This window comes from Phoenix dactylifera, chromosome 16 (genome assembly GCF_051530095.1).
Source record: "Phoenix dactylifera cultivar Ajwa chromosome 16, Ajwa_hap1_PhDact_Kaust_v1.1, whole genome shotgun sequence".
Taxonomy (NCBI): Eukaryota; Viridiplantae; Streptophyta; class Magnoliopsida; order Arecales; family Arecaceae; genus Phoenix; species Phoenix dactylifera.
Genome location: NC_143205.1, coordinates 10605305 through 10669749, shown reverse-complemented (window position 1 = coordinate 10669749; position 64445 = coordinate 10605305). Strand labels below are relative to the sequence as shown.

At 43.4% G+C, this 64445-nt stretch overlaps 3 protein-coding genes across 3 annotated transcripts; 1 reads left to right on the top strand and 2 right to left on the bottom strand.

Annotated features, from left to right (window-relative positions):
* Positions 1 to 3701: 3701 nt before the first annotated feature.
* On the top strand, positions 3702 to 18967 carry LOC103715067 (plant UBX domain-containing protein 8-like). Its single transcript, XM_008802576.5, has 11 exons — positions 3702 to 3964; positions 6966 to 7027; positions 7167 to 7734; positions 7807 to 7890; positions 7982 to 8100; positions 10375 to 10627; positions 10740 to 10952; positions 11151 to 11315; positions 14209 to 14352; positions 14461 to 14517; positions 18512 to 18967. The coding sequence occupies exons 1-11, from the start codon at positions 3881 to 3883 to the stop codon at positions 18617 to 18619; spliced, it is 1857 nt and encodes a 618-aa protein (XP_008800798.2). The 5' UTR covers positions 3702 to 3880; the 3' UTR covers positions 18620 to 18967.
* Positions 18968 to 27120: 8153 nt separating this feature from the next.
* On the bottom strand, positions 27121 to 31201 carry LOC103715077 (putative methyltransferase PMT15). The gene is made up of 6 exons (XM_026807678.4): positions 30432 to 31201; positions 28605 to 28815; positions 28202 to 28499; positions 27729 to 28121; positions 27571 to 27648; positions 27121 to 27499 (listed from the first exon to the last, which is right to left on the bottom strand). The coding sequence occupies exons 2-6, from the start codon at positions 28768 to 28770 to the stop codon at positions 27295 to 27297; spliced, it is 1140 nt and encodes a 379-aa protein (XP_026663479.4). The 5' UTR covers positions 28771 to 28815; positions 30432 to 31201; the 3' UTR covers positions 27121 to 27294.
* A 6282-nt stretch (positions 31202 to 37483) lies between these two features.
* On the bottom strand, positions 37484 to 40608 carry LOC103715078 (GRAS family transcription factor). Its single transcript, XM_008802592.5, has one exon. The coding sequence runs from the start codon at positions 39775 to 39777 to the stop codon at positions 37828 to 37830; it is 1950 nt and encodes a 649-aa protein (XP_008800814.2). The 5' UTR covers positions 39778 to 40608; the 3' UTR covers positions 37484 to 37827.
* Between the last annotated feature and the right edge of the window lie 23837 nt (positions 40609 to 64445).

Below are 64445 nucleotides of genomic sequence, written 5' to 3'. Positions count from 1 at the left end.
CTCACTAGCACCAAGTTGTGATATGCTGCAGTTTCTTGATAGATAAAAAAAAAAAAAAAATATCGCTGATAAGTTACACACACACTCATTTCTCTGTTGTGTTATCCATCATGCATCATTCATCATTTCTCCGTAGTTTATCAACCAGGTAGAAAAGGAAAAAAAAACACATAGAAGTCGAAGGAGAAGCATGTTCAAGATTTTTCATTTATGCATGGTAGATTACCTTATACATTTCTTTTTTTCTGAAGGTGTATCAGGTTGGTTCCCACACCTAAAAAAATTTATGAATTTCAAATAATTAATTGTTACTATGTGATAGGAAAAGGATCGATAATGAAGATATATTATTCATCAGTAGAAAATATTTTTTACAGACATTTCATCTCGAAAAAGTTCAGTACGAATGCATTTTTTCAGGGGTTGAAAGAATAAATTCTTCCAAAGCTCGAGAGGAAGAGGATCTTGCATCGAAACTTTATATGGATTAACCAATTACAATTCACCTTCCTAGAAGATTTTTATCCCCTTGAACTTAACTGCATCAGCATTAAAGTTTTGCAAACCAAATGTAATCTGAAAAATATAAGTGGCATTGGTACACCTATTAATTATTGAGCCACTTTGCCAAAAAAACATGAAATTCGCAAGATCGGTTCTATCCTCAATAGTTTCATTAAGTTTGTACCTTTGAAAAGGTTAACAAAAAATATGTTTTAATATCGAGCTTTAAATTTTTTTTTGCATTTAAGAATAATAATAATAAAGCAAGAACAAAATAATTTTGCCATGGTATGAGAGGTCGATCATTTTTATCACACTAATTATACCAAAAACTATCTACATAAATATTTACAGTAGCTCTACAATTATAGCATGCTTTACACCACCAAACCTAAGAGGAGCCGATTGTCTTTAAAACAACTTTGCATATAAATTTCACCCCCTAAATAAAGTAAAATATTATTTTCACCATCATTGTATCAAAACATAATAGCCAGGTGATACCTAAAAATTAATTTTCCACATCAACTTATGGCCATTATTTCTTAGCTTTATATTTTCAGCATATGCAGTACACTTTTTTTCCTTCATATCATACATAAAATTTGTTTAGATCCAATTCCAATAAATATTTTATTATTTTTCTCTTAGTCACCATTTCTTACTGCAGTTCAAGAGACACTTGTGCTTCATGTGTCATGTATATAATCGGAGCAAATTGGTGTTTCGAGTCTATACATCTATACATCGATACATGCACATATTTAAGCAATAATTTATAAGTTTGATATGTGTTCAATAGAATAGTTAAAAGTACTATATGGCAACCTGTTTTGATACTCGGTAATTTTCTTGAACTATAAATTTATATAATATTTTGATGTGGAGGAGGTGGATGGATAGATTTTTTCTGGAAAAAAAAAACAAAGAAAATTTTATTGTTAAGAGTTAAAAAATTTAGCATAAGATTTTTCTTTCCTCCATTTGCACCCCCAAGCGGCTCCCACATGTGATAGGGATGTGTCTCGTCTGTCTTGATTCGAGACTTGAGAGGGTAGAGAAACAAAAAAAAAAAAAAATAGTCCACACTGTTCCACATGCCCTACTTTTGCTATCATCCATCTAGAATTGTATTTTTCTATAGTCCACCTGTGTCCTTCTGTTCCTTATTTTTTTCTCTCCTCTTTATGACCCCTTCTTCGATGCTATGCGAGAAGCAGAAGGCCGCTACCTCTGGCAACAACCCTCACGCATATACAAAACCAAAAGGCGGAAAAGGAAAAATACAAAAAAAGAAAAGAAAAGAAAAGCCAATACCTAACTTGAGGGAGGGGGTGCAGTAGAGTTCAAGCCCGAGGTAAATATATAGCCCAAAAAGCTGCTCTATATGGCATGTTTCCGCACACAACAATTGTGCTGAAGCAATGAGAGGATGACTTACATCCATTCTCTATAGAGAAGAGTTTTTGACTTTTCCCTTACTTGAACATAGTAATTGAATGAAAAGGAAGAGTAGGGACCTACAAAGCAAGCTCTGACCCTCCATCCTTTTCACCGATGATGAACTGCCATGTGTCCCATAAATGATACATCCTATCAATTAAAAAATATAGAAAGAGAAAGGAGATGGAGGCATGCTTTCGCCATCTCCTCCTACATGCCTACTGCTAATTTAGGTGCTACGCATCCGATGCCATGATTTTCTATATATATACATATTTTACTTCGGTCAATCCTTCGATATCCTCTCAAGCTTGATCGAATAGTTGCTGGAAGAAGCTCTCATAGAAGGAGAAAGACAACCATGCACCTAACTCCTTGCACACTTGGGTATGCATCAGACGCTAGCTTTATTTTTATTTTTTTCTCCTACCTGCAAGTCATGATAAATCTTCTCTCACCTGAATATAAAAGCTGAACGGAAAGGAGTAGAGGTCTACAGAATATTAGTATGTTCTATCAATACAAATGTACGAAAGGAGATGGATACCCGTCTCCCCTTATATGCGTTCCTACCGATCTTTGCTTTTGTAGCTGACCTGTGGAGGTTCTCGCAGGGTCGATTGGATGGTGGTATCCGTGAGCTCGAACGAATGTCAATTGAAGTAGCCATGCCCATGCAGTAAAAAAATAATGCGGATATGTGTTGCATGGAGAATGCCTCTAGATTGCCCTTTAATATACTTTATATATTTTCTAGATCAATGAAACCTGTTTTCAAAATATCCTCCTTTCTAGACCAGCCATATTTCTTACACACTAATCTCTAAATGTACTCGTGCTAACATTCTAAAGTCCCCATCAATCATTGGAATGATGAAGAGGAGGAAACATATAAGAGGGGACTTCCATAATAACATTAGTGGGATTTTTTTGTTCGTTGGGAAAATATAAAAATGTGCTTGTAGTGCTCCCATATTTGCAAAATATTTGCTTATTAAACAAGATTCGATGCATTCCTTGAACCATTTTTATACGGACAACTGTGATCTTAGGAAGCAGAAATGATTTGTTGGATCTTTGGCAGCAAAAAGAAGAATCACTGGATCCGTTGTTTCTTGCTATCACCTCAACACTTGCGCAACTGCTTGCTTCTATCCTTCTATTTGCGATGTGCTCCACCCAGCCCACCAAACACAATTGATCCATAGTACAAGATATAACCAATTTAACACCAAGAAACTATATCAAACTAATCGAATGGTTCTGGTAGATGGACGCCACCAGCTACGCCAAAAATCCTATTCCCCTAAAGTATTGATAGGCTCAAATGAAGTACCAACCATGCTCTATGCCTATATGAGTGGATCACTTTGCAGCAAATATCCAACCATGTTGTAGCAAGTATAGATGGGCAAGGTTTGGTATGTCTCGATACCATGGCATTGTAGACATATGTGGAAGTTGAGAAAAAAAATATAGTAAAAAAATATATATTTTAAATTATAATTAGAGTTTTCAAAAAAATAAAAAATAGTATTTTTATAGGAATAAAATTCTCATCTTTTATGCATAAATAAATATTTCGTACAATTTTTTTTTAAAAATAGATACCTAATTAAATATAAACTACTCTAAAGTATGCCCTTTTTTTTTGATCAACTAAATATATTTATTTTTTTTTTCAGACATTGTATGTTTAGGAATCCATCTTCTAAAAAATAATATTTGAGGAAATCTTTTCCGAACGAGCCCTTAAGTCCTATAAAAATCTTATCCCACCGCTTTTCTGCTACTAACCTAAAATAGGACCAAAGGATTTACTTCTTCTCCACTCTCTATTCTCCGTTTGCTCTCTCTCGCTCTGTCGCTTTCTATTAGAATTGAGGGTGAGAGAAACCCTAGGTGGAGGAGGATTCGTGGTTGAATTCAGGGAATGGCGAGGCCGCCGCAGGACGCAATCGAGACCTTCATGAGCATCACCGGCGCCTCTGAGGCGGTGGCGCTGCAGAAGCTCGAGGTGAGCTCTCTCTCTCTGATTTCTCCGATCGCCACCCTCCTCTCTGTTTCTTTCTCTCTTCCAATCTAGGTTTTGGGTTTGATGCATGGGTAGCTGGGAATTATGGGTTAGGGTTTCTGTTTGGTATTACTGATGGTGATTTGAAGTCGTGACGTTGGATCGGGTTTACTTTGTGGTTCTTGATCTTTGGGATGATTTTGTTTTCTTGGATTTGATGGCGTGGTTGTAGTACGATTGGACTGGTGGGTTTGGTTTTTAAATTGGTATTATGTACCAAAGTGACTTGGAATCTAATTGTATGTTCTAGTATTACTGAAATGTGATATCATTTTTGAGTAAATAAATGATAATGGATTCTTGATTGTTTCTTGGTGCAAGATGGAATTGTGGCAGCGAAACAAAATTTGATGGGTAAAGTAGTTTGTGACTGAAATATGATATCGTTCTTGCATATATAAATGCTAATCCTGAACATTTCTAAAAGAATTCAGTTGCCCATTAATTTTATGGCAATGTATGTTTTCGAGCTATAGATATCTTTGAGGGAGATAGATGATGCTAAATATAAAATCTGGATATCTCTGAGGTATATTATAGTCAATTTTTTGAGACATGTGTCATGCGTTATATGCGTGAGGTTATATGCAACTTAGGTTAAGAATAGTGGCATTGTGGTAGCAAAATCAAGTATATTAATATTTTATATTTTGTTTTATCAAGTATGGCAAGTTTGAACTTTGAAGAGAATTCTCTTGGGCTTGATTGTAGAAGATATATTCTCTTTTCCTCCTCGTGGTACAAATAGATTTTATTTTTCTTTTGTAAAAGTGAATTTCTATATTCTAAGAGAAGGTGTATGTGTAATTGAATCCTCATGCTGGCTTTTTATGTGTGTGTCTATATGCACATGTGTGTGCATACATGCCATTCAAAACCTACACTGGCTTTATGTGCACGTGCAAGTGTGTGTCTATTCCAACAGTTTTGATATGCCATGGGCAAAAAAGAACGAACAGACACTAGGTTTAAATTCCAAGTTCCAAACACCTTATCTTTCATATAACTAGATCAAGATATTTTTGTCTTTTATAAGCACTCACAATGTTTTGACAGCTTTCAAGTATCAGGAGTTATGAGGGGTCACAGGAAATGCTTATGGTATTTTAAATGAAATCTATATAACACTAACAAAGAAAGATAAAAAAATAGATATTGTGATGGATATGTTTCGACCAAGGAAGAAATAATGGATATGATTGCCTTAATTTTGGCTGAAATAAGTAAAAGTAACTCTCTATCTGTCAGGGAAATCTCTGTGTCATTTTTTGTCTGATATATTTTGAGTGAGTACAAAAAAAGAAGCATATTGTTTTGTTATGTTGTATGTCATTTTTCTTAATTGTTTAAAGCTAAACCTTCTTGTAGATTCTATATTATCGCACAGGCTATTTTGTAGTTTCCTGAAAAATTTAAGAACTTTTGCATCAACAGGAAAGTCTAAAGAGAACAATTGAGGAACTTACATGTTGAAAGCTCTCACCATAGATGTACTATGTCAATAATCAATTCCTTGAGTGGTTGTCATTTGGGTGGAAAGAAAATGGGAGTTAAGAAGTGTAGGAAAATGCTGCCTGGGAGACATGCTTATTTTGCTGGTTTCTAAGCCATAGGCATAGAGAGGTATTTCAAGAGAAAACTGCCAACATATGGATGATGGGGGGCCTGCTCAAATTATTTGACTGGGATTTTCTATCTTTTATTTTTAAGAAAATGTCTCCTGAAGTAGATATATGCATTTGTGCATGTCCATCATTGTAAAATTGATCTCAAAGGTTATGTGGAGATATGATATTTGAAAAATGGTTTAGCTGAGGTCGAAGTGGTAGAAAATAGAATTCATTGTGAGTGGCGTGTTTTAACATGTAAGGATGGTGCTTTGGAAGCAAGCTTATGGTAATTAATTAGTTTTCCATAAGAGTGAGGTAGTCAGTTTGTTAGATGGTTTAAATTACCTGGAATACAAAATAATTATTATAGATTTCCTCTACTGAGGATACTATATGTTTGTGCATGTGTGTAAATGTGTTTGTATGTATGCTAGATTCTCAGTTATTAGATAAAGAAAATACTTATCTTGATAAAGAGGGACTCACAACCAATTGATCTAATGGGAGTCTTATTGGTGAAAGTGCAAACTGAAGGAATGTGAGGAGAAGCTGAAAGATTCTTGAGATGTTGATATTCTAGGTCAAAACTTGACTGCTATCTTCCATATACATACATAGGAACCTATATATACCAGGCCTTTAGTTATTAGAAAGAAACTTTGGCTTGATAATGAGGCACTATAACCTTTGATTTGATGGAAGTCCTCTTGGTGACAATGCAAGCTTTGCTTATTTAAGGTAGATTCAACTTTTTATGGACCATTCTTATGATCTTTTTATATATTTGTATGTTGCCCTCCCAAAAGATTGCAAGTACGAAGCAATTCGTTCATTGATTTCTCATCATGTTCTTTTTGGTGGAGAGGAATGTGGAGATGAAAACTATTTGTAAGTGGAGGGAAGGTCAGCAGAGGGTGTGCCATACTTAAGAGATTAATCAAATGTTTATCAATGACGGTTAAGGTGTGATTACATTATATCGTCGTTAAGGTATGGAATGTAAGCCAATTTCACATTATATCGTGGTTAAGGTATGAAATGTAAAGCCAATTTCACCTTTGGCTTTCTTGCTTACTTTTACAAAGTTTTGTTGATTTATGTGAAACGAATTTGAGATTTCATGGAAGAAATAATAGATGCTTGTGCCATACAATCCCTTTATTTTTTTGATTGCACCAAGTATCCCATCCACATGACTGTTGGCCCCTGTGTTTATTTATGGTGTTAGATATTGTTTTATAATTTATGTTATTTAGATGAAGCTATAAGTTGCATTTCAGTGAAATTCTGTGCTTATTCTCTTACCTTATTCTTTTCATGTGAATGGCACTCAGGAACATGGTGGGGACCTGAATGAAGCTGTGAATGCACATTTCAATGAAGGAGTTAGGATAAAGTAAGTCTTTGAAGTGCATCATTTGGTTTTTGTTAAGAAATTGAACCTTTTTGTTCTTTGAAATGCTTCAGGTATTTACTATTTTCATCATCAATTCTAGTAAATAGTTAATTAAATATCTGGTTGTTTGAATGTCCAGCACACAACAAGCACCCATTCCAGCCCCCCGCGATGATTTTATGCACATGGATGATCCACTTGATGATGAAGCCCTAAGACCTACTCTTCCACAGCTTTCTCCAAATTTGAACCCATTTTCGCTCCTTGATTCAACTTTTGGTCGAAATTTTTTTGATGATGGACGAGCTACCGGTATTCCGAGCATTGCCCCACGAGTTTCACATCCAAGGGAGGTGAGGGAGATACCTATTGAAGTTAAGGATGGGAATACGCAACCTGGTTCTTCTGGTCTAGGGCCTACCATGGAGGATGTTACTGGAAACATACCTACACATGATCTGGAGGTTCATGGGACTGTCATTATTGATGATGATGATGAAGATGAGGACCTTCCAACTGCTCCTGCCGATCATAATAACACTTCTATTGGTGGTCCTCTCGGAAGGCATCACAACCCAAGTGGTTCTCCATTGGTTGATGTGACTGACTATAACAATGACATCGAAGAGGAAATGCTACAAGCTGCAATTGAAGCTTCCAAACGAGAAGTTGAGGGGCGCCCTAGTCAGGAGTTTGATGTTCCTAATGTAGGTCTTTTGTCTTATACCTTTCCGTTCATTTTCTTGCCATTTGTCCGGACCTAATCGTTTTTCATGCAGGACTCGAATGGTCCCAAGCTTGATCAGAAGTCCCCTGCATTGGAGGATGCTGAGCTTGCACGTGCAGTCTCACTGTCCTTAAAGGTTACTGTCAGATATTATTCTTTTCTGTTGCAGGCTTGCTATTTTTTTTTCTTTTTTTCAGCTGGTCCTATTCTGATTTCCCATATTACAGACTGCAGAGCAAGAAAGAGCATTTCAGGGGCAGGGGGTGCATACTGGAGAGAATCAGTTTTCTAATTCAGCTGTCATGGAAGTGGATGATGTGGACAGAGTTACTGCAGCAGAAGGAAGGTGGATATTTTCTTATTCTTTTTATTGCAGTACTGAAGAAGAAAATCATTATTTTAAGCTAGAAATCTTCATGTGCACCTTTCCTTCCTGTTTGATAGTCCAAAACTTCTACTACTGGATGACTATGGCAACTTTGTTTCACTGTTGATGATTTCTGGCCACCATCAGCACCTAGCTTTGGCTTGTGTGATTCTGAGCACCTAGATAATTAGTGATTGCATGTTACATGTAGGATAAGTCGTCATTTTACTAAATATCACTCATGAATTTCTGTCCATTCAGAGCTTTACAGTCGGTTTTGTGGTTTTGCATATTCACATTTAAAAGTGATGTTTTGGTTTTGACAGGCTCATATGGACTCATGATTTAATTTCTCTTCTGTGGGCTGTCTACAGGATGGCAATACTGTTTAGCATCATATGCCTAGTTTCGACATGATTTGGACCATTATTTAATATGCTGACCTATTGATTGATATGATATCCTGTTGAATCTTTTAGATCTGAGGGAGATATCTATTTCTCTACACAGTTATTTTGAATTTGCTTAGTAGTGTCACATGCACTTGTTTTTGAACCTTTGCCATTTACTTGACTTAGCCAATCTCTCGTATTAATTTCAGAAGCATGGGAATGCTACTATGCATGGCCGTAAAAATATATCATGCTATAGGAACAGTTCCATAAATTTTAATTCAATTATGTTTATGTTCTCCTACAGGATCTTGTGCTTAGCCTGTAATGCAAGGAAATTTTAGAAATAGAAAAGTAGTTTCAACTCCAATTCATAACATGTGCCTAAGGTCAGTTCATAAGAGTTAAGTAAAGTGCAAGAATTATAAAACACACCATTTCCTCATATTAATTTTTGTTTACATAACAATGAAAAAAAAAAATTTCTTGAGAACTTTAATAATTCATTAGTACATAAACCGATAGTTTAGTATCTGATGTGGTAAAATCCTGATTATTAATATGCAAAAAAGTCAAAACCTTATTATGTTCAATGAGAACAATCATCCGGTAAACTGAAACCTAATCATGATATTGACATGCTAGATTGAGGCGTTTTTTCTATTGTCCTAGATACGACATTAGACTTCATATAGCTGGCAGATCATGTGCCCTGAAATTCTGGTTCTTTTTCTTCTGATAACTGAGCATGAAAAGTGATGCTTAGCTTTTTAAACAGTTTCTTCCTCAAAATGCTTTCTTCTTGATCTTTTCTTATTGAGTTAAAATAGACAGGTACATCAACTAAAAAGTGGAGTGTAATTATGAATTTACTTAAATAAAAAGTCTTATGGTAATAAATATTAGAAAATTCACTTGATTTTCGGATTAGTGATTTATCTAACTTAAAGAATAAAGATGAAAAAAATCTCATGGTAACAAATGTTGGACAATTTGCTTGATTATTAGATCACAGACATCCATCAAGTATTCCTTCTCTAGAATCATAGACATTCATCAAATAATAACTAAGAAATTTGTGTGAAGTAACGTTATATTTATTGATGCAATCATGATCATCCATGAAATGTGCATCACTGACCAATCACGTTCATTACATAGGGAGAGTAATTATAACTTATTGAGAATTATCTGTTAAGCAAAAACCTGATTTGGTTCTGCAGATAGATTATCCATGTGATATGGCAAAATTTTATTCAGTATACTGATCATGGTTGATTTTCCCCGATATCTTGAATTTTGAAAAAATGAATTAAATACATATCTTCTTACTTATCTCGGGGTTCAGTTATATCCGTCATTCAGTGGATTTTTTGCCTTTTGAATCTATTGAGTGGCTTAAGGGCATATTTTTGTTTTGATATAAAGAAAAAAATTCCTTGCTTAGAAATCTTGTTCAGAACCTTGACTGAATTTGATTTTATTCTAGATTTAGACTCTAGGTGAGTCTATTTGACTTATTTGGCATTTTTGTTATCGTATCATAGCATTTCGACATAATGCATAGGAATACCCTTTAAATTGAGTTGGTAGGAGCTGCTGATATGTGGGCCCAGTTATTCAGAAGGCAGCACTAGCATGAAACTATTAGGTTGTGGACTTCGCTATGAAACAATGCTTAACACTGGATAGTTCCAAATGCTGGTGCATGTAAATAACATTGTAGAAATGAAGTTATGAGCTATGCATATGCGTAATTCACATTTTTTTTTATTGGATGGTAAACATGTGTACCCTGTAGGTCATTGTAAACAAATTTCTAACTGTAAATGACTGATATGTGTCTTTTCTGTTACTGGAGGCAAGGATTTGGTTCTGCGAAGACTGGATCTTCAAGTCAATTAAAATCAGAGGAAGGCAATATATCTGTCCAAGAGGAAACTGAAGATGTGGAGGAGCAGCCTCTAGTGAGGCACCGTTCCGGACGCATTTCTTCGGGAAATGCAGAATTAGCAGAATCTGGACGATTGGGTTATAGTCCTCCATCAAGTCCTCAGCAGAACAATGCTGGCAGTCGTCCTTCATATAATGGAGATGCCTTTCGGTCAGACGAGGTACCATTTGCTATCATGAAAAGCTGCTTGTGTACTGAGTCCTGTATGAATAGGATTAATTCACCATATTTGTCCTTTTTTCAACTTATTGTCCTGCCTTATTTTGGACAAGTGGGGTGGCATATCTTCTGAAGAGCATGATGAAGCTGTCATGCTTGAGGCTGCAATGTTTGGTGGCATTCCAGAAGTAGCATCGTATCATTTTGCATACCCATCTCATCAAGTCATGCAAACTGGTTCAGATCAAAGCTCAACTTTCTATCCTCGTATACCTCGTCCACCATCGCCAACACTGATGGCACAACGCTTGTTAAGGGAGCAACAGGTTGGACATGTTATATTGTAGTAATTGGTGGTAAACAGTGATTTTCATTTATGAGTATGTATTATACCAAGAATTTATGAGTGGATGAGTTTGAGGCCTCAATGTCGTAGGGAAAAAATACTATATTCTACCTCATAGGGGAACTTTCAAATCTGGTATGTTTTTTTGACATGTTGATAACTTGCTTTAATTCTGCAGGATGACGAGTATCTTGCATCATTGCAAGCAGATCAAGAAAAAGAGTTAAAGGCCCAGCAGGAGGCTGAACTTCGGCGTTTGGAGGAGGCTGCTGCCAGAGAAGCTGCACTTGAAAAGCAAAAACAGGAAGAGGAAGAAAACTGCAGGAAACAACTTGAGGAAGAGGTAATCTGCGGTCAGAAGTTCCTTGATTGGTTCATGATCTTTTTCATTTTCAGAAAATCTTTCTTGGAATTAAAAAGACTTATTTTACACACTGCCAGATGTAAATGTGTAGTTCTTATTTTTAAACATTTCAATTTTGGGTGATTGATTTCTTCAGGTGCCTTTGGAATACATTCTTCTGTTCTCTTTCATTTGCATAACTTCTTTTGATTTTGATGTGACTCAGAATTTTGCACTGGCTGCTAACATCAATCAAACTATCCTGAAGTATCTTCAGTATATGTAAGAAGACTCATATAAAATCAAGGAAGTTTGTTTTCGGAAACTGCTGCAGACAATGTATAATATCAAATTGAGAAAGCAAATAATTATTGGAAGAATCTTGCATGTTAAGTGAAAATTTAATTGTTTTTGCAGATACGTTTTTTTTGGTTGTATTCATTTCAGTTGTTGAAAAAGATTCTTTTTTTAATAACTTAGAAACTGTAAGATCTAACTGAAATTCCCAGTCAAAAGCAAATGTGACAGTACTGCAGCAACACGATCTATGTGATATTGTGCCTGAATATGCACAAGGATTATGGTAGGCAGCCCTGTAGATTATTGAAAATTGTCAATAGTTGTTTTCTTTTGTTCATTTTTTTAATGAGCATAACTTATAGGGTAGTTTGAGATCTCTTTATATACCTGCTGTAGAGTTTCAGTCTGATATTTTGTTTCTAGTTGTAGAAACTAATCAGAAACTTGTCTCTTTAATTGTTTAGACAAAACATATACTGATTTATGTTTATAGAAATGTGCAAGTCTTTTTCTCCTTTTTCTAATTCTTGGTTTCATTATATTGTAGTTCTTTAAATAAAGGAAAAGTAAGAAGGGAAGTGCTGCAGGAGCATAGCTTGTAAAATAAATTTCTTGTTTTGATTTAGAGTCTTATTTCGTTGCTTAAATTTGAATGTCGTTTAATGTGTTAGGTTAGATATCTTTTGGTATGCTTTTGTGTATTTGGAAAGTTGTAGCCTAGGAAGTTGTTTGCATATATTATGAAACTTGACTAGCAAGCTACATAAGCACTATATATATATTTTTATGAATGAATGAGGATCTTTGGGAGTTTTTGAAAATTAATCTCACTTGTTTCAAGTTTCAACCATATCTCTAGTTGCTCATTAGTTTTAGGTTATAGATAAATTTTCTTACTTGTTAACTTGCCTCTTAAGTGTTATAGCGGTTTTAGTATTGCTCAAGGTTTCGTTTACTGGGATCTTTGTTAGACATTTGACATCATGTTGAGAAGCAGTTGTAAAATCTTGCTAAAACTTCATGATTCTCTCTTGAAATATAAAGTTGAATCTCTAGAGAGAGAGAGAGAGAGAGAGGAAATGTTGACTGATTGAACCCACAAAGTTTGGAACTGAAATTGTTCTGATCTTTTTTTTTTTTTTAAAATTCTCTCTGCGGTTTGCTTAAGATTTTGCTTGAAATTCTGCATGAGCGATGATTTATTGTTGAAAGGTGAATTCTGAAGCTCATGGTCGAAAAGAAAAAGTCAGAATGCGAAATATAGGGAATAGAGATAGCTAGGAAAAGCGGGGTTTTTCGTTAAGTTTTTATAAAGAATGAACTCCTTTTGTAACAGTAACAGTAAACTGACACTCCATAAATATTCAGATCCTTGGCTTCTCTTATGATCATGTTGCTGCAAGTTAGAATGAGGTCACATGAAACTAGACGACGAGGAAAAGAGGAGGGAGGTCATAAGGTAGATGGATGGAGCTGCAACTTCCCTTTTTCTCTTTTTCTCATAAAAAGCTGGGGCTCTGAATGACTATACAGGAGGGTTTTCCACTCTTTTTTGTTCTTTACTTCTCTCTCACCCCTCTCCTCTTCATGCTCCTGACTTCTTTTTTTTTGGTCTACATCAAAACCTTCATTCTAATACCTTTTAGGTGCAAGTTGAGTTGGAGAGGCCAGATGCTCTTTTTTTCTTCTTGACAGAGGGTAGACTATAGTCACGACACTCTTCCAACTGCCTTCTTAGGATGCGTAGGATAAGCATGCCTTAGAATATTAGTCCACCACTACAGAAATGACCACGAATGAGATGTAATATTAAACACTTAACCTAAAGAAACCTAAGAACTCAAACCTAATGCCCAAACAGAAACTTCATATAAATAAACCCCTAGGACAGAAAACATCTCCAGAAACTCAAATAAGCAGCAAACTAACTGAAAGTAAAAATGTTAAATTAAAATTGATAACTCTAAGATCCTCACTAATACTAGGCTATGTCAGATACTTCTGCTTTGTTGTTCAAGTTTTATTTTTGAGATCTTTTCTTGACTCTATCCTCGGCTTTACTGTTGAACTGGTACAGTCCTAGGGTCAATTTGGATATGGGTCATTCTCATGATGTAGCAACCAGAAGGCTGATTTTGCAACCTTGGAATGTGAAACAGCTTGATCCATTATTAAGTAGGAATGGACCTTGCAGGAGTTAACATATAGCTGAAAATCTCCCTACACTTTGGGGCTGTTGTAGTTAACAATATGACAATTATCCACTTACTTTTCATTATTTTGAAGGCCTAGCAATATATTTATGCAAACTTCATTAACATGCACTTTCGGTCCTGCAGTAACTTATAAATTGAATAAGTTCCAAACTTACTACATCAGGTTCTTGTATGCTGTATACTACAACATTTCTAATATATATGGAGCCCTGCTTTCCTTGGAATATTGTTTTTTCTGAATTGTATTTTTGACACTCAAAATGGTCAAACCGTCTCAGCAAGATGATGCTTTCTGATTTAAAAATGTTACTTTTTTTAAATCCATTTTCTTATAAAATTTTTATAGTTGTTTCTTCTAAATGTGTGTTGATTTACAGGAGCGTGAGAGGAAACTTGTTGCAAAAGAAGCTTCTCTTCCACAGGAACCTTCTCCAGATGATGAAAATGCTGTCACACTTCTTGTCCGCATGCCTGATGGCAGCCGCCGTGGACGTCGCTTTCTGAAATCCGACAAGCTTCAGGTAAAAAAATCTTATGAACTGGTCATGATTCATAAACATAATAATTCCTCTTATCTCTCCCTCTCTCTCTCTTCCCGACTTGATTGTCACTGCTGACTTTTGCTGCAGTTCCTTCTTGATTATATAGACATCGGAAGGGTGGTTAAGCCTGGCACCTACAGATTGGTAATTCTTCCGTCCACGGTCCATCCATTTGATTTCTGCTATTCTGGCATATTTCAATACTTCAATATTTAACAGAAACCTTTCTGATTGGGAATAGCTTATATGCCTTTTAGATTCTTGATTGGAATGTTCTGATTTTGTTATTCTTTCAAGGAAAGCAATCCAATTGATAGCAGTAACTTGTTAATCTGCAATTTTATTTAGGGTGTCATTGGCATAAAGATACCTTGTGCTACCATTTTATCATCAAAATTAGTAATTTTAGTCATTCAATATTCATTTACGTAAGCTCTGGTGCAAAAATATGAAAGGACCATGATGTAAGTAGTGCAGAAATGTGTTCTAGGAGTTAGTCATGTGATGCCCCGTTTGTTATTCTGAAAGTTAGTACTTCACTTGATAAGTGTATGGAGTCCCTTATGGGGACAAGATGAAATGATTTAAAAATTAGCTGGTATGGCTATTAAGCATATTGCAAAAGTGCAGACTTAAATCTGATTACTGCAACATTATCAAGGCAACTACTGTCAGACATATGATTATAAGAAATTCACCAATAACTGTTTTTTGGCTGTTATGGACTCGCCACTACTCTCATCACACTGACTCTGAAAGTAACAAGTTCAAGTGTAATCAGTTGATGTGACCAAGTTGGAACCTAGTATGGGAAGCAAGTTTGCTCAGATGCAACGTGGAACAAGTTTGAGAAGTAGCCAAGAATTTTGGGACGATGGTCTCATCTTTTTCCCTAGGTTGTCACAAGCAGCCACCATGGTGCCTATGTCCTGCATTAACTAATAAAAGAGGTGCCACATGGGTTTATTAGCCTAGGCTGGTCCTCCTAATAGCTTAAGCTTTTGGGATGTGAGAGCCAGGCCCATTGTATGTCACTACCTTTATTAGTCATGTGGCTGCCCAGGGATACTAGGATCGAGGAGGAATTGGTAGGGTCGAGTAGGACCCGAGCCATGGGTGGGCCCCTTTCTCGTGAAGAGGAGCTAACCAGGATGAGGGTGTCATGAGATTATGTGGGGGAGATTGTCATAAATCCACATTGACTGAAAAAGGGATGTCACATGAGTTTTTTATTAGCATGGGTTGGTCCTCTTTCTAACAGCTTAAGCTTTTGGTTTGCAAGTCTATGACATTAGGAAGTCCTACCTAGACCCTTGGATAATTCAACTGCCTAGGCCTTGTTCTTTCTAGCCCTTCAAGCAAGACAGCTGCCAATTGTAGATTGGTGCCCAGTGGGCATCTTGTCGCATGGGAACCCCCATTCTCTCTGGCATGTGTCTTGTTCCTTGATTTTTTGAATATACTAAACTAATTTTCTCTTTTAAGTGAAAAATATATTTGCTTGAAGAGACAGAAGTTGAATATATTTATAATATGTTCCCTTAGATACTAATTGATGCTTGAACATTTTCTAAGAATCTTTAAATACTTAAATTCACTTAGTAGAAGAATTATTAAGTAAAATTAAAGTAATAAACTCAAAGATTTCATTATTACCTGAGAATTTGACAACTTTATTGTTTATCAATATGGTTTTCTTTGATGTGCTTTTTATGAAGTATATATAACTATATATGGAAACATGCAATTCCCACTTAGGTGCCTGCATAGCCATCTTGGCATTCGACCTGAGCCTCTACAGGAGTCAACACCTAGGATTGCCTGGGCAATTCAACAACCTTGCTCCTTCCAACTTGACATTTTTGATGCATTTTTTGATGGGAGATTTTTGATGACTTGCTTAAATTTTAAGGGCAGAAAGAAGATTTAGGCACTAGAATGATGTAGAAGATTGGATATCACAATTTCTTGATATTTTGCGGGTAGAGCTTTTCAGGGTGCTCAGGATCTGTCCTTCTCAAGAATGGAGCATGATATAAAACCAAAGGAACAATTTTTAAAGTGTGGCGTGGAAGACCCTTTTTTTGTTAAAAAAATGTGAGACAAAATACTCATTATATCGAGTAAGATATATTTTACTATAGTTTTCTTTGCATACTGCCATGAAAGACATCTTTATATTTTCCTCTCAAAATGTTCAAAGATTCCTTTTCAGAATGAAGTTTGAGGATATGCTTGAATTTCTGGTGTTGTGATGAGTGACACTGGTGTCAACAACCTCATTGGTAATGAATTTGATAAAGTTGAGATGAGATTTGGCAGCTGTAAATTGAGAGATTTATCAAAAGCGGTTCTGTGTTTGACATCAGGGAAAGAGGTTTTATTTGTTGTTCCACAAATCAGACATAACAGTGGTTTTAGTTATTAACTATCACGAGTCTGTTTTTACTGCGGTTAGGAATGTGGCTTCAAAGATGACAAGGGGAGGCCACCAATATATCAAGAGAGCTAACTTTTACCAAGTATTAATCAAAGATTACAAATTGATTCAAGACTTATTGAGAGCATATGAAAGGGAAAAGAGGAATATGTTGATCATCGTACAGATTGGGTGGGAATGTAGTTCTTTAGAACAATAAGAGGTATGAAAGTAAATTCACTGGGTAGAGGGGAGTCATTTATAGTGCGCTAAGATTGAAAGGTTCAAGATAGAAACCATTTGACTATGCCAGAGTTATAAATTTTGTTAAAGGATGGATTACTGCATTTAGCTTTGCTAAAATGAGCCAGTTCTCAAGTTGAATGGTAATGTAAAATCTCTTTTGATGGGAGTTAACAGGTATCATAAACTACGAAAATATTGCATTGAAAAGGGTAATATATTGGCAGAACATGCAGGAACATGAGAATCGGCAGGGACCATAAAGCAAAGATGATGGAGATGGAAGAATTTGAGAAGAAAAGATGAAAATTATCTAAATTTTGATAACGAGAGGTGGATATTTTGATTTCTACATGCATACATTATTTTGGATAATGCTTCCATAAGACCACTTGTATTCTCTCAAGAATAACCCTTCTAACAATCATAAATCGAACTAATTATAAAATGAGGAAGGTAAGTGTGAAAAGTAAATCAAGGTTTGGATGATAAAGATGCCTTTGAGGAGACCAAACTGATAATCACAACTAGGTAAAGCTTTTCTCAAGCAATTGCCTTAGGCAAGAAGTGGAAAGTAAACCAAGGTTTGGTTGATAAAGATGCCTTAAGGAATGCCAAACTGAAATAATCATAACTAGGCAAAAGCTTTTCTCAGGCTATTGCCCTAAAGGATTCTCTCAGTGATCAAGGGGCTACATGAAACTTTGGGAGCACCCAAGCATCATGAAGAATTGATTAGGTACTTAGCTGCTATGTATGGCTAAACCATTTTGATCCTCCACATTTTGTCTAGGACTGGAACTTGCCTTCGCTTGTGCATTCTCTAACTGGTGGTTCTCATGGTTAAAGAGTTATTGCAGAGTACATCTTTTTATTAGTGCCTTGGAGATGGTTGTGGTTCCTTTATCGGACCTTACCTTGTTCTCTTCTCTTTTACACCATCCGAGTCTTGGGAGAAACATAAAAGGGTTTTCCCTTGGATTCATGTGTGCTGATTGTATAACCAACAGGCCAGGTCCGCACTTGTCTACTAGCCTTTTAGGTGTCATGACTGCCCCTCATGCCAAGTTACCTTGTTCCAAAATCTGACATCAATCCATAATAAGTTGACCTTAGGTCGAGTGGGTTGTGAATCCATTCAAACTCTTTTGGACAATAGCCCTAAGCTGCTTCTGACGCAGAGATGGGACAAGGTTGGAGGTTGAGTTATGCCACAGGTATCCCAGAAGCAGGTCATTGAGGATAAGCAATGACTTCGAATAACAATTGTCAGCGCAACTTCATATGATGTCTTGAAGAACAGACAGTATTTTATCTACTATTTTAATCAGTCATTGTACATGGCAGTTCTAGTAAACTGCTAGCCGTACATCGTGTGATGTCATGCAGATATTTTCCCTTGACTTGGATTGGTTGGTTGTAGGTAACAGGTGCAGGAAGTATTTCTTATGCAATTGCTTTGTTTGAATTTGACAGGTGAGGCCATATCCACGGCGTGCATTCACTGAGGGAGAAAGTGAGCTTTCACTTGGTCAACTGGGTCTGACTGGCAAGCAAGAAGCATTATTCTTAGAGTTAATCTAGAATTGTTATCTGATAAACAAAAGGTGTACTCAATGGCAAGCAGAGGTAGCTAAACTTACCATTTGAAATTTGAAATCATTGTGGTATTTGATTGAAATGCCCAAAAAGAATCAAGAGAAGACACTCAATGGAAGCTGTGGGGATCAAAGGCTTGAACTCAGTGCTCACCAGATGATTTTCTCATTGATGAGATCTCAATGCTCTTCCAGTCTAGTTTTGTGTCTATTTCTATCGTCCAGATAGCAACTCTGATGTATACATGCAAATAACTCATACCCAAGCAGATAACATGACCCATGTTGGCTACATAAAAAAGGGTAAAAAATAGAAAAGACAGACTTTATTTTCTTTCCCTGTCACTTAAAGAACATGGTGATTCGGTTATGGTTGTGGATTTATACTGTCATTTATTTTGAAAATACAGGAGTCAGAAAAGTTGCAATAGCAGCCAAGGTGGTCCGCTTTAATGTCAGATATTAGGTAATTCAAAGTCTTTTTGAGGTTAAGCTTTATAGGGAGAAAGGCAATGGGTAGCTTGGCTGCAGGTCTGCAGGAGACTGATTCAATTAAGTCCAACAATTAAATTGGATTCAAATATTTGAATATGTAGAGGGGTGGTCTTGGTTCTAGCTCATACTACTATAGAGATGGAGAGTTTCTGAGCTAATTTTGTAGTTTATAACCTAGGTGCAGATTAATTATTTATTGATGATGTTTGGTATTTGGAGATACAGGTCAAGCTTTGGAAACCTCGGCCAGATGGGAATGGAATTTTCTCTTTTCATAGGGTGAAGGTGGCCTGGAATTTTATGGATGACAAGCTCCAACTTCGTTCGTATATAATGATACACAGAGAAATCAAAATTAGAATTGTTGGGGTTGAAATTTGGCTTGAGGGTGACCACGCCGGAGGAAATCGAGAAGACGCCGATTAGGACGGAGAAAAAGGATCACCTCCTGCGCCCCGAGGTACCTGTACTAAGTTTTGGCTGGAGATTTCGGCAAAGGCCCTCCGATGGCTAAGCTAGAGTTTATCCAGCCTTTTTCTTGGGAAAAAATTTCTAAGTGTTTTTGATATAGCTTATTTATGGTCCTCACAAGGGTGCTCGGGTGGATGGGATTTATCCTCATTATGGGAGGGCATGGTCCTTGGCAAGTGGCGTCTGGCTAAGGCCAGGGCTCGTTTGAGGCACACGGTTTGGGTAGTCCCTGCGCACGACATGGTGTTCGTTGGTGTGGCAGTGTATGATTCTTGGCAAGTGTGGTAGGGTATAGCTCTTGATAGCAAGCATGGTTGAGGCAACAAGGCATGGTCCTTGGTTAGCATGTCAAGGCGTGGCCAGCACCGCGACATATGCTTGGCGAGGTCGGCTCGGCCTTCGGCGGGGGCTGAGATCGGCCTGGCCTCTGGTTGAGGTCGGCTCGGCCTTCGGCGGGGGCTGAGATCGGCCTGGCCTCTGGTTGAGGTCGGCTCAGCCTTCGGTGGGGTTCGAGGTCGGTCTGGCTCTCAACGGAACTGAGGCCTGGCCTGCTCAGCTCTGAGGTCTGCTCGGCAGAAATTGGGTGGTTATACGCTAGAGCAGGATGATTCATTTTGTCTCCATGTGTGGTGGGGGACGCCACAATGGCAAAAAGCCATGTAGCACTAGCCTGTGAGCTCTTGCAATAGTTCCTTTTTCTACCACTCGTGTCAGTTGAATGTTTATTGCTTGCTATTCTACAGCTTAAAACTGGAGGTGATGTGGAAATATCGAATGCTTGGACTTCAGGCCAGACAGCCCCCCCTAGCTCGGACATGAATCGAGGTCAATGTCTTTAGCTCCAACCAAGGAGTCACTAGCCGAGGAGAACCATTAGCACACGTTGACCAAGGCTGACTGCCCTAACAATCGACAGCCTTGGCAGTCTGCAATCGTGGTAGCTCCATGCCCCATGTCATACCTGCGCCACACTATGCCCACGCAGATTGACTCCTGCACTGTGCCCGTACCATCGGATGTTGTCTGACATCATTGCATGTTATGTCGGCCCAGGTAACAACAAGATTGGCTCCCCTATGTAAAAGGGGCAAATTGAGAGACTTGAGGTATGCGTAAAATAAGCATTCATTACCACTCACATAGACTACCCTCTATTGAGATTTCTTCTTTCCATACTGTTGCCTCGTTATTCTGACTCAGGCATCGGAGGGTTCTCTGCTGGAAACTCTTCAGCAAGTAGATTTCTTGTAAGCCGCCTATCAGAGGAGACTAGTGCTTGATACCTCAACCAGCTAGCTTAGCTCGCTTCTAGCCGACCTCAAGGTCATTCGACCTACACTCCCACCTCAGTCTGGACCAGTGCTCGACACCTCAAGCAACCTGCTTAGCTCACCTCCAGTCGACCTTAGGGTCGTTCGACCTACACTCTCACCTCAGTCCGAATTCAGTGACAACAGATTGGCGCTAAAGGAAGAGCCTAGCATCCAGCTACATCAACTTCAATTGGAGGGAGAGACAATTGGCATGAGGTCACGAGGAGCCCGCGACATATTGTGTGCTTTGCAATGCTGCGCCCCGACCTCTTGAGAGTCGTTGTAGAGCCCCGAACCCACTTCACCGGAACAGCTTGCCACTCCTGTAGACAAGGAGCAGTTCGACAAGCTCACTCAATAGGTGCAGGGGTTGATTGCGGTGGTTCAGAGCCTGTAGCAAGCAGTAGTGTGATCGGAGCTAGCCCAACTGGAATCCGACCAGCCTAGCCCCCACGCTCAATAGGTGCAAAGCATGCGCTTGGTCAGCCACTGCTCTTAGGATCGGGATCTCAAGTGGTTGCATCAGAGTTGGCGCACTTAGTGGAGCGCCCCCGGCTAGAATGGAAAACAATGCACTCCAAGTTCTCATTGTGGTAGGGATTCTGTCTAGAGCCTCTCACCTGTTCGTCTTGTGGAGCCCCAGCCCCAGCAGGAAGCCGATCCGATAGGAGAATCGAGGAAATGGATTAGCAAATTTAGGCCCTCAAAGGACAAGCTCGGATCCCCCTTTTTTTGGTAGATCATGGAGAAACCGATCCCACCTCGGTTCAAGATGCCATAAGTAGAGCCATACGACGGTACCTCAGACCCCTTGGATCAACTTGAGAGCTTCAAGATTCTCATGATGCTGCATGGAGCCATCAACGCCACTCTTTGTAAGACATTCCCTATGACCCTTCGCAAAGCGGCTCGCTTCTGGTTCTCTAGGCTTTGACCTGAATCCATCCACTCCTTCGGGCATCTCGCTCACCTCTTCGTGCACACTTCATCTCCAGCCGAAGACAATGCTGCGGCTTTGAAACACTGCTTGACATCAAACAGGGAGAGAGGGAATCCCTCGGGGAATATGTCACTCGCTTTGACGTAGCGGCGTTGGAGGTCCACAAACTGGACTAGTCGGCAGCGATGTCTTCAATGAAGAGCGGCATGTGGCCGTCGAGCTTCCTCTTCTTTCTGAAAAAGTGCTTCACCAACAACTTTGCTAAAATGTTGGCGCGGACCAACAAATATGCCCACGCCGAGGAAGCCATGGCCTCCCGCCGCGAGTCTGCTGACGGGAGACCCCTTTGGGGAAGCAAGAGAGGATGTGAGGAGCAAAGAGAGTAGAGGAGTATCTCACCTTGGCGCGAGAGGGGGCCATGACGACCCAAGAGCCCTCCTTTGAAGTTTGAGACGTATACTTCTCTCACTATCTCGATGGTCCAGATCTTCATGGAGATTGAGGGTCGAGGCTACCTACACCCTTCGCATCCGATGAAAGGCCCAGTAACCAAGAGGGGGCAGAAGAAGTACTGCTGCTTTCATTGGGACTGCGGCCACGACATCGAGGAGTGTTGTCAACTTAAGGACGAAATCGAAGCACTCCTCCTGTGTGGGCGACTAGACCGGTACATGCGTGCCCAGCGGGATCAAGGAGTGCATGCCCTGACCTTTGATCCATTGCCTCCAGAGCAAATCGACAATCGCCTGGCGGCCGGATCATCAACACCATCGCTGGCAGTGCCTCGGGCGATCGAACCCCTCAATAGGAAGACCATAGAACGGCCACAAGTCATGCATGTGGATGGGGCATTGAGTCTGGGGGGTAGTAGGGCTGGTCTCATGCTTACCAGCCCTAGCGGAGTAATCATGGAGTGCGCCCTCCAGTTTGAATTCTCCACATGAAGTAACAAAATCGAGTACGAGGCGCTTTGTACCAGATCTCGGAACTCGACAATTGGAGGCCTTCGGTGTACAAGATAGGGACCTCGACGGTGCCCCGATCTTGCGGGCTTGGAGCTACGACAACCTTTGCGCCTGTCATCAATAAGGTTTAATGTAGTTCGAACTCATTGCCAATAAAAATTCTCTCATTTCGTGTCTTTCAGATTGGATGATCATGATGAGCGTATTCTACTTGGGACACTCCAAGGATGCTTGGGCTCCAATAAAGGAGACGCTCCAGGGACGCTTGGGGTCTTCCTAAACTGAGTTCGCTCGGGATGCCTCTGCTAGTATACTCCAGAGATGAGAAGTTCGAGCCCACTCAAATTTTCTCTAGGTAGCTAATCCTATAGATGCCTCTAGGAGCATACTTCGAAGATGAGAAGACTGAGCCTACTCAAATTTTCTCCGGATAGCTAACCCTAGAGATGCCTCCGGAAGCATATACTAGAGATAAGAAAATCGAGCCCACTCAGATTTTCTTTCGGTAGCTAACCTTAGAGATGCCTCTAGGAGCATACCCCAAAGATAAGAAGATCGGGCCCACTTGGATTTTTTCTAGGTAGCCAACTCTAGAGATACCTCCGAGAGCATACTCCAGAGATGTTAGGATCGAGGCCACTCGGATTTTCACTAGGTAGCCAACCTCAGAGATGCCTCCAGAAGCATACTCCGGAGATGAGAAGGCCGAGCCCACTCAAATTTTTCCTAGGAGCCAACCTCAGGGATGCCTTAGGGAGTATACTCTCGAGATGAGAAGACTGGCTGCCGGGCCAAAGGCTTGGCATACCAATCGACTTCTTTAGGTCAAAAATGGCTCGAGCAGGAGAATCAGTGCCACGCTGAAGGCTTGGAGTGCCAACTGACCTCTTTAGGTCGAGAATGGCCTGACTAGGAGAACTGGTCGCCGCGTTGAAGGCTTGGCATGCCAACCGACCTTTTCAAATTGAGAACGGCTCAAGTAGGAGAACCAGCCACTACGCCAAAGGCTTGGTGTGCCAACCGACCTCTTTAAGTCGAAAATGCCCGAGCAAGAGAACCGGCCGCCGCGCCGAAAGCTTGGAATGCCAATAATTGAGAATGGCCCGAGTAGAACCGGCCGTTGCACTGAAAGCTTGGCATGCCAACCGACCTCTTCAACGTCTTTAGGTCGAGAATGGCCCGAGTAGGAGAACTGCCACCATGCTGAAGGCTCGATGTGCCAACCAACCTCTTTAGGTTGAGAATGGCTCGAGTAGGAGAACCGACTGCCGTGCCAAAGGCTCGATATGCCAACCGACCTCTTTAGGTCGAGAATGACCCGAGCAGGATAATCGACCGCCGCACTGAAGGCTCGACATGCCAACCGACCTCTTTGGGTTGGAAATGGCCGAAGCCGAAGATCGAGCCCATGTGGAATTTTTCGAGAGCTGGACTTTGAAAAAATCAACTGAAGAGCCCAAGACAAGCTAAAGCTCCACGAGCAGGAGGGTTCAAATCGAGCAAGAAGTGCTACAGTGAAAAGCCGAGGCCTAGCGCAAACTCAAACAAAGAGCAAACAACAACACAATGCAAACTAGGTTCGGAGTCAGGTACTTTGGAAATTCTTTGTTTTTAATAAAGTTATGAATTTTTAATAAAGAAGAGTACATTAAACTCGGTTCACTCGAGTGAAAAGAAAAAGCAAAAGCAACGAGGTAAAGAGCTTTATTTCTCGCCTCCACTGCCCCGCCGTTGTCGAGGTACCTAGTTTCCTTCGGTTGAAAAGATGCGGCTCTTCATGGAGAGCCCCACCGGCCAGCCTGCTGTCTGGGGGGTCAGGTCCTCGGATACAATCTGCGATGTCAAGGCCAGGATTCAGGACAAGGAGGGCATCTCTCTAGATTAGCTCCATTGCCCCTCCCCCTCGATGGCTCTATCGTTGCTGCCATTGTCATCGGCCTCAACGTCTTTGCGGACTTTGGGGTTGTTGCCTCTGTCGCCGCCTTCACCGACGTCGTTGTCGTTGTTGTCAAGGATGGAGAAGTCCATATCTAGAAAAAGCCACTGAGCTTGAGCTCAGCATGCCTTGAATTCCTTTCCAAAGGCATTAGCTGCAGTCTCCAAACCTTCTCTTGGAACTCGTCCAAAGCACAATATTCTTCGATCGCTTCCGCGACCCTTGCCTTGGCATGAAGGGCCCGCTCGCTGGCCTCAGCAACTCGTTGGTCTGCCTCATTGGCTCACTGTTTAGCCTCTCGAGCCCTTTGCTCAGCATGGGCTAGCTTCGCAGAAAGATCTGCCGCTCTGTCATCAGTAGCTTTGAGGGCCTTCCTAGCCGCAAACAGTTGGTTCTCCTTCACCTCTTTCTGGGTACGCGCGGCTGAGGCATGGGCTTCCACCGACATGGACTCATCCTCGGCCAACTTGGCCTTTGCCTCGGCCACCATGGTCTTCGCCTCATCTAGCTTGGCCCGCTCTACAACCGCCTTCCATTGCCCTTCGAGCGTCAAAATACACTTTGAGAAAACTGATTGGCTCACTTAACACCCCGAACGAAAGTTTCGCCCTCAATTGAGGTCACTACTAGATTTCCATCTCCGAAACCGAAATATAGTTTGGCCTTAGAAGTAGGGGACAAGTGATGGAAAAAATATGGGACACCTCGACCTCAGGCTAGACTACCCCGTGACCTCGGACATAAACCGAGGTCAACAACTTTAGCTCCAATCGAGGAGTCGCCAACCGATGAGAACCATCAGCATGCATCGACTAGGACTGACAACCTTAGCATTCCACATTCATGGCATCTCCTTGTCCTACGTTAGACCTGCGCTGCACTCTGCCCACGCGAACTGACCCCTGCGCCACGACCGTATCACTAGTTGCTGGTTGGCATCATTGCATGTCATGTAGGCCTAGATAACAACAAGACTTGTTTCCATCTATAAAGGGGCAACTGGAGGACTTGAGGTACACGGATAATAAGCACTCACTATCATTCACAGAGACCACCCTTTGCTAAGATCTTTTTCTTCGACACTGTTGTCTCGTTATTCTGACTTAGGCATCAAAGGGTCTTCTATCGGAAACTTTTCGGCAAATGGACTTTTTGCAGGCCACTTAGCGAAGGAGACCAGTGCCCGATGCCTCAACCAGCCTGCTCAGCTCGTCTCCAACTAACCTTAGGGTCGTCTGCAACAACCCAGGACCTTACCCAAAATGGCTAGCCGGAAGGTATTATTTGGGTTCTTTGATCCTGTATAAGTACCCAAGATCTACTCAGCGAATAACCGATGTGGGATTAAACACACACCCGCACGGGTCCTTACATCGTCCGACCTGCACTCCCACCTTGGTCCAGATTCTACGGTAACAACATGCATTTCTTATATTAGTTAGATTACCAACCAATAAGGTATATGGAAATGGTTGGTATTATGAGAATGGTTTGAAAGTAGTTGTAGTTTGTAACTAAGAATATATTTGGCATTGTTTTTATTCTTATTTCTTATTGTTAAAAATAAAATCAGATAACTTAGATGCTATTACTTTTATTTTTTATTTTTTAATATTATTTCAGAAAAATATTTTTACTTTCACTATATTCAAAAATAAGAAATTTTGCCACTACCACCGTTACTGTCATCATTGCCACCGCCAACCTCTTCACTGCCACTATTGCACTATTGCTGCTGTTGCTTTCATCACCGTCATTACCATTGCGGCTACTTTTGCCCTCATTAGTTCAAGGACCATTATCATTGTTGCCATTGTCTCCATCATAATTACTGTTGTTGCCACCACCACTATGTCACAACCGTTAATGTTACCACCCCTTGCTTCTTTTACTATACCCCCTACCACTTTTGCTATACCACCATCCCTCCCACCCGCACCCCCTCCCCTCCCAACTACCACAAAACAATATTACCTTGCATCACTGGCAACCTTGACGCTGCTGTATCATATTTATATTTTTAAAAATAATTGATTAAAACAAATATATTTATATTTTTTAAAAATATAGAAATAAAAGAAATAAAAATTTTATTTTTTATTTTTAAAAATATGAAAAATGAAAATAATGCAAAATGGCACCTAAATTTACTTGTTTTGTGAATTGCATCTCTGTCATAAGGAATAGTCGAATGAAATCTCTGGGACTTGAACAAGCACATTTGAACGCTAATACTGCATATGATCTACAAAATCTGCTTACCTTATGCCCCTTCAGAAACCGATTTAAGGACAGACAACTTAGTCACCACTTTACAGGCCAATTCGAATTCAGTATCTACGCTTAGCTAAATGCTGTCATCAAGTCTTGATGCTCTCCATTTTGATCTCTCTGTTAGTATCCAAAAAGATGAGAGCCAGGAAGCTCAATGAAGGTACCGTTAAAAAATAATAATTCAGTGGACCATGCACTTCTCGACAGCACTTCAATTATGAATGCTTCTTTAAGTTAGCAGCTCCATTTGATTGTCCCTGTGTTGCGTTAGAGATTGACCAATTTTACAGCAAACAAAAGCTTCTCCCTTTGCAGCGGGCCGTCTTCATGGTCCACAATCCGAGTATCCCACCTCATGCCATCTGTAATGCTCTTGATCCCGACCAGAATATCGACATCATCTCTAAAGATCACCGTGCCTTCTGGCCTTAAGATCCTATCCATCTCCAACAAAATATCCTCCATCTCACATCTGAATGGCAGTTTGCAGCACGTTAGGATCAATCCAAACTAAAATTTTAGCTTACAGCATCCTTTAACTACCTGTCTTTGTAAAGGGTGAACACCGAGTCAGCATGGAGGAGATCATAAGTCCTGGGATAAGTAGACATGGCTTCACACCTACAACCAAAGGAAACATTTATGATTTAAAGAATCACAGGTGGAATCGCTTCAGCAACTCTCTCAAGTTGAGAACTCACCAATCATGATACGTTCCAATTAATCCACGCTCATAGATGACTCCAAGGGTGTCAGCCGTCGCAATGGTCGGAACCATGTTCATGACCCACACTGGGTCATCAATCAGCGCAGTAGCAAATCCTCCAAGCCCTGAATTCATGTCGAGTAGATTGCGATACCGCCCTTTCTGCGTTAATTCTGTACTTGCTTCCTTGTAGTACCTCACTCTCCTCTTCCACAGCTCAGTATCCTTCAAGAACATCTTGGGTGCAACACCATTGATGCTTCCACTACCGATCCTTGGTGGCACTGCCATCAGTCTCTTAGGCCATTTCTTCAGTTCTCTTCCCGCTTTCTCTTGCATTCCAGCCACCTCAGGCTGGGGAGTGATGCAGGCTTCCATTTTTGTGTACCTTAAAAGAATTCAGTCAGAACTTACTAACAGTAGCTTTAGCAAGCTCAAGCCGATAAAGTTTCGTAGCCACAAGTATACCATGCAGCATCCGGGTCTTGAGCTGAGCAGAACCCCGGCATCAGCGAGGCCTTTCGGGTAGCATTGCATTCGATATGGTTGGCGGGCTTCTGCCATATTGCGATGTCTCCCTTCTCCTTCAGCTTCTTCCAGCAGAGGCTCCTTGCGATGGCTTCGATGGTGGATTGCAAAGCCCTTAGATCTTTCTGTTTCATCTGCCAGCCTTTCCAGTGTTGCTTCCAATTGATTGGTGGCCCTGAAAGAATCCAGTACCCCCCAGGCCGAAGGATTCGGTCGATCTCAATTAGGTAGAGCCCGTCTGTATCGAAGCATGACAAGGATTGTAAACATCAGCAATGATGATTCTTAGAGGCCAAAGGAGATCAAAAGGTGGTGGAAGAGGGGAGTGAGATAACGGTAGTACCATAGAGGTGCCATGGAATGAGGCAGCGAGAGCAGTGGGCCATGTCGAAGGCCCTTGAGGGGTAGGGGAGGCGATCGGTGGCGAAGATGCCAAGCATCGCAGGGACGCCGCGCTCGAGGGCGAGCTGGACCTGAGCCTTGTGGCTGTCCCTCGGTGCAAAGGACATGGTAAGGATGCTCCGAGATAGAAGGTAAGCTCCCCAGCTAGCTACCTTTACAACATGACAAGGTAAGAAATCTATAACATTCAAACGAAAAAAAATGAAACATAGAAAAAGAAAGAAGAAATTAAGAAGAAAAAGAAGATTAGAAATATTGATTTTTCCTTGGGTTTTTTTTCTCTCTCTCTCACTCCTTTTCCATTGGAAGCCCAGCAGGAAGGAGGAGCCTTCATTGCATGCATGTAAGTTGTTTTTGAACAGATATGTATGCGAACTGTTCATGGATGGGCCCTCACAAATTTGGTACTTAGAAAACAGGATTTTCTGATTATGAAGCATATATTTGTTCCTTGGAAATAACTGCTAAAATAACAGCTTTGATCTGTCACCTTCTGTAAAACTTTAAGTAGCACAGCTATCAGCACTTGCATATTTCCTGGCCATGCTTTCTACTAGTCCACAATGTTAGTAAATCTAAAAATGATTATTTTCCTAGCTCTATGTAGTTTGTTTCCTCAATTTTCTTTTGTTGCATGCCAGCTATGAGAGGAATTCTCATGCTACTAGGATTGAACCTATAAACTGGCAGCCATTTTTAGTCCACAACATGGATCCACAACAAGTGAAATTTGTTTGGACTGGAGTAGAAGGGTAGACATAGCTTCTTGGTTTTTTTGGTAATTAGAAATAGCTAATTGTTTATCAGGATAACTTATCAATAATGATGATATACAACTATGGTATTACAAATTTTCAGGGAACTTACCCCTCAGTTCTTTGTTGGGATGTTATTTGAATGGTTAGCTGATGCAAAATTAGTATTTTATATTTACTTCTAATACAAATTGCACACTTCACATCTACATAATTAGGCATATTTTATATGTAATTATGTTTGTTCTACAAACAGATATTCCAGCTTTGTACATGGAAGAGGAATTAAACATAAAATGGCATCAAAATTCTACAAAGAAAAAAAAATCATCAAAATTAAGGATTAGAAATAAAATTTTCAGCCAAGAGGTATTAAAGGTTAAATGGCAGCCAAGTTGAAAGGAAGTTGAGCTAATATGTACACATCATACGGTTTCTTATTATCTTTTCCTTCTTCCAAAAGAATTCTAGAAACTCATCAATCTTTACAAATAATGTTACGTAATCAGGATTATCCTTTAATTATGGCATGATAATGATACTGATATGGGGGATCAAACTGATTCTCCAAATCTTCATCAACATAGTATCAAAGCCCACCGATCTTTTTCTGCCTATCAAAACCTCCATGCTCTTATTTATTAATACGAGTATCATCCCTCGTTCCGGATTTTGTCCCTTGGACACTACAATTGAGAGAAGGTGTTGAGGAACACTAGTTCAGGGTTATATTTATCCTCAATTATACTGATTTTCTTTCTATAATCTCAAAAATATTAGGAAAACAATTTCATCTCTCCCAAAATATCCTTGAAACATATGTTTCTATGTCAACCATTAAGGATAAAATTAGTATTTTTATCCCTAATAAATCATCCATGGTCATATTTGATACCAAAAAAAATTGGGTTTACCCCATGAACGACATTATCAGATATATGTGGGACAAAACTACCACGAAGAAGAATAAGTATAAGGATAAATAAGCAAATAAATTAAAGAACTAAACCCACCCCGCATCCGGCGTCCAGCGCTGTCCTGATGGACCCATCACGAAGAGGAATCAGCCGTTCGATCTCCTTGATATAAGCGTCGGCTCCCCGAGGAAACGTCGTCCCGCCGCCGGGGAACCGAAAGCGGTCGCCTTCCACCCCGACCCAGTTTTGCTTCCCCTTGTCCACCACCAACTTCGGGTGCGGCACGTTCGCGAACCACGCCGCGTCCCGGCTTTCCGGCCACGGCAGCGGCCGTTGGTACCCCGCCGGCGGCGGCACCAGGCATCGAAGGAGCTCGTTCTTCGCTGGTCAGTGCCGCTCCATGTGGGCGTGCCGCTCGCGCGGGAATTTCGACGAACGGCTGTGATCGTGGCATGGGGTGTAATCGGTGTACATAGCGTCGCAAACGGGAAAGTAGCGGCGGCCGGCGGCGGCGGCGGAGCCGTGGTGGGCGGTGAAGTCGACGGCGATGACGGTAGAGGAGATGGCGGTGGCGGTGGCGGTAGTGTTGGAGGAGGAGGAGGAGAGTTTGGTGCATGGGGGGGAGGGGTGGAGGGAGTAGGAGAAGGGGGCGGCGCCGCCGCCGGAGGTGCGCTGCAAGGCGGCGAGGAGGTACGAGGCGGAGCAGAGTAAGGCGATGAGGAGGAGGAGGGGGAGGAGGTTGGGAATCTTCTTCTGTGGATTGGAGAGAGGGGTGGTCGTGGTCGTGACGTTGAGCATTGTTGTTAGAGAAGTGCTCGACTTTTTTCTTCTTTCTTTTTTGGATGTTTTGTGCGGCCCTGGAGGTTGGAAGTTTGACGCAATGGAGGAGGGGAGATGGGGAGGTGAAGGGACGAAGGAGATAGGGATTGGTATAAGGGAGGATTTTTCCTTGATGGCAAATGCATCCAAGTATATTTAGACTGTCTTTAATGCAGCTCAGTGAATGGTGATGCTTAAAGAAGCCATACTCGAGTGCATATCACATGAACAGGGTGGAAAAAAAAAGGGAAAAGCTAAATTTTTAAAAGAAAATTCAAAAACTAAAAATAAAAGAGTAAATCAAAAATAGAATGTGTATGAATATTTAAATAATATTACACATCAAAACAAGAAAGAGAGAGAAGCAGTAGTGGATATTAACCAAAGTAGCAGGGATTTTTTTAGTTGATAAATTCGTATGGTATTACTTTTCTTATAGGGAAAAAAAAAGAACTACGGATGGTATCATTACTCTATAGTTTAGACCATAGTACGCTATACCGACTCAAACAGAATGGTATGAGATATGTTGTACTGTACCAATTTGGAGCATACCAGTTTAGCAATGGTTTGGAATCAAATGCCCAGTCGACATATGGTGGAGATCGGATCAATTGGTTAAATGGCCATGTCGATTCGAACCACTCGAGGCTTTATATAATGCTTGTGGTTGGTGCTTCATCTTCATCTTGAAGTTTCTACAACCAGTTGTCTGAAAAGTGGCTGAGGATGAACCAGCATTTCTCCTCAAATCCTTTCTCTTCTTCATTCTTGATGTTTGTTTTTCTATTTTCCTACTAAAATTTCTTTGCTTTAAGCTTTCAGTAGGCCTCCTTGGTTCTTCGTTCCGGTTCCTTCTCCTTGTTCTGCTCCTTTTTTCTCTTTATTCCTTTCCCTCTCTTCAAGAGCAGTAACTACCCGCCGTAAGATTGATTTTTAATTTTTGGAACGAGAGGGTTTCTTTATTGGAAGTAAACTAAAGCAGACGGGTTGGGAGTTCATGTGCTCTCTAGATGTTCCTATGTACCCCAACCTAGTAAGAGAGCTCTATAAAATATAAAGTTTGGGGTTGGGAGTTTGGAGTCCACAGTCAAAGCTCACATCTAGCTAGACATATCGAGTTTGGAAAGAATTTTGCACATGCTGATCACTAGACCTTCAAATGACTACTTTAAAGAGCGTCGGATAGGACTACAACTCATTTTGGAAAAAGAAGAAGTACATGACAAGAGGAAGTCAGTGCAAGCCAACCTTCAGTGGAGATGAGACTTCTTCATTATATGATCAGCAGGATCTTCTTCCCTAAGATGGGAAGATTTAATTTTGTCTTAGAGAGAGACATTTTGGTGATGTTTCATGTGCTCAGGGTGAGTCTCCTGAATATGCTTTTACTCATGTTCCACCACATACACCAGGCAACAAGTAGGTCGAAGGTATTTCTACCTTATAGCATGATTCTAACCTTGGTATTCAAGGAATATGGTGTAGTGCTTGATGGAGAAACCTCAAGGGCACTGCTGCACACCGGCATCTACAATGATCGGTCCCTATATCGAATGGGTTATTCCAAGATAGACGGTTATTGGATACGACGTGGTGGTGCTGGGAGACATAATAAGTTTACAGAGGCTAGACCGAGTGAGCCCATAGCCCCTATTGATGAGCACATTGAGCCACCTGCTCCTATGGAGATGCATTCGGCTGAGGAGCATAGAGAAGAGGACTTCATGGTATCTTTTAACTTTCAACCTCCACATCCAAAGACTAGCTCAAGTCACACTATCAGAATGGCAAGTGCTCACCAGACTGAAGGCTGCTGGATTTACTAGTCAAGGGAGACAACAAGCCCCTGAGCCACCACATGGCACTCTTTCTACTGATCAGAGGTTGGAGCCTCATATTTCTTTGTTGACCCAGATGGTTGCTGAGTTGAGGCATGACGTCTGTGACATTCAGTTCCTGGTGACTAGCTAGTATAAGAGGATTGCAGATAATTAGGGAGAGACTAGACACTTGCATGCATTAGTAAGAAGAGAAATTAGTGAATTCATTGCAAATGTTTAGAAGATCAGTGAGCAGATTTTGGAAACACTCAAAGAAGTTCAAGATGAATCAGGCATCTTACAAAATCTCTTACTGCTTTGGCCTCCACTCTTATTGAGATGATCAGATACTTCACACAAGAGTTGAGAGTCGGTCGAACCCAACAACTTGTTCTATCTCGACCACCTCGTCCTCCACTTGAATTTATAGCTAGAAAATTCACCATCAATCATCCTTATCATGGCTCACCCTCTTCCTCATCTTCTTCTACCTCCTCAAATGAATCTAGAACTTAGGAACCTTCCTTTTCCTCTCATTTTGTATAGATTCCTTAGTTATTTTGAACTGAAACTAACTTCCATACTTCATACTCCTAGTTTGAAAGATCATACTTGTATTTAAACTCTTTTACTTAATCAAAATTTACTATTTAAGTTCAAGTGACATGTGTTTATCTATGGGAATTTTCTTTAATGACTATCTACAAATTAAATTTAAGTGATTTGTGCTTATCTATCTATTTCTATGATATACTTCAATATTGCAATTCTATTTAATGAATGGATATTTCAATGTTTCTCCTTGTTTATCTTGTGAAATTTTCATCTCTTAAGTTTCCTCCTTATTGATAATGACAAAAAAGAAGGGAAAAAGAAAGGAATTGGAGAAAAGTTCAAAAGAAGAGTAAAAGAAAAGTTTAAAGGGGGAGAAAAGTTTAAGGTAAAAAGTTTAAACAAAAAGAAGACTAAAAAGAGGAAGAAAAGTTCAAGAAAAACAAGCAAGTTAATATAAAATCTCTGAAAATAGTAATTTGAAATCCTCTTTAAAAAAGTTCTATTTGTACATAAAAAAGGAGGAGAATACTTATTAAGACAACTTTATTATAAAAGTAAATTCAATCAATCAAGTACAAAGAGTGAATGATATAAAGTCTAAAAAGACATTATCACTCTCTCAATTGCAAATTTTCACTCAGTTTTAAAAGATATTATCACTAGTTTATATTACTCTATTTTGGAAATCAAAAGTTTTATCATCATCAGAAAGGAAGAGAATGTTAACCTTACAGGGTTGATTTTGATGATACAAAATAATTAAGTAAAAAAGTAACTAACTTATTGTTTTGAGTTTAATTGATTTATTTTAAAAAGTCTTAACAGTAGATCATCTATCTGAAGCTCTACATCAAGAAGCTTAACTCCAAAAAGGCCGTAAAACAATCATTGGAAGCTCACATACAAATATAGAAAATTTTATTCTGAGCTACCTCAAGAGTCAACCCTAGGTTTACAATGAGTTGACTATGGCACACTATTACTATCCAATACACTTTCACGAGCCGACTCCAGCAGATTGCGAGTTGACTTTAAATTGGTCTCAAAAGACAGATAAGAAACTATGGAGTTCAAAGTTGTGGTGAGTAAGCACATGAAGAGTTGTGGAATTCTAGCACTAGCTAACTCTAGTCTAACAAGAGTCGAGCCCATGACAAACATGTCGGCCTCTGAATGGCCATAGAGATAAGATAGAGAGATAGAAAATTCATCGCATTGGCGAGGTGACCTATTAGAAACACGAGCTTTAGCGAAATTAGAGACGATCCCAAAAAATAATAAGTCAATTCTGAACGACCATAGCGGAAAGAGCTCTTATCACCAAAACTTAGTCCATTAAAGAGTCGACTCTTATTACCAAACGACTCAACCCCTAAAATTGAGAGAGCTGACTCCACAATGGTCATAGAAAAAGGACAGAGCATAACAAAAACAGAAGCAAGTTCGAGTTGACCCCTGAAAATCATAAGTCAATTTCTGAAGATCATCAAGTCGACCTCTAAAAATGTCGAGTCGACTCCTCTACGCCTGACAACAGTAATGACTAGTTTTTTTATAAGTCAAAATGGTTGTTTTTATCTCACAATAGCTCTTTTAACCTTTCTAATGGCTAGGAGTATGTTCCAATCTCTTCCAAATGATATAAATGCATAGGAACACCAAAAGAAAAGGAGAGCTCAAGTAGTACAAAAACAAATTCACTAGAGCACAAATAGAAAGCAAAAAAAAGAGAGCTCAAAGAGAAAATCAATCAAGAGCACTTACTATGAGTTGAACAATCACATCTTCTATAGCTGGGAGTTGGTGAAGCATATTCAAGATCAGTCAAAGCCAACAAATAGAGTCAAGCTCCATTTATTTTTTTATATTTATTATTTAGGAGCTGTACTTGATTGTGCCTGCATTTAATTCTTTCTACACTCCATTGTAACAAGTTTCAAAGACTAAAACTTGGAGAAAGTTTCATTCAAACTTTGAATTGAATTGTGTTGAGTTTGGGATAGGCTCGGTGTAGGCTTTGGTTGATTGCCTAGAAAAATTAACATGGTTGATTATGAACCGAGTAAAACAATCGGCATAGATTTTGGTTGATTGCTTGAAAAAATCAACTGGGTTTCTTGTGAGTCCGAGTAAAACAATTGGTGTAGATTTTGGTTGATTGCTTGTGAAAATCAACTGGGTTGATTGTGAGCTTGTGTGAAACATTCGGACTGTAACTTTGGAAAGATTAAAATTTTCAAAAAAGAAGTCTTGGGAGAGTGGATGTAGGTGCAGGGTTGGCACCGAACCACTATAATTTTTATATGTTTGTGTTGCTTGATCTGTTTGCATTAATTTCATGGATATTTACTTATTAGTTAGTTGCTGAAATTAATATTCTTCTATCAAGCTTTTATTCCACTGTATTGTTTTTAAGTTTTTCGAAAAGCCCAATAGACTGATCAGCTGACTTTGAAAATGGCTTGAGAGAGACGGATAGAGGGTTTCACCCTCCTTTTGGGCTGCATAACTAGTCAACAAAAGATGAAGAAGTTCTTGTGCCAGAAAGTGTCCGGCAGGGTCCTCTCTGATACCTAAGTCAGATAGACTCTCTAGGAATAATGGAGGAGTTGGGAGAGCGATAGAGCGATGACATTTAATTGGAAGGTCCTTTGGGATTGGTTCATATAGATGAGGGTTGGAGTTTGTCATTGAGGGATTCAGGCATGCGGATTGGCTATCATTGGTAAGCCATTGCATGTCCCGAAAGTCACACACAGACATTTAGTTTGTGTATCATGCTCTATGCATCTTGTCGTGCAGTTATGGAAGCCGTTAGCACACCAGCTGGGGAGGGAAATTAAGATTCAAAAGACTCTTTATGCATCTCTGAGGTGGCCACATGGAAGGCTTTGATGGGTTGATTAGAGGCTTTGTGGCGAACTTTAATTAGTCGGTCTACCGCGTTGGCAATGGTTGGTTCAGAAGTGTATCAATCCTCTTCTTTGAGAAGAGAGTAAAAGAGTGAAAAGAAAAAGAAGAGAAACATGAAAAAGAGAGGATCCAATGGTTTAAATGATTGGATGGAAATTCTACAATTTAGATTTTGGATACTCAAAAATTCGCTTGATTAAAGTCACACGCATACAAGGACCATTTCTCTGCCCAAGCTATTTCATGGAGAGGTCTCTATAATTTTTAAGAGGGAAGAGCCATGATGAAGCCTCAGTAATGCACATGTCTGTTTTTTTGTATGTACATTGGTATGTATAACACAGAGAATAGAGAGGCAAAAAAGAAGAGAAAAAGGAATTTATTTTAACTGTCTCTCTCCAAATAAAATTCAATTGCAAGGCTCTTTTGTGACACTGCAATGGTTCCAGTTGACTGGAGTTGTGTGTTAGTTGACTTCGTCAAAAAATTATGACCATCAACAAAGGTCAGAAGAAAACTCACGACAACAAATATTTTATCTGATCAGAAAGGATCTTATATTCCCTTCAGTGGTTATTTATTTTGTAAAGGTTTCAAGTTATTATGCATAGACACCCTTGGAAGATTTAAGCATTTGTTTATCCAAGATTGAAAACAGGCTTCACTCTTCAATTAAATGCCTTTTGTTTGTTTTATCTAATTTGATGGAAAAGAAAGCTTATACTCATTAAATTTTGGATACTTGGCAAGAAAATAACCTCTATGCTTATCCAATTAAGCAAGGAACCACTAGCCCTGGTATGTATCCTGAATATTCTACTCTGGTAATGTCTTGCAGTACCTGATTGTATCTAAGGACAAAGAATATAGACAGTGAAACAGGAAAAATTCAATAAAAGCAAAATGGCATAATGTATATGAAAGGAACATCACATTCACAGCAGCACTAAGAAAGAAGAGGGGATCCAAGTACTTTATGATCCATAACATCCACAAGAATTCAGCTATAAATGATATCCAGTCCAACATGAACTGCAATTATAATAAAGTAAACAATGGACACACATCAATAAAGAAATAAAAACATCTGTTTTTTCTTCCAATTACAAAGAAAGAAAATAAAAGAATTACAACAAAATAAACTCCAAATTCTAATGAACTGAACGAGAGGTGTCATATGAAACTTCTCTTTCTAACATAATTCTTGCTGATGATCAGCAACCAAAGAATGAAAAAAAAATACAATCTAAGAAAAAAGAAAGTTTTCTCCTATTTCACGAACAAAAGAGATGATAAACTTCTGTGTTTTTCTTGAAGGTATAAAAGAATATTTGGAGATTTATAAAGAAAAGAAAACCAAACCATGAAGAAAGGCAGTCCCATTAGCTTGGCTGAGGTGCAGAGGAGCTGCCTGCAATATCAATGGGTGCCCATGCGGACACTGTAAATAGAGGCCGATTTAACCAGTTAAGAGTTAGGCCGTCGTTGCCTTCTCCTTGCTTAACTATGCTGTAGTTTTCACCATCATACACCCTTAAAAGCAAGCGGCTCTGAAGCATCTCCCTTTCTCCAATGCCCATGCATCTGAATCCACGATCCACCATCAGATTCCTCCACCTCTCGAACTTCTCGTGCCTATCGACCCTCTCACTCCCTTCACAGGCAACTAGGTTCCTGATCTCCCTCGCAAACATCTCCTCGATCTTGATCCTGGCTGGACTATCCTCTGGTAGACTGTAATCCAGTGAATCAAAGATGGCAGAGTAGTACTGAAGTGAGTTGGCCAACCTTGTCTCCCACCTGGGGTCATTATGCTGGGCTTCTTGCTCGGCGATGAGAACGATTGCTGGGTTGGTGCTTCGAATCAGACCCAACAGATTCATGAGAGCTCCTCCAGTCTCATCATAGAGTGCCTTGTGCATCACTAGGATGCAGTTCACTGCAACACACTCCTCCCTCTTCACATGAAGCATCCAAAGCCTCACATCCTCCAATCTATCAACAACTGCATGGAACTCGAAAGGAAGATTGAAGGCCTCTGCAAACCTCGCCAGCCTAGCTCCTGTTTCCTGAAGGTCCTGTCTAGACTCTCCTATCCCGGTGATCCTCACATGGCTTGGGGGATCAGGCCTCGAAGCCAGGCTCTGAAACAGACCAGGCCACTGAAGTCCTTGCTTGATGTCAAAATCTATTATGTGAACCCTGTCTTTTCCTTCAAAAGCCCTGAGCAGTCTCTCGTTCACTGTGAAATGGAGAAACTTGGGAATCGGGCTCACTTGATTGAGCAGCTGGAGTGCAATGGCATCATCATCATCTGTCTGATCAACAAGCACCCGCGGTGGGGTAATGGAGAAGATGTGAGGCCAGAGCTTCACGACTCGGAGGGCCAACGCTTCCGTGAAGTAGGCTGCCACACGACGTATCGGGGTTCCGGTCGGGGAGGAAAGCTCTCCAAGTCTAGCTAGGAAGAAGGTGACGGCTTCATGATTGCCGGAGTTGACAGACTCCGCGCACGATGTGAGCAAGCTCACAATCTCGATACCCTGCTGCTCCGTTTGGGGATTCTCACCCTGACCTGCTATGCCGGCAGATCGAGTTGAGTAAGGGATTTGAGATCCATTCCGTGCTACATTCTCGGAGGAATCCTTCTGTTGCTTTGGAGATGAACTGTGGGTATCCGATGATGAACTGGAATCCGACTGTGACTTGTAGTTTGGCTGAACACTTGTGACCAAATCCTTTTCAGTTTCAAAGGAACCTACCAATGTGCTGCTTGAGGAGGTGTAAAATGGAAAAAGAGCGGCGTTAGGAACTAGAAAGACCTTCTCTTCTTCTCCTTCTTCCACCAGTGGATGCTCCTTGGTGGACTGAGGAAACCATATGTCATCCTCACCACCAGCAAACTGGGTCGCGTCGCCGGTCCTTGTCCTCTTGGCTCGGTCAAGGCACGAATCCTCCTCCGATGAGCTCCTCTCGTGAAATCTCTTGGAGCTCCGCCGTCTCTCCCAAAGCCCGCCTTCAGTGATCTCTATCCTTCCTTCCCATGAGACTGCTTGCGCCGCTACGGAAGACGAAGAAGGTGTTACTGGGTTCGGCCTAAAAGAGCAACTACTACTTCTGGTCTCGGCCGGCTTCTCCAGTGAAAGGGCGACCCGTGGGGCATCTTTTCTGGAGAAGCTGCAAGGGAGGTCAATGCGCTGGGTACTCATCCTCTGCTTCGAAGGGTAAAGCTTCTCCTGCAGCTGGAAATGGGAACCTTGCAACTGCACGGAAGCGTCACTCCTTAGTCGGTGCCTCGGCGACAGCAGCGCTGAGGAGCACCCAGCCAACATCCTCTACTCTCTTCCAATTTGTCTTTTTGATTTTTAGTTTTTGGATTGAATGTTAATCTTATTATTTTCCTTCTTTCTCTTCTCTCTCTCTCTCTATATATCTAATCAACCCCTCTCTTCCCTTCTTGTTTCACCCTGCGATGTATGTTCGTTTCTTCAACTCTTATAACGATTCATTAATACTTGTTCTTTGTTAGAAGAGTGCTTATATATAAGAAGGGGAAGATGCGTCTGTAAAGAATTTTTCAAAGAATTGGAAAACTTCAACTAAGAACAGATGAGTTGAAAAGTTACAGCGTCTATATTCAGAAACCAGAAGGGGTGTTTTCTTTGGAAAAAAGAAGGAAAGTTTGAATGATAAAAAAGAAATAAAAAGGAGAAAAGCCAATATAAAAGAATCAAAGAATGGAAAGAAGCAAAGAAATCATGAATTGGATTCAATAAAACATTACCGGGAGGAGCCGCACATCTCGAGCACAAAGCCATGGACATCCCACGGCAAAGCTCGCACGGATTCTCCCGTCACAGAAGCCTCTAAGCCGCCACCATGGATGATCTCTGATGCCTCCATAGCAACTGTTCTAACGAAGCACACAACCTCAAAACAACCAACTTCAGCTCTCGAGACCGATCTCTCTAGCAATCCCTATCCTCTAGATGATGTTTTATTTATCACTTTTTTAAATTGGAAAAATTTAAGAAGAAAAACTAGAGATTTTGATGTCTTCTTCCTCCCTCCGCTCTTTACCCATGCTCGCCCTCTCTCTCTCTCTCTCTCTCTCTCTCTCTGTGTTCCTCCCCGTAGAAGCTAGTGACACTACGGACACCATTTAGGCCATGGAAAACACGCTGACCGTAGAAAGATAGGCTTACCGGGACTACCCGATTCTCGTATCTAGACCGTCGGATGAGGATCCAACGGAGCTGAGGCGGAGTAAATATGACCGTTAGGTGATAATGGCGCTTTCGGTCAATATGACCGTTGGAGGGAGTGGCCTGGTGCACGGACCGCCCCTGACGGTAACCGGACCGCGGAAGCTTCCTCCTTTCCATGATTCGCACGTGCTCCCCTGCGGCCGTTGTCCGTTTACGGTGACCGTTGGCATCCAACCGCGATACCCGGGGCCGGATTTGCTCTCCATCACCGTGTACCAAAACCAAGGATTCAGGGCATAACACGTAGGACATCTTTGGTGGAGTCAATATTTGATTGGCTGGTTTTCTGTGTTTTTTGTTCTGCAAATTGAAACAATAGCGGGGTAGGGACACTGGGCCACGTTTTACTCTGTTCTGCGGGCATACATTTAGGAGGTATAAACATGCCGTGCTCCTTTGTCCTGCAAATTAAAGTGGAGCCTAAGGAGTGTATATTTTGTCTCCTTGGGTCAAAACCATGCATTTCTTTCACCAATTTGGAACATGACTTCGCATGGAAGGTGTGATAGGGATCTTATTGTTAGCTATGCTATTATTAGTGTTATCATTGTTTATGTATAATGGTATTGCTCAGAAGTTGTTATGAACATCATTGCAATTGTTAAGAAGCTACATCTGCGTTGTCCAACCAAATATGAGTCTTAATTGACTATATTATTATTTTATAATTTTTTATTATATAAAATTAAGCTCGTAGATATTTACAAAATCTTATTAGTCTGGATACAGAGATGGTATGCTTCACGTTGCCTTGTACATGTCAAGCAGTTGTCGACTATCGGTGGTTCCAATAAGTTATTAAGCCATTTTTTTTCTAGCACAATCTTCTTAAATTTTACCGATATCTAAGTTTTGCTTGAAAAAGAATTAGGGTTAGTTTGCAAAAAGTATTTTATAGTTTTTTCATATATACCATTGTAAATATGGTTTATAGCATATTAACCTTTTGAAAATAACTATATTCATATATCCTTTAATTATCCCAATTTCTAATGATGCCCCACTCTTTATATTTTTGATTGATGGTGTTAATTAATAATTATTTTAAATATAAATAATTTCATTTCCCTTTTGTATCAATTTTCGAAAAAGATTTATGCAAAAATATAGCCTTTATAATGTAATTGAATGTTCAATTTATAAGAGTACTAAAGCAAAAGGATAATATTTTCATATTACACATAGAATGGTTACTTGTGAACATCTTACTGAACGAGAATTCTTACAAAAATAGGATGATCGCAAGGGTAGATGTAAATAGCTTTTTTAGAAGGTAAATATGCAATAAACCATATTTGCAAGGGTGTGTATGCAAAACACTCCATTTTATAAGAAGAAATTTTTATATAATATACTTGTAAGATAGCTTACAGCCTTAAATCACACGTTTGTTATTTTAAGTTTTTTGCAAGATCTTCGATTTAGATGATCATAAGTTGTTGGATCATATATGCTTAGAAATTTATAGCTCATCTTAATTTGGCTCCATTATAGTCACTTTTCAAATGAAAAATCATTAGTCTTAAAGTCAAAATAATGAAAAAACCTTTTATATTTGAAAGGTTAAAATACATAATAATTGTATCATAATATGAAATGATAAAAAATTTATCAACTTGAGAAGTGAGTGATAAACTAGCTGTTTTGGTTCAATTTTAGTTCATCAACATTTGAATAAAAAAGTCATACCTAATAGTTATCCATCCAACCAAAAGAGTTTATCTTGATGTTTGTTACGGGGGAACTTAGCCACCATGCCCCACGTGACCGGCACGCGCGCCCAGGAAGACTACGGCTGCCCCTTGATCCAGCAATCCGACCTCGGGTCGGATATCTTCGGCTCCGCAGCCCCAAGTCGACAATCTCTCGACAACAACAGACTGTTCCTCTGAGGCACGCCGCGGCCTCCTGCTCCACTACTCCCTGCAACGGCCGTATCCGGCGCTGCCCCACGATCCCCTGTAACAGCCGTACAAAGCGGAGCTCCACTATGCCCTGCCATGGCTGTACCCAGCGCTGCCCCACGACGCCCTGTAACGGCCATGTCAGTGGCAGCCCCATCGTGCCACACGATGACGAATCCCCGGAAAAACCCCCCAGCCTGATATATATGAGGCTGGGGGGGAAGGGGGAGGGTAAGATATATCTTCCAGAGTATCAACTCACCTGCTACCTTCTCCTTCTCCTTCTCCTTCGATCTCCTCTGACTTGATCGTCGGAGGGCCCCCACTACCCCGGTGGTGGTGCGAGGCTTGCTTGCAGGTTTCACGGCGGAAGGCGGAGCGTAACCAAAGCAACTCAAAGGGAACCCCGTTCACACCGCTGTGCCAATCGTTCTCGGTTTGGACCACCAGCAACAGTTGGCGCTAGAGGAAGGGCCCGGATCTCAGAGCGATCGTAATGGCACGGCGAGGTGGTCGTGGAGCTTCCAATGCTTCCGGTCGCGGGGCCTCTCGCGCCACTGGCCGGAAGGCCGCTGCATCCCCAACACGCTCTCAGCAACACTCCACCGCCCCACCGCCCATTCAGATGGTCGAAGCCGCCCAGTTCGACCAGCTAACCCAGCAGGTTCGCACCCTCGCGGAGGCGGTGCAGAATCTGCAGGGTGCGATGTCCCGGGCGCCGCAGCAGGCTCAGGAGCCGCCGCTGCCTGAGCGTTCGCCTGTCCTCCTCAACCCGCGTTCCTTCCTCTCCCATGGGGAGGAGCGCCGGCGCGAGGAGGATTCTTGAGCACGCTCCATTTTGCCGGGACCTTCCCACCGGAGCTGCTCGGGGTACGAGAGGCGGGCCCGGGCGCGTTCCCAGACCCCCCAGTCCTCGAGGAACCCGCGCTCCAGTCGGTCCCCCTCTCGCCGCTCCTTGTCTCCCACCCGCCGGTCGCGTTCCCTGGACCGGCGGGTGGACGATCTCCACCGACAACTCCAGGTCCTGAAGGGCCATTCCAAAGATCCCTTCGCCGACTTAGAGATCTCCTCCCAGCCGGCGCTCGCCTCGAGGATCCTGCGGACCCCGAATCCGCCGGGGTTCAAAATGCCGGCGATCGAGCCCTATGACGGGGCGGCGGACCCGCGGGATCACGTCGAGAGTTTCAGGACCCTTATGCTCCTCCACGGAGCATCAGATCCCCTTCTCTGCAAGGCTTTCCCGGCAACCCTCCGTGGCCCGGCGAGGGCATGGTTCGCCGGGCTGGAGGCTGACTCAATCCGGTCCTTCGACCAGTTCACTCGCCTCTTCATCACTCATTTCGCCGTCAGTAGCCGGCGGCGACTGGTCTCCGACTCCCTCTTTGATGTCCGGCAAAACGAGGGAGAAAGCCTGCGGGATTATCTTACCCGCTTCAACAGGGCTACGCTGGAGGTCCGGAACCTGAGTCAGGAGGTAGCTCTTTCAGCCCTGAAGCGTGGCTTCCGGAAGGGCAGACTCACCTTCTCCCTGGACAAACGCCTGCCGCGGAGCTTCCCAGAGCTGTTGTCCCGGGCGAACCAGTATGCGGACGCCGAGGAGGCGGCCGCCCACCGGAGCAAGGAGGCCGCCGAGATCCCACAAAAGCTTGGGAAGAAAAGGCGGAAAGAGGCATGCCAGAGGAGGAGCCCGACGCCCCAGCGTCGGCGCAGAAGCCCGTCGCCGGCGAAGAACCACGGCGCCCCACGCCCTCGTTCTCCGCCCCGACGTTTCAACCGGTACACCCCTCTCCTGACTCCCCGGGCCCAGAGCCTTATGGAGATCAAGGGGCGGGAGGACCTCCCGGCCCCGAGACAGATACGAAGGATCCCTGGAAAGAGGCCCTCCCGGGCGTACTGTGAGTACCACCGAGACCACGGCCACGACACAGAGGACTGCTTCCAGCTTCGGGACGAGATCGAGGCTCTTATCCGTCGGGGGCGTCTCGGTCGATATGTGAGCGACCGACGTCCCCCCGCAGACCCGCGTCCGGCCGACCCGGCTCCTCCGGAGCCTCGGGAGCAGAATCGACCCGTTGCGGGCGTGATCCACACTATCACTGGGGGCTGCTCTCGGCCCGTGAGGAACGCAGGGGGCTCGACGGAAGCGTCAGGGACGGCCGTCGTAAAGAGGCAGAAGGTCGGCAATGTAATCACCTTTTCTGATGAGGATGTAAAGGGGGTTCAGACTCCCCACGATGACGCCATGGTGATCTCCCTCACTATGGCAAACTATGATGTAAGGCGTGTTCTTGTGGATAGTGGAAGCTCAGCTGATATTTTGTTTTACGAGGCCTTCCAAAAGATGAGCTTGTCCAGACAGTTGTTGCACAAAATGTCCACCCCCCTCGTAGGATTCACCGGTGACGCTGTCCCGGCGGAAGGTGTCGTTGAGCTGCCTGTGACTGCGGGCGTCGCACCCGCAGAAGCCACGGTGCGACTCGGGTTCTTGGTCGTCCGTGTTCCCTCGGCCTACAACGCTATCCTCGGGCGACCCGGGCTGAACGCCCTTCGCGCGGTGGTCTCCACGTACCACTTGCTCATGCGGTTCCCCACGGCGGTCGGGATCGGAGAGGTCCGAGGTGACCAACCGACCGCACGGCAATGTTTTCTAGCAACCCTCAAAGGGAAGAAGCCCGTGGAAGCCCTAAGCGTCGAGTCCCTTGATGCCAGAGACGAGGTGGCCTTGCGGCAGGGGGAGCCGGCCGAGGGTGTGGTCGAAGTCCCCCTTGAGGAAGGCCGCCCCGACCGGGCGGTCCGGGTCGGCGCCAATCTCGACCCGGGAGCTCGGGCCCGGTTGGTGGAATTCCTCCGAGCCAATGCCGATGTATTTGCCTGGTCGGCGGCCGATGTACCTGGGATCGACCCGGAGGTCATTTCTCACGCCCTCAACGTCGACCCGACCCACCGACCAATAAAGCAGAAGAAGAGACACTGTGCCCCGGATCGGATCCGGGTGGTCGACCAGGAGGTAGACAAGCTCTTGGAGGCAGGATTCATAAGGGAGGTAAGCTACCCCGAGTGGCTGGCAAATGTTGTACTTGTCCGGAAGGCGAGCGGGAAGTGGAGGATGTGCGTCGACTATACCGACCTGAACAAGGCGTGCCCTAAGGATAGCTTTCCGCTTCCGCGAATAGACCAACTGGTCGACGCGACTTCCGGATATCAGCTGCTGTCTTTCATGGACGCCTTATCCGGTTACAACCAGATAATGATGGCCCCACAGGACGAGGAGAAAACTGCCTTTATAACAGACCGGGGGCTGTACTGCTACAAGGTAATACCCTTCGGTCTGAAGAATGCTGGCGCCACTTACCAGCGCCTCGTCAACAAAATCTTCAAAGAGCAAATCGGCCGGAACATGGAGGTGTACGTGGACGATATGCTGGTGAAGAGCCGCCATGCAGACCAGCACATCGCGAATTTGGAGGAGACTTTCACCACCTTGCGGAAGTTTCGCATGAAGCTGAACCCAGCGAAGTGCGCCTTCGGCGCTTCGGCCGGGAGGTTCCTCGGTTTCATTGTCAACCAGCGGGGTATCGAAGCCAACCCGGACAAAATCAAGGCCATCCAAGGTATGTACCCTCCGACCAAAGTAAAGGAGGTTCAGGAGCTCGCTGGAAGGGTCGCCGCGCTTGGACGATTTGTGGCAAAATCGGCCGAACGCTGCCAACCATTCTTCAAGGTGTTAAAACGCCCGAAAGACTTCCTCTGGACGGCCGAATGTCAAGCAGCATTCGACCAGCTCAAGGAATACCTGGCGTCTCCTCCCCTACTGTCCAAGCCGCAAGAAGGGGAGATGCTCTACCTCTATCTGGCGGTCTCCCCAACCGCGGTCAGTGCGGTGCTGGTTCGGGAAGAGGCAAAGCTCCAGAAGCCTGTGTACTACATCAGCCGGGTCCTACGGGATGCCGAGACGCGGTACACGAAGGCTGAAAAGATCGCCTTCGCGCTGCTGACCGCGACCAGGAGGCTTCGCCCCTATTTCCAGGCTCATTCAGTCACCTTCTTAACCGATCAACCACTACGGCAGATCCTCAGCAACCCCGAGAATGCGGGACGACTGGTGAAGTGGGCAGTAGAACTCGGTGAGTTCGACATCCGCTACCAGCCTCGACCCGCTATCAAGGCCCAGGTGCTCGCGGACTTCCTCGCCGAGTGCACGGTGCAGGAGGCGGAACCTAGACCGCCGGAAACGCCCAGCCTCGACCTCCCGATCTGGACGCTTCACATCGATGGGTCGTCGAACCCCGAGGGTGGAGGGGCCGGGCTGGTCCTTACCAGTCCTGATGGAGTGATAGCCGAGTATGCCTTGAGGTTTGGATTTCCAGTAACCAACAACGAGGCGGAGTACGAGGCCCTAGTCACGGGACTCAAACTCACCAGGGAGCTCGGCATTCGGCGTTTGAAGGTCTTCACCGACTCCCAGCTGGTGGTCGGGCAGGTTCGTGGGGAGTTCGAGGCCCGGAGCCCGACCATGCAGAACTACGTCCGGAAGGTGCAAGCACTCATTCCCGACCTCGGCAGTGTCGACATCCAGCAGGTCCCCAGAAGCGAAAATGCCAGGGCCGACAGGTTGTCCCGCTTGGTGGGCACAGAGGCGCACAACTTGTCGAGGGCAATCTACCTGGAGACCCTGGATGCCCCGAGCATCGGCGAGGCTGGAGCGGTGATGGCGATTGATCCGGAGCCGTCTTGGATGGACCCGCTCGTCGCCTACCTCGCCGAAGGGATCCTCCCTGAAGACGAAGATCAAGCTCGGCGACTTGTCAAGAAGTCCGCCCACTACGTACTCTATGAAGGGAGGCTGTATTGGACCTCGTTCACCGCCCCCCTCTTAAGGTGCCTCCGCCCCTCGGAGGCGGCCTACGTCCTCGGCGAAGTCCATGAGGGCGTCTGCGGATCGCACTTGGGGGCTAGGTCCTTAGCGCACAAGATCATGAGGCAAGGCTATTATTGGCCTACCTTGTTGGAGGACTCGAAGGATCACGTACGGAAATGCGACGCCTGCCAGCGCCACGCCAACGTCCAGAGAGTCCCTTCTGTCCCCTTGGCACCAATCACCGCGCCCTGGCCCTTCGCACAGTGGGGAATGGATATCCTCGGACCATTCTCCATCGCTTCAGCCCAGCGAAAATTTTTGATTGTTGCAATCGACTACTTCACCAAGTGGGTGGAGGCAGAGCCGCTGGCCACTATCACGGAGGCGCAAGTCCGGAAGTTCGTGAAGAAAAACATCATTGTCCGATTTGGGGTACCCCGAGTCCTCATCTCGGATAATGGTCGACAGTTCGACAACCAGCGTTTCCGTGATTTCTGCGAGGAGTTCGGGATCGAGCATCGGTTCACATCTGTGTCGCATCCCCAAACCAACGGTGAGGCCGAGGTCACAAATCGGACAATCCTCCAAGGAATTAAGGCGCGAATCGGTCGGACGGGGCAAGCTTGGGTCGAAGAACTCGAGAATGTCCTTTGGGCGTATCGGACCACGCATCGGACCCCTACCGGGGAGACACCTTTCAGCCTAACCTATGGCACGGAAGCGGTTGTTCCCGTGGAGCTCGGACTCCCCTCGCCCCGGGTGGCCGCGCACCGACCCGAGGCCAATTCGGAGCAACTCCGAGGGAACCTGGACCTCTTGGAAGAAGCAAGAGAAATGACACAGGTTCGGATGGCGATGTATCAGCGGAGGGTGGCCCGATATTATAACTCCAAGGTCCAACCAAAACTTTTCAGAATCGGAGATCTGGTGCTAAGGCGAGCCAAAGCATCTCAACCCGCGAAAGGTGGGAAGCTGGCGCCAAATTGGGAAGGCCCGTATAGGGTTCGCTGGGTAAACCGACCTGGCTCCTACCAGTTGGAGGCCCTAGATGGTCGAGAAATTCCGAGAAGCTGGAATTCCGCTAACCTGCGGGTGTATCACCAGTAGAACGACAAAGCCAGGAAGACAGTTCGAAAAATGTACAATTCTTTTCATTTCAATAATTCCTGGTTACAACGGTGTGTTCGTGTGATTACAAAGAATTTCCAGAGGGGAATTGGGGAGTAAAGAAAACAAGGAAGAGGTGGAGACTCCGTGGAGCTGAAGATCTGGGATCCCGAACCCTCCATCCGAAGCAGCTGCAATCCCACCGGGCGTGGGTGCTTCTCCCCGGAGGCGCCATCGACGCCTCACGCAAAAGACGAAGACCCGGCGCGGACGAAGAAGAAGTGGACGAAGGAGGAGTTCCCGCTGCCTCCAGAGGAACGCCACCTCCAAGGGATATTCCGGTCCTCCCCAGGAGAAGGGGAGGGAAGGAATACAAGGGAGAAGAGCGCGAGGAGGCGCGATCCCGGATGAAGCGTCTGGCGCAGAGCTCAATCGGGAGGCGGGGCTGAAAGGAGGGGGGATGTGATCCCGGATGAAACGCCTAGAGCGGAGTTCCGCCGGGGAGAACCTCCTTGTTGATTCCAGATGAAACGGCTAGTTGGCGGAAGTCGCGAGGGGCGCGCCTCCCGTTCCTCCGGCGAGGGTTTCCCAGCCACACACCGGAGAGGAGGTCCACAATCCATGGCAACCTGAATAGCTCCGGCTTGGCAGGCTCCACCGCGCCTGCACTTATATTTATAGCCAAACTGTGGCCCCCCGGTCGTTCCGATGCGGGTGGCTCCAATAAAGGCGGGCGCACCGAATCCGGAGCCGTTCCGGCTCTCGAGGCGTATCCTCCCACGATCTCCTAAGCGTCGTTCTCCTTAATTGCATTCTTTATGCAGGACACTCCGGGCGGTGTGTATCCCACGGCCCACGTATCTCCGCTCGCGCCCAGGCCGCATCCGCCTCGAAGAACGCGCGTATCGCGGCCGCTTAACTGACACTCCTTGCAAGCAGCAACTGGCGATCCGATTTCCCAGGTAACGCCTCAATTAGCATTTAATACCCTTCTGGTGTTCTCCAGGCGACGCTTGGAGAAGAGGAGAAACACGATCGTAGCTGGCCACGGAGAAATCCCGTCGAGCGGCAAGCGACAGGCGCGTGGCCAACGAGCGGAATTCCCCGAGGCTCGGCCCTCGGATGCCAGGCTAACCCGATGATCATCCCGGGAGCAGACTAGCCTGAAGCCCCGACCGGTCGCCTCGGCTTGCGCCAGCCTTGGCCGACCAACGAGCGGAATTCTCCGAGGCTCGGCCCTCGGATGCCAGGCTAACCCGATGATCATCCCGGGAGCAGACTAGCCTGAAGCCCCGACCGGTCGCCTCGGCTTGCGCCAGCCTTGGCCGACCAACGAGCGGAATTTCCCGAGGCTCGGCCCTCGGATGCCAGGCTAACCCGATGATCATCCCGGGAGCAGACTAGCCTGAAGCCCCGACCGGTCGCCTCGGCTTGCGCCAGCCTTGGCCGACCAACGAGCGGAATTCCCCGAGGCTCGGCCCTCGGATGCCAGGCTAACCCGATGATCATCCCGGGAGCAGACTAGCCTGAAGCCCCGACCGGTCGCCTCGGCTTGTGCCAGCCTTGGCCGACCAACGAGCGGAATTCCCCGAGGCTCAGTCCTCGGATGCCAGGCTAACCCGATGATCATCCCGGGAGCAGACTAGCCTGAAGCGCCGACCGGTCGCCTCGGCTTGCACCAGCCTTGGCCGACCAACGAGCGGAATTCCCCGAGGCTCGGCCCTCGGATGCCAGGCTAACCCGATGATCATCCCGGGAGCAGACTAGCCTGAAGCCCCGACCGGTCGCCCCGGCTTGCGCCAGCCTTGGCCGACCAACGAGCGGAATTCCCCAAGGCTCAACCCTCGGATGCCTGGCCTAGCGCCGGAAGAATTTCCTGAGGCCTAACTCTCGGATGCCTGGCCTAGTGCCGGATGAATTTCCTGAGGCCTAACCCTCGGATGCCTGGCCTAGCGCCGGAAGAATTTCCTGAGGCCTAACCCTCGGATGCCTGGCCTAGCGCCGGAAGAATTTTCTGAGGCCTAACCCTCGGATGCCTGGCCTAGCGCCGGAAGAATTTCCTGAGGCCTAACCCTCGGATGCCTGGCCTAGTGCCGGAAGGATTTCCTGAGGCCTAACCCTCGGATGCCTGGCCTAGCGCCGGAAGGATTTTCTGAGGCCTAACCCTCGGATGCCTGGCCTAGCGCCGGAAGGATTTCCTGAGGCCTAACCCTCGGATGCCTGGCCTAGCGCCGGAAGAATTTCCTGAGGCCTAACCCTCGGATGCCTGGCCTAGCGCCGGAAGAATTTCCTGAGGCCTAACCCTCGGATGCCTGGCCTAGCGCCGGATGAATTTCCTGAGGCCTAACCCTCGGATGCCTGGCCTAGCGCCGGATGAATTTCCTGAGGCCTAACCCTCGGATGCCTGGCCTAGCGCCGGAGGAACTTCAAGAGTCAGGAGTCGGCGAGGCGCTACCGAGAGTTAAAAAGAGGAAGGATGAAAGTGAAATGAGGAAACACTCTGTTTGCATTAACTTTCGTTGCACCAGGGCCGAGACCCATACAACATGGCAAAACGCCAACATACAAAGAAAAGAACAAAGAAAAATACAGAGGGTCAGCTTGGAGGAACCCCTGGGTCGGGAACGGCGAGCACACCCGCAAGGGGTAGGGAGACAGTTGGAGAATCAGCAGGCAATGGCATCGAAGGGGAGTCGAGGAGGGAGACCCCACTCAGGTCAATTTCGGGGTATCTAGCGGACACCCTCGCCAGGCCTTCATCGAAGCCTAAGACAAAGGAGTCGGACCCCGCGTCCGACATGTCACGGATGAACTCGGCGGACTGACGATAGGCCTGTACCGCCTGACGCCCGATTTCCGCGCTCTTCTCGGCCAGCGCCGCCTCCGCTCGCTCCGTAATCTGAGCTTTCGCCTCCATGACCTTCGCCACAATCCGGTCGTCCGCCTCGGAGGAGACCCTCAGCAGATTGGCCCGAGCTTCCATGTGCTTCGCCTCGGCAGCAACGCGAGCAGCCTCAGCCTCCTCCAGGCGCGAATGAAGCTCCTGGTTGCTCGCGCGGGACTCCTCCAAGGCCGATTCCAATTCGGCCAGCTTGGCTTCAAGAGATCGGGCTCGGTGGCGGGCGTTGTCGGCTGACTGCTGGGCCTTCTCCCACCTCTCCCGGAAGTCGGCAGCCTTCCGGGACTGCTCTTCGGCCCGCTCCTCCGCCTTCCTGATCTCGCCTTCGAGACCCGAGGCAACCTTGAGTTGCTCCTGAGTCTCCAACAGTTGCCTCTCGAGGGCGGCGAAGCCGAGTACCCGCTCTTCGGCCACCTGGAGCCTCGTCTCGAGGTCCCTGGTCGTCCTCCCTGCCGCAGCCTGGCCTCCCTCCTCTACAGCTTTCAGTCGGCTCTCGGCCCTCACCAGAAGCCTCGCCTGTTCCTCGTGGCTTTCCTCCAGACGGATCATGTACTGGGCGAGCTAAGAGATAGGAAAAATGAGGGTGTCAGGCGGGGATCAATAGAGCCTATAAATGACGAAAGCGGCCAGAAGAACACTCACCGACATGAGACAGACGCAGCTGGCAGCTCCGACGTTAGGGATCCCCATCTGCCGGACCCGCCTACGGTCACTCTCCAGCAGCACCGTCTCGATGAGGTTTCGGGCGCCGGCGAAAGTGAAGGCTGACCCCGACTTCGCCCCGGAGTCGGACGGTGGTTCTGCGGCCTTACCCTTACCCATTGCTTGGGGGAGAGTCATGCTGACCGTGCTCGGGGCGGGGGCCGCTTCAGAAATCGACAGGGTCCCGCTCGGCCGGGGCCTCGGCGCGCTCCTTCTCGTATCATCCGAAGCCGACCGAGTCGAAGGCCGGGCTGGGGACCGATTGCGTCCGACCCGGCCGTCTCGGGCGCGCCCGGGTGACGCCTCCAGAAAAGCGGTAGTCTCATCACCGGAGGGCTGATACGGCGTCAACTGTCGGTCCGAGCCCGCGGCGCCCCCCTGATCGGTGGGTCCGGACCCGTCTGTCGGCGTCGGAGTCGCCTGCTGGCGGGACTTCTTCGCCGGTGGGACCCCGCTCGGAGGAGTCCGTTTCTTCCTCCGGACCGCTTCCAGTAGGGACGCCCTACTGACAGCCATCGCCTTGTCCGACCGCATGACGTCGTCGATTTCTGCAAAAAGGACGAGATGGTCGGAGACTGAGAAACTGATGGAAAGAAGAAACGAAAGAGGAGAAAAGAGCTAAAAAAGAAGTGGTGGCGGGCTCACGGTCGGCGGGGACCGAGCTCAGACCGACGTTCACCAAGGCATCCTCGAAAATAAGGCGGGCCACCGGGGGAAGCCGGCCCTCGGCAACCAGCCCCCTCAAGACGGCAACGCCATCGGACTCCTCCCTCGACAACCTCGATAAGCCGATCGGGAACTTCATCGGCGTCTTCCAGGTTGTCCCGATTCCCCAAGAGGGATCTACGTCAATGAAAAAGAAACGCTCCTTCCAGCCGTGAATGGAGGAAGGAGCATCCTTGACGAGGCCGCACCCTCGCCGCGCCCCGAAGCACCACCACCCTCTGTCCCGGGGGTGGCCGTTCAGGCCGTAGCATTCCCAAAAGACATTCAGGGTGGCGGGAACCTCATGCATGCGGCAGAGAACCTGGAAGGCCGTCAGGATACGCCATGAGTTCGGCACCAGTTGCGTCGGCGCCACTCTTAAACCCCGAAGCACCTGCACGACTAAGTCTGAGGGGGGAAAGCGGAACCCAGCCCGAAGGATGTCCTCATTGATGGCGACCTTCCCTGGAGGAGGATGGGACATCCTCTCCTCAGGCCCCGGGAGCGTAATGTTGCAGGCTTCGGGAAGGTGGTACCGGGCCACGAACCTATCTAGGTCTTCAGGGACCAGCTCCGACTGAATGCGGTCCGCCCTTACTTCGTCCATCCCTAATGGCCAGTGAACCTACGGTCAGGACGGGGTCAAGAGGGGGGAAGGCACCGGAACGACTGGAGTACACTAACACGAAAGGAGAAAGTACGGAGAGCCCTAAATTGAAGAGTGGGGCAACTCACCGGAAAGGAAGGAAGAACGGCTTCGAGAGCGTCAAAGGAGGAGCGAACGAACAGTTTGGCGGCAACGGCAGCGGCACAAGGGAGAAACTTGAAGATGCCTGTGAAGAGAAAGGTGGACGGGGAGGGCCCCCCGGTCAAATAGGCGGAAAGGCGGGTGACGCCTCGGTGACGCCAGAGAACGCCTGGCTGCCGAAAGTTTGTTCGCGCCCCAAAGGCGAATCGACGCCGTTAAGGAAGGATGTCCGCCGAAATCTGCAGACCGCCAGATCAGCGACAACTGCCATACGCCATAAAGAAGGCGGGAAGCTCGGAGCGCGCGCGCCTTTCCGAGGGATGGCGGCAATCTCGAAGCATCACTCCCTTCACCCGTTCCCCTCCTGGTTCCAGGCTCGGAAGTGGGGGGCTACTGTTACGGGGGAACTTAGCCACCATGCCCCACGTGACCGGCACGCGCGCCCAGGAAGACTACGGCTGCCCCTTGATCCAGCAATCCGACCTCGGGTCGGATATCTTCGGCTCCGCAGCCCGACCCCGAGTCGGCTGCCCCTTGATCCAGCAATCCGACCTCGGGTCGGATATCTTCGGCTCCGCAGCCCGACCCCGAGTCGGCTGCCCCTTGATCCAGCAATCCGACCTCGGGTCGGATATCTTCGGCTCCGCAGCCCGACCCCGAGTCGGCTGCCCCTTGATCCAGCAATCCGACCCCGGGTCGACAATCTCTCGACAACAACAGACTGTTCCTCTGAGGCACGCCGCGGCCCCCTGCTCCACTACTCCCTGCAACGGCCGTATCCGGCGCTGCCCCACGATCCCCTGTAACAGCCGTACAAAGCGGATTTCCACTATGCCCTGCCATGGCTGTACCCAGCGCCGCCCCACGACGCCCTGTAACGGCCATGTCAGTGGCAGCCCCATCGTGCCACACGATGACGAATCCCCGAAAAAACCCCCCAGCCTGATATATATGAGGCTGGGGGGGAAGGGGGAGGGTAAGATATATCTTCTAGAGTATCAACTCACCTGCTACCTTCTCCTTCTCCTTCTCCTTCGATCTCCTCTGACTTGATCGTCGGAGGGCCCCCACTACCCCGGTGGTGGTGCGAGGCTTGCTTGCAGGTTTCACGGCGGAAGGCGGAGCGCAACCAAAGCAACTCAAAGGGAACCCCGTTCACACCGCTGTGCCAATCGTTCTCGGTTTGGACCACCAGCAACAATGTTCAATTACAATAAAGAAGAGATGGCACTCCTTAAACAAAGCAAAATATATGAACAAAAATATACAAAAAAAAATATCATTTTGTATTTCAAATTAAATAATAGATTCTAATTAGATGTGTTTTCTTTCATCTAATTATTAGTTAAGAACGAAAATAATTATTAGTTAACCTTAGAAAGTAAAAACACACTTAAAACTTTAAAAGACTATTTTTGAAGGAGATTCTTTAATTAGAAAGAATTTAGTTTAGATGTAGAATATCTATCCAAAAGTTTCACAACATAATCATATATGATGGAATCATCAAAGATTTAATCTTTTCTAGCTCATTCTGTAACTCATCAAAGGCTTGAGAAACAAAGAGAAGATTATACAAACTTAATAGTTAAGTTGACATATGTATAGTTTGTCACCTCTTGTCATAATGAAGATGCATGTACTTAGCGTTTTAAGTAAATAATAAGAACAAACTAAGATATGCTAAAACATCATGCATCTTTATTGCAATATTAGATTAAGCAAAGAAAATACTCAAAAGTATTGTGCATATTGTACAAGATTCAAAAGTTAAAATAAAATGACAAATTATCATTTGAAAATGGTTATTTGTGTTTCTTTTTTTTTCTTCTGTCAAGAGTAGTATACTAGATATAAAAAAGGAAATGATCTTTTGGCCCACTGTGACATGATGTTCTATAATTTACACTAATTCAAACGAGTTATTTCTTGTACATATTAATAAGATTTGAAACAAAATTCCTCTTTCAAACAAAGCAATGTCCTAGGTCAAAGTTGATGATTTAATAGGCTTGTTGAAGATCTAAGTCATATCCTCGCTCTAACTTTTTTTCTCTAGTATTTAGAGAGCTTAATATTAGAGTACAAATGATGCCAGCTAGAAAAGGTCTTACTTCAAGAATTAATCCAAGGCCAAAGAAGCAACACCTAAGCATCATAGGTGATCCCTAAATTGATGGTAAAGCATGACTATGTGGTGGCACTTGACTATCGGTGCCCAAGGAGAAGATTAAAGTATTTTTTCAATAGAAACCATGCATGTAAAAATTGCTATTATAATACATTGTTCAATGCACATACAAAAGATGTTATAATAAAAAGTTGCTTTAGACTTTATGATTCTCATCCGATCATCTTATGAAAAGTGCGATTCCAATGATTTAAAGCAGGTAGATTTACTGAACCATTCTAGCGAACATAAAGTTTCACAAAAGGAGGGTTATGTGAGAGTCAATATTCAATTAGTTGTATCTTGTCATAATTAGTTGATGCTAGTTATAGAATCAGAAAGACAACAAAGAAAGAGTAATGCACCTTGACTTGAAATAAGCATGCAGGAATAGGGTGAATTTGAAATAGCATCATGTTGGCTTTGTAATAAGCTCATTTTGAACTAAAAAAAATATATTCAAACTTAAGTAAGGCCATGTAATTTGTGAAGAACAAGAAAAAATGAAAATCATGTATATTCTTCATGGAAATAACAAGCATCATATATCTCGATAACTAAAAAAGCTGTTAGTGAAATCAAAATTCAAACAAAATCTAGAAGAGGCAATTACTTCCAAAAAAAAAGTTTGATGAAAAATGTAACAAATGTGATAAAATCTAAAATGAGAACTATAGAAGTAACTTAAATTTAGGTTTCTGCAACAAAGTTTCAACGGTAACCAATTTATTAGAGAAGATAATGGAGATTATTGGCACCACTATGAGCATTTGATCACCTATTTCTTCACATCATGCCACCATGCTTTTTTTACTGTTCTAGCCATGTAGTTCAAGCCAAACATTCAAGCATTTACTTCAAGTTTGAGTTGATATTAAGATTATATTGGATAAACTTACAAGTCCTTCCCAAACCAAAAGTGAGTCCAAAACCTAAAATAACTTAAAAGATCTTGAGTTTTTATTCCACGAAAGGCTAGCAAAAAACAAGTACTGAACTCCAAGGTTGAAACTTGTAACTACCGTATTCCCATTCAACAAAATCTATTTTAAACTCTAAAGGGGATCTTTCCAAGATATTGACAATATCTCTCTAATTCTTTAGAAATGTAGATCAACCCTTTATCTCAAGAAACCTTTCAACTTCTCACTGTTCAAATGATGATCAAGGCAATCAACAAAACTTTGAAGTACCTAATAGTTTGATTTTTGCTGACCATATGTTGAATCCATGTTGTCAATCTACAAACTGAAAAAAAGGGATTAGTCCTAATCTATCATTGCCAATAAAGAAAAGCAAACAAATAACAAATTTGGCACACAACAAATTTACTGGAGTGTCCAATGCATATAGGCAAGGGAAGCATGTGAGCAAGTCGAGAATTTTATTTGCTTGACGAACATCATTGAAGTTCACTATAATGGCTAGCATTTTTTGACTATGAACTAGACATGCTAATGCACATATTTTGTTGTAGTATAATAAATAAAATTAAGAAGAAAAAATTACTAAAAAGGTTAATTCTATTTGTTGCATAACCCAAGATAACAGTCAATCAAAATGAACCATATGAACATAACAAGAAATGTAACCTCAGTAGAGGTAGAACCATCTAATAGTCATGCTCTTGGATGTTTCAATTGAGCAAAAATTGAGAATGAAGGTACTAATATCCAAAGAACATGATTTCAAGTGCTAGCCTATGCTAGTTCTTGTTGGCTAGCAATTATCATGGCAACATTAGACATTCTATTGTTAAGATTACTATTAAGTTGTTCATTATTTTTTTAATTGATAGGGCTTTTAAGTTTTTTTTTTTTGGCATGATTGGCACACAATAATGGCTGGCATGCCTGTGCTAACAACATTTAGATTCTTGCAAAAAGGTAGAAGTATGTTGGTTTAAGTACAAAACTTATTATGAAAGGCTTTTGGTTAATTAGGTTTGATTCAATCTTAATTGGATATGACAAAATTTAGGATTCTTGCTATGTTTTGATGGGGATTGAAAACTATTTACATAAGTGGGGTGCAACATGTACATGGCCCAGCTTGCTGAATAAGTGCTAAGTTGTGTTTCTCACCCAAGCCAATTTTGTGTCTTGCTCTTAAGAGAAGATAACTATAGCCTTAACTATTTGGGGAAGGTAAATAATATATCTTACATAAGTTGATGATGAAAATAAAAGAATAGAAGTGTTCTGCCTATCTCTAACTCTTGAAATTGCCCGAGGTATCTACTCCCAATTTAAGCAAATGAAGGAAAAATGAAGGGTGTTTACACTCTATTTGAACAACTCAGCTAGAGGCCATAGGTAAGCACAACGATAAATAAGATTCAGCCACAATAAATTTTACTTGCAGAGATATAGAACAAAGAGGTAGAGTTTGGCCATGATGCAGAGGAACAGACTGACAGATCAAGACTTGTCCATGATCAATCATAATATAAGGCATATAAAGTTGGATGACCGGCAAAAGAAGTAGATCGAGGAGACCAAATTGGTCTCTTAGATATTCCAAAGTGGTGAGATTTCACTATAGGCTAAATAAAGAGAGGGCCAATGTGGGCCTATTAGATGAACCAAGATCGTTAAGATACAATTATCAATTTGATAGTTTGTGCAAAGCAATCGTGCTAACGAATATGTGTAGTGGAATGATTACTGACGTTAGTTGTCAAACCGTCAGGAGTGGAGGCCAAAAGTAGGTAGTAACCATCAAAATGGATAATTATTATATTTAGTATAATCAATGTATTTTATCTTCATCTTAGCTTACCTTACCAATAGCTTTCTACCATAGAAGGAGTATTAATTTAACTTAGATTTTTATTGTCATAGCATAGGCTACACTTGTATCTCTATCTGAATCTAGGTCCTTAGAATGGTGGCACAATGGTGGTAAAAATCTATGAAGGTCAAGGCACCTGGACCCACATTACTCTCATATCTTTTTTTCATTAGCATCTTTCTGATTGCTCAAACACTGATAGCATGCCAATGCACCTATCTACTTTTTGCCTTCTGACTTGTCACCACTCTTTTTTTGATGAGAAAAAGTGACAAGAAGTTCTCTAGCATACCTGATAGGATCCTATGTAGCTACCATCATGCTATTATGAATGGGAATCAAGAAAACTGCTGTAGAGAAAATGGATACTGTGCTAGAGCTACTCTTGGGGCGATATGCAGTATCTTTGGCTTTGATTTTGGAACAAGTTGAAAATTCTATTTCCATGATTGAAAGCCAATATGTCAAGCAACATTATGTTTCAATAAATTCTATGATAGAGATAGTTAAGCCCATCCTTGTGGTGAAAAAAATAGCTTATTAACCAGTGCACAGAGATACTAGGGTTTATGAAAAATCTGAATTAAAAACTTTAACTTGTCAAGAGATACTAGTTGAAGACTATCCAACAAAGCCTTTGGAATCCACTAATGAGGTAGCGTAGAAATTATGCTAGCAAGATAACAAGCAACCGAACTACTGATGGATACTTTGATTAATACCTGGCCAATATTTGAGATTGTCGATTGTGGTGAACTATAGAAGATTGCTTGCGAAGCAAGGGAATCCATGCCTGTAGTAATTCCCAATCATTTGTCTAAAAGTGAAAGAAAAAATTATAATAGCTTCGTAGCACCAGTCATAAGCATCATGAGAGTTGGAAGGCAACCTTCTCAAAAGGTGCTTTCAGAGTTTTTCTGTGATATATACTCCAAGTTCATATGCCGAGAGGAAGCACAACAATGCAAGAATGGATTTGGTCTGGTACCTGGTGGTACATATAACTAAAGTTTCTCATGTGGATTATAGATAGCATGGTTCTTAGTTTTAAATAAAAAGTTGTTGGAAGATTGAAGAAGTGATAAATAAGGTCTGAAAGTGGAATGGATAAATCATATTCTATATTATTTATTAATAAGGAATTCCACTAAAGTTTCAACCAAAAGGCTGATCCAAACAAGAATGCCCTATTATGGCGGATTTTATTCTACAGGCCTTTCAAACCACTAGGAGTAGAAGCCAGATGTGGGTAGTAACCATCATATTGAGCAGTTATTATATTAAGTATAATCAATGAAAATTTATTTTTATGTTTGCTTATCTCACTAATAGTTTTCTACCTTAGGAGGAGTATTAACTTAACGTAGATTTCTATCACCGTAGCTGAGGCTACACCCTTCTCTCTATTTGAATCTATCTTCTTCGAACAGTAGTACGGTGGTGGCGAAAGTCCATGATGGTCAAGGCACTTAGACCTATACTACTTTCATATTCTTTCTTCGATCACCATCTTTTTGATTATTCTAACGTTTGTAGCATGCTAGCACACCTATCTACCCCTTACCTTCTGACTTGTTACCACTATTTTCTTGATGTGAAAGAGCGACAACAAGTTCTCTGGAACGCTTGATGAGATCCTATGTAGCTACCATCATGCTATTGTGCAAGAAAATGAAGAAAGCAGCTGTAGAGAATGTGGCTACTCTTGGAGTGATATGCAGTATCGTCATCTTCGATTCTGGAATGAGTTGAAAAATCTATTTCTGTGGTTGAAAGTTGGAATGTCAAGGAACATTATGTTCTAACAAATTCCGTGATGGAGACAGTCGAGACCATCCTTGTGGTAGATGAATCGGCTTATCGACCAATGTATAGAGGTATCGAGGTTTATGAAAAAACCAAATTAGAGACTTTGACTTATCAGGAGATATTGGTTGAGGACTATTTAATAGAGCCCTCAGAATCTACTAGCAAGGTAGCACAAAAATTATGCTAGCAATGTTACAATTGGTTGAACTATTGATGGATACATCAATTAATAACTGATCAATATTTGAGATTGTTAATTGTAGTGAACTGTAGAAGGTTGCTAGCGAAGTCGGCAAATCCATGCTGATAGTAGTAATTCTTGATCAGTTGCCTAGCAGTGAAGGGTAAAATATAATAGCTTTATGGCACTAGTTGTAAGCTTCAAGAGGGCTAGGGACAACCTTCTCAAAAGGTGCTTCTAGAGTTTTTCTATGTGATGTATATTCCAAGTTCATATGCCGAGAGGAAGCATAATAATGTAAGAATGGATTCGGTACGATACCCGATGGTATATATAATTGAAGACTCCAATGTGGATTATGGATAGCATGGGTCTTAATGCTAAACAAAAAGCTATTGGAAGATTGAAGAAATGATAAATTTGGTCTGAAAGTGGAATGAATAAATCGTATTATATATTATTTAGTAAGAAAAAATTTCAATAAAGTTTCAACTAAGAGGATGATACAAACTATAATGCCCTACTATGATGGATTTTATTCTACAAGTTTTTCAAAACTCTTTTAAGCCTCTCCCACTCCTCTTGGAGAGCTTTGGACATTGGCGACTATCCTGTTGAAGGAGGCTAGAAGTTGAGACTTGCATGCTTCTAGCTATTTCTGAGTGGCATCTAGGAACGAATTTTTTTTCTTATTATTATATTCAAGTTCTGCTTGTTCTTCCTACAATTATATTTCTCAGCTGATGTTGGTTAGTGCTGAGTTACGCCCTGTTCCATGCAACGTTCGCAGCGGAATTTGAACGGAACGTCGTTCATCGTATGAACGCGCCTCGGATCGTAGAATTCAAAATTTTTTCTGGATCCCAATTCAGAAAATCTTTGAACTCATTAGGAAGGAGAGATTAGGATCTGAGGAGGATTGATTAAGATTTATAAAACTAAAACAAAATCAGAAGTTATTAGATTTGAAGATCTCATCTTCAAAAATTCTGCAGGTGTAGAACACCGCAGCCTGAGGATCTATTCTAGATTCCTGTTTGAGCCGCACAATTATTCGGCCTCTACAGGTATCCACACGAGGATCTAATCATCTGAGAATAGATCTTACTGGAGTGCTAGCTCCTTGCAAAGATCTCTCATAACTATCATAATATTAGAAGATAAAAATCTGCAGCATACCTCTTTGAAGAAGAACGCTTTCTTCTTCAACCTTGCTCGCAATGGAGAAAGATGAGGGATGAAGCTTTAAGCGTGGATCTTTCTTGCCTTGATCCCGTGGATGAAGATGAAGACGAGGTCCCCTTGCTGCCGTGGAGAAGGAAGGAAGAAGAGAGGGAGAGAGGAGGCGTGGGGATATGGGATTATCAATTCAATGCACATGCCTCCCCTTTTATAGATTGGGTTTAGGGCTTCTCCTAATCTTATTAGGAGTATGGGACTAAAACCCACCCTTGGATTAATGCCAAGTGTCCAATCCTTGTGCTCATAGATGTATGACATGTGTCTACTTAATCAATTGATTAATTTTCTAATCACATTAGGATTCCTAATCTCATTAGAAAAATTAATTGATTTGGAAGCATGCATCCTACGACGCCATGTGGACTTTAAAGTCCGCATAGTGTGAACGTGACTTAAGTCATATTCATCCTACGACGACATGTGATCTTTAAAATTCGCACAAACCTTGGTTTAATCAAATTGACCCAATCATGAACCCAAATCAATTTGGGTCGAACCCAATTTGATTTGGCTCATTAAATCAGTCCAATTGCAATCCAATTGCAATCAATTCCACTTAATTCTTCTTTCATTAACTTACTAACACTTAGTGGGTTAATTCAATCACCAACCATATTGATGATTGATTTCTATTGTGATTCCAAATCACAATTATAATAGTCTGACTAATTAAATCCTCTATGTGTGTGACCCCGTAGGTTCTATTCTGACTGGTAGTGAGACATATTGAGATCTCCATCTCAATATCACTGAAACTTCTTTCAGTGGACTGAAACGATTCAGCTCTACTCTCAGGATTCACTGATCACCAAGTAAATGCCTTCATGAGGATGATAATGTTATTTTGATGATTAACAAACAATAATCAAGAGTATGTTACAAGTTAATTCGATACTTCATTTATAAGTCTGTTACTCTCAGTATATTTGTATAAATGCATTTCATTGTTTATTTGGATGAATCTAACCTGAGTTGCAGCAAAGTGTGGATTGAGTCGACCCCAAGGATGATTGGGTCGACCCCGGCACATCAAGAAAGCATCTGGCACACTTCTGCAAAAATGGCACGGATGAACAGTAGTTGGGTCGACCCAAGGAAAGCATGAGTCGACCCAAACCTCAAGCCTCTCAAAGACTCAAGAAAACAGTTCTCTGAAAACACCAAGAGGGTCGACCCAAGAGGAAGTTGAGTCGACCCAAGCTTGAGTCGACCCAAACACTGAGAAGGTCGACCCAAAGGCAATGACAGAATACATGACAGAAAAGGTTCTCTGAAACCCTGAGAGGGTCGACCCAAGTGGAAGTTGAGTCGACCCAACTGAACCTTGAGTCGACCCAAAGAAATGTTGAGTCGACCCAAGTGAAGGAAGGCTGAATTGCAAGTTTATGTGGTTCTGAGAGGGTCGACCCAAGGAAAGGTTGAGTCGACCCAAGTGAAAGTTGGGTCGACCCAAGGACAGGTTGAGCCGACCCAAGCACGGGCAGAAGCATAACGGCTAGTTTTGCAGAAGTACTTTTTGTCCTTCCAACAGTGAGTAACGGCTAGTTTTTGAATTTTAACCATTGAAGCTTGTCCAATGGATGAAGGAAACTATTTAAAGTGGCACTATTCATCAGAGAGAACATCCTTTTGCAAAATATCAAAGAGTACACAAGAAAGACAAAGTGCCCTAATCTTCTTCATCCAAGTGCTTCATTCAAGAGTCAAAAGAAAGTGGTTGAGCAGATTCAAAGAGTCATTAAGAGCTCCATCCATCCTTGAAGAGTGAAGCATCCTTGACAAAGAAGAGAGAAGTCACATCAAGCGATAACTATTCTCTAAACTCTTCTTTGTAGATTATATTGTTATATTTGCTCATCTAGGAGCTTAAATCTTTTTACTTTGGTTATTAAACTCCTTGTAAAGGTTAGTTGGTTAGCCCGCAAAACCAACGGTATAGGTTGATTGGTGAACCCGTAAAACCAATTGTAAAGGTTCGTTGGTGAGCCCGGAAAACCAACATAGGTTCGTTGGTGAGCCCGTAAAACCAACATAGGTTTTTGGTGAACCCGGAAAACCAAAGTGTAAAGATTTTTGGATTGTGAGCCCGGAAAACAATCCAACTGTAATCCGCGGAATTATAGTGAATTCCCAAGGGGTCGCTTGGGGCGTGGACGTAGGTGCTTAGGAGAGCACCGAACCACTATACTTCTTGTTGTTTGTATTGTGATTTGTTTAATTCCACTAACTCATCAATTAACATAAGTAAGATAGTTGAAATTAAGAGAAACCAATTCACCCCCCCTCTTGGCTTGTCACCTTGGGCAACAAGTGGTATCAGAGCAAGGTGCTCCAATAGTACTTATTGATCTCACAATCAAGAGTTAAAGATCATGACAACCCAAGTGGGATGTTCTATGAGTGAGGGGCAATCCACAAATAGACCTCCTCTATTTAATGGCACAAATTACACATACTGGAAAGCTAGGATGAGGATATTCATTCAAGCTTTAGACTATGAATTATGGTACATTATTACTAGAGGACCTCACACACCCACACTTAATATAGAGGGCACTATCATACCCAAACCAGAAATGGATTGGAATGAAAGTGATAGAAGATTAGCACAATT

Bases quoted from the DNA above. Each gene is read 5' to 3' on its own strand.
- LOC103715067 (XM_008802576.5), top strand. From the start codon at position 3,881: ATGGCGAGGCCGCCGCAGGACGCAATCGAGACCTTCATGAGCATCACC. The intron at 3,965-6,965 runs GTGAGCTCTCTC...AATGGCACTCAG, and splicing joins TGGCGCTGCAGAAGCTCGAG to GAACATGGTGGGGACCTGAA. The intron at 7,735-7,806 runs GTAGGTCTTTTG...TTTTTCATGCAG, and splicing joins AGGAGTTTGATGTTCCTAAT to GACTCGAATGGTCCCAAGCT.
- LOC103715077 (XM_026807678.4), bottom strand. From the start codon at position 28,770: ATGTCCTTTGCACCGAGGGACAGCCACAAGGCTCAGGTCCAGCTCGCC. The intron at 28,500-28,604 runs GTACTACCGTTA...GCTTCGATACAG, and splicing joins CATTCCATGGCACCTCTATG to ACGGGCTCTACCTAATTGAG. The intron at 28,122-28,201 runs GTATACTTGTGG...AATTCTTTTAAG, and splicing joins CAAGACCCGGATGCTGCATG to GTACACAAAAATGGAAGCCT.
- LOC103715078 (XM_008802592.5), bottom strand. From the start codon at position 39,777: ATGTTGGCTGGGTGCTCCTCAGCGCTGCTGTCGCCGAGGCACCGACTA.